Consider the following 70487-nt stretch of genomic DNA (forward strand, 5'->3'; position numbering starts at 1 on the left):
CATAGATGTTAAGTCACGTTGGTAGTTGGTAACGTTGAGTGAGCCAACGGCAGTCAGAAAGTGGCATGCTAACGTTGTTGTTAGCAATATCACGCTAGCTGGCTAGCTAGCCGGTCAGCTTACATTACGCGAGGATGCATAGCCACTAGTTGCTGCTGTTACGAACGTAATCGCTAGCTTGGTAAACTAAACAGAAATGTGTCGTTAGTTTGCAACGAGGTGAAACATTTTAAAAGTGAAACTTACCGGGAACGTTAGTAAAACTCCGCACTCCGCAGCGGCGTATTTTCCCCCGTTGCCTCGATCGTTAACCCCGCCCCCAGCCCCTAACGTAAGCCGGGCCCTGTTCCAGCCCAGCAAAGAGTTGGGGCCGCTCGGGAACCAGTTTTCCAGGCCGAGAGCCGGCTCTTTGTCTGTGGAAACAGGAAGAACTGGTTCGCGATTGGGCACCGGCTCCGAACCGACCCTCAAAATGCCTCGGTGGAAAAGGGGTATGAGAGGACCGGGTGGGCGATAGATCACTATGATGTTGAGCTTGAAAGGAAGGGTGACAGAGACGGCATGGAATTCAAGTGCAGATCGGGTTAGGTGGTCCAGGGGAAGGACCTGGTAGAACCACCTGGGTGAGATAAGAAGTCCAGTTCCTCCATCCTCGACCTGTTGGACTTGGGGAGTGTAAAAACGAGTAGGCAGTTGAGAGGGCAGCTGGAGTGGCAGTGTTTTCTGGGGTGATCCAGGTCTCCGTAAGGGCCAGGAAGTGGAGAGTTTGCAGGGCGGCATACGCTGAAATGGTGTCCGCTTTCTTGACTGCAGACTGGCAGTTCCACAGCCCCCCTAGTAAATTAAGTTCCGTACCGGTGGAGAATGGTGGGTAGCAGAGATTGGATGGGTTACAGCCTCGAGCGAGGGGTCTCTGGTAAAATTTTCTCCAGTGTGATGTCCTGACTGGGATAGGACACATGGCTGTGATGGGTGGTGGTTGAGATGTTATGCCCACCTCAATGGACTCCCACAGATCGACTCCCTTGTCTTTGTTCAACTGTCTTCGTTCGGCTGTCCTGATGCTGCAGCTGTAGTGACAAGCTCTTAAGGCAGGAACACACCGGCCCAACCGTTGGACATCTGAAGCGTTTGGAGAGGCTCGGACGAGGTCGGGAACACATATGTTTGGTGTGTACAGCTGCGTCGGAAGCTTTCGGAGCCGCGCGGACGTTGTCTCATCAGACTGAGCATACGAAGTCTGAGGAGGTGGGCTGTTGGACGTCTGAGCCATTGGATACTCTGATTGGCGGTGTGCTAGCGAATCAGAGTATCCAATGGCGGTGTGTGGGCGGGGCGGAAGTGAGGATGGTATTACTCGTTCCCTACTGAGACAACGTCTTCGTAAAATAATGAGCCCGAGAGCACACAACGCGAGTGTCACCCTAGCCAGAGTCATCTTTCCAGAAATGCCAAGTATTTAGTCCACAAAGGTCTTCTTGAATCGAACGAATACTGAACCAAGACTGTGTGTGCATTGTTTTTATCTGCACTCCGTTCCGTCATTTCCTGTTTTCCTGTTTTGGAGTATTGGCACAAGACTAGCGCCACCCGCTGTTAAGGAGGCTTATTGCATCTTGCGCAAGCGCAGAACGTACACGCTGCTGTGTTGTCGGAAGCACGTCGAAGCGGTGTGTACAACACAACTTTTCTGCCGAACGGGTCAGACGAGAGGCAACAGAGTGGGCGGAGAGTGGTCGGATAAGGCAGTTGGACGTCTGGGCGGTGTGTGGGGGCCTTTAAGTGCTGGGTTTACCACATGCAGGTTTAGGGTTACTATAAACCAGTATCTACGAGAACATTTAATTATATAAACTATTAATATTACAAATACATATTCAACCTTTTGGTAAAAAATCCTTATTCAGTCCACTAGATGGTGCAGAGGAGGTTGTTTTTTTGTTTGTTGGTGCAGTCACTATGCAGACTGCAATAAACAGTTCAGCTTGTCTGGAGCATGATGCAACATTTATGACATTTATCACAGTGAAAATGTATCACAATATAAGTTATTGCAATACTTGAATATCGCAAAAAAAAATGTAAATCATATTGTGACACAAGAATTGTGATAATATTGTATCATGGGGTCCTCTGGTAATCCCCATCCACACTTTAACCTATTTTGTCATTTTAAAAGGATAAATTATTGGATGTTATTTTAAAGAAAATGAAGCATGATTTACAAAATTAGATTTAAAGCAGATGCAAACTCACTGAACACAAAGACCCCCCCCCCCCCACCCCACGCACACACACACACACACAGGCAATACTGCTAACCTGACCTATACTGCATCAGGTAAACAGATACTGTAAATGCCAATACATTAACTGAACAGGGGTTTACATACCATGGAGGCAGACCCTCAGTCAGCAGACCCCCAGTCAGCAGAACCCCAGTCGATAGACCCCCAGTCAGCAGACCCCCAGTCAGCAGAACCCCAGTCAGCAGACCCCCAGTCAGCAGAACCCCAGTCAGCAGGCCCCCAGTCAGCAGGCCCCCAGTCAGCAGCGCAGCACTACATGCAAGGAAGCAGCTCCAGCATCGGAGGCGGCCAACCTCCCAGTGGGGACAGAAAGTTTCCTCTGAGAAATCTTTCCAGCTCGGCACCAACGTGAAACTTCAGCATGAGGGAAAAGTTCCTTTTAATGCCATTTTCCACACCATTTATTGTTTGACAGCGCACATAAAAAGTAAATATTGAATATAAACTACACTGCATTAGACAGACTGTACGTCTGTCTAATGCAGCGGTCCTCAAACATTCTGAGTCACAACGATAATAATAATGATGTTTATAAGATCACCAAAGAGAAACTGGAAACGACTTAACAAGATAATAAAATTAACTTCATGTTCAGTTATACAGTCATCTCTTTACCTACTTACTACCGTTCAGTGGCGCCTATCCCAGCATGCATTGGGTTAGGAGCATGATAAGCGGTAGGCATTTTTCCATATTACAGTAAATAGAGTACACTGATCCAAGTTGTTAACACGTTTTGCACTCACTGCATTAAATAAACTAATTTACTTACCTTTTTCACCAACATGAAATTGTGCCAGAGCCAATCACAGCTAAGGGGAAGGAAAGAAAGTAGTCCACCTCAGTGAGGACGGTGGTGGAACAGCTCAGGCCGTCCGATTCAGTTTCACTCAAACACCAGTGACCCAGAACCGCACATTTGCAGCAAAGAGTTTTGCAATCTCTCCAAAATGTATTCCGTCCCACAAAATAACATTTTAAAGAATGTTATAGGAAAAAACAACACCATCTGAAAACATTCAAATAATTCTAAATCACAACATTTCTGCTTTAATGTCGCAGCTTTTTTGGCAACTGAGGCTCAAAACTGTAAATATAAATAGCATGAAAAGGACATAAAAACACGATTGGCAGCAAGCACATAAAAACTTTATTGCATGTTTTGAAAAGGATTAAAAGTGTAAAACAAAGTACACTATTGATCCACGTTTAAAAGGAAAGTTCATTTTACATGAAAAATGCATTTGCTTCTCTCATGGACCTGGAGAAGAAGAGGAAACAGATTAAAAGTTATTTAAGACATATTTGCTTTACAATTTAAAGGCATAAATCTCAAACATGCGTAATACATTGCAGCATTGTTACCACGAGCCGTTCCCACTTTGACTTGAGCATAAACCGTTTCTTCTGTTACTGCAAGAGATGGTTTTCCTATGAAGAGAGAGGTGACGAGTTTGAATTATTGTTTTACATTCAATAGATGATCAACAGATGTTATCCGAAAGTCTTCATGAATATGACGGCCTTTCATTCACATAGAATGTGCATAAATACAAATGAGACAGGAGGGAACGAGTCACAGCTTTCAAGGACCAATAAATAAAAAATGAGGAAGCCACCTAGGATTTCCGCTGTGATCTGACCTGATTTAATACTTTCAACGCAAAATATTGGATGGAGATGTGCGAGTGACCGTACCTGCAGCCGATCCTATCCTCACATCAGAGTAAACGCAGCTCTCCTCCGGTTCATCACGCCGTCCTGATGAGACAAATAAACTACCTGTACTTTCTTGTATTTCCGGGATTGCTGGCAGTCTCTTAACTACAGCATTGCTTGCTTGCATCTCGAGCCCCCACCCTTCTTCCGGATGCTTTTAAGCCGTATGGAAGAGAGTGGGAGATTGCTGGATTGGTCTTCGTTTTCATTGTGTTGTATTGGAAACCGAGGCGCTACTCTTTCACATCAGATCCATCAAAAATACCCGAAGCACGAGGTCTCACCCTTTGACTTCCGGTAGCAACGCCACGCCAGCAGGAGAATAATCAGCAGGAATCCACAAAGCAACTGTAGAAGAAAATGTGTTACCTTACATTTCTTATTTGTTCTTCATATAATGTTCCTTTCTCTCGGGAATATCAAATGTCCTGCTGAGCTGTTTCTATTGAATTTAACCCTTGCCGTCTTGATGAAAAGACTCTTTGATCTTTCCTCTCTTCCTGAACTGTCTCCGTAACATTTGTTTTTCATACATTGATCAAGGCCCGATGAGTGACCCCTGTAGTGACATCGTCTAGCTCTCCTGAGAACGGTCACACCTTGTAGATATCAACAGATGTCTCTTCCTCTGCAGAGAGACATGTGTTGATTCAATGCAAATCCACTCATGACGCCTTCCCTTTTGTTCTCCCGAATGTTCTGTATAAATCCACCTCGGCCAGGCCATTCGGCAGACTGGATCTTCATGGATACACTGTGATTTTCTTTTCTCCACTGTCAGTGATTAAACCTCATTTGAACCAGCCACAGAATTGGACCTGAAGAGTTTTTTTCTACATATCGTAATATAATAATAATAATAATAGAATAAAAGAAATGTATTATTTATAATAAGTTATGCAACATTCCGACTACCAGGAAAAACATAGGGAACTTATTGCTAGTAAACCATTAGGTATTGGTGATATTGATGAAACAACCGTTAAATATTATGAAAGTTAACAAATATCTAAATTGTTCATGGGACTAATTATCCTTAGGAGGAGGAGACAAAAACACATTTTTTTTGGTAAATATGGGAGTGAGCACTCTCACCGTCACTCCCTCCTTTTTGCTGAGCTTTAAATTATTTCATTTACTCGCTACAAAGTACTAAAACACATCTGAAGAGCAGTTGTACTACTAAAAAAACTGCCATGAATGTGACGTTTTTCAAGTTGTCATCTGTGCAACTTGTTTTGTTGATGATACACTTCTCTTCATGGACCTGGAACAAAGTCACATTTTTTTTTTAAAGGAGCTGAAAATAATTCTGAACATGGGCTGGCCCTCTGACGTTTGAATTGTATCATCAAAACTGCATACTAACCTACCTCCAATGTAGATTTTTTTAAATAACATTTTTGACCCAGCAGGTGGACAGTTTGGGCTACCTGTGGTTACCATGGATACACATTATACATTATAGTAGTCCAAGCTTTCCACTGGATCTTCACGCTCACTCTTCTCTTCGATACCTTTCAGCTGAATCGAATGAAACGTGGCATCATCACCCACTTCTTTGGCATATCCACCTAAAAATAAGAATTCTTTCAAAATCATTCAATCCGTTACAAATAAAATAGGGTTCCAATACTTCCACATTGAAAATGTTTGTACCGTACCATTTCCCATATCTTTACAGCCGCCAATTGTATCGTACATGCATAGGTCTCCTACGGGTCAGTTGAAAATCGAGACAAAATCACATCACTTCATCTCTGACATTTCAGTGGCTTCGTGCAAAAAAATAGTTCATTTCAAGGTGAGGGAATTCTGATGGTGGCATTAACGGGATTAAGGAAGGCTAACCTTCAAGAGGTGAGGCATATATGTGCTCTTGAGTTGCATCCGGGTCGACCCGTTTATCCAGATCGGTGCTCTGAGGCTGCTCCGGTCTAAACATATATAAATATATATAAAGGAACTGCAGTGAATGTAACAGTTAGGTTCAGAGTGAGGGAAGAGAGTGTTGCACCAACCTGTCACTGGATGGATCTGTAAAAGAAGACATTTCTATCTTTATTTTTATTTTTTGCCAGCAAAATCTCCTCATTTCTGTGCCATTTACCGCCTCTGTAATTGTATTCTCACCCTTGGACTTTATGTAGCGATACACTAAGAGCAGGAGGATGACCAATACGGCTCCAGGGAGGACTCCGGTGAGCAGCAGCACAAGGGATGGACTGCTCTCAGGCCTGGAAACTGCAGAAAGAAACATCGTTAAAATATCCCTAGAACCACCAATTATCGTAATTTTTTTGTGATCTGAAGAGGGAATATCCCAAAACCTTGAATTCACTACCATGAATATGTTTGTAGCATTTTGTCCAGGTGAAACCTGTGTGATTAAAGCTTACGGTGTACGGTGATGTTGACGGCGTTGCTAACATCTCCCGATGCAGACTCACACCAGTACACTGCGTCCCTGTATTGCAGGTGGCTGATGTGGCATGTGGATCCGGTCATGGTGCCCCAGTCGTAACAGTGGGACAAGAGGCCGGTTTCAGTGAACCTCATCACCCTCCACTTGCTGGAGTTTCCCTCGCAGCTCAGCGACACGGACTCAGACGAGAAGTGCTGCACTCTGTCGGGATTCACTGTGAGATTCACTGTTGGGCTGAAATCTGAAAATAAAAGAATGATTAAACGACACATAATAATGCCTCAAACTAAGCAAAAGGATATTTTACAATTAAGGACAGTGGAAATGAAATGTTAGATTGTGATCCTTTTGTTTAAAACATATAATCAATAAATCAATCATTGATTTAATTCAGAAGTTTAATTTAATTCAAGTTCAATTTTAAAATGTGGACACCCTCAATTTTTTTTTTAATGAACAGTTATGTAGTGGTTGATCATTTTATTTTGTTATTATCGTTTATTATCTCATATTCAGACTTGCATAATGACTATTTCACAAAGATATGAGCTTAATGTAAATTAAACGTGATAATTTAAAGAAGGGGCAGGACTTGATAAGCTTAGCTTCCTCCTGTCCCTTTTTGAACTACTTGAACCTGAATGATTGATTTTTTTTTGTTGTCATTTTCATATTTGTATGATGTATTTAATGAACATAAATTCCAGCCAGGAATTTGAATAAGGAAATTTAAAAAAAACGGAATAAAGAAAGCAAGTGTACTGACCTCCAGACCAGATAAACCTCTGTGCACTATACTGAGTGTGATACAATGAGTCTCCTCTTGCAGCGCGACACAAATACCCGGTGGTGTGTTCCTGCCCACGAACGCTGATAGAACTCTGTCTCTTCTGCTTGCTGGCGTGTAGCGGTATACGCCTGTAGGAGCTGCCAGTGTCTTTGGGGACCGCCTTGAACCAGTAGATCTTCCATCCTGCAGAGGGATGTTCAAGCCCACCACAGCTCAGATTCACCAGGGCCCCGGGACTCAGCTATGATGGAGACACTGTGAGGACCGGCATCGGCGCATCTGTCAGAAAAAAAGGAGGATTTGTTTTACACGGTTTCTTTTCTTAAAAAAACTAGTTATTTAATTAACAATTAAATAAATGGAACTTACTGAGGTATATTGTCAATTTCAAGTCTGGACTCCACTGAGTTGAGGACTGCTGATGAGATTGGTTTCGGCCAGCACATCTGTAGGATCCACTGTGGAGATTAGAGGCGCTCTTAATCATGTATTGTCTCTTCTTGGGAGGAATTATTGAGCTGGACGTTTTCCATTCGTATTCCCATCCATCGTTTCCGCCGTTCTTTATCTCACATTTTAGAGTGATCCTCTCTTTCGCGTACATCTTCGGCCAGTTAGGATGTATAGTCACAACAGGCCTGTTTATTTCTGTTCATATTAATAACAATAACAAGAAGAAGTTTATCTGCCACATGGTTTATGGTAACAGACAAAATCGAGAACAATAAAGGAGGGGAATTGTGCAATCACCTTGAGTTTGTCCAACGTAGAGGAGTGGATTCACCACTAAAATAAAGAGCAATACTCAATTAGTCTTTTTATTTGGAACATTATTGCAGATAAAGCAGCTATCACAACTTCCTGTGTTGAGTCGGGCCACCAGCCAAGATCCAAACTACGGAAATAGTGTTAATAAAAAAAAGAAAAACGTGAGCTGCTCTCTCAGACAAACTTTTAAAAGTGACTTGGACTTAGAAAGTGAAGCATGTACTTACAGAATACCTCCAGCATACAGAACAAAGTGCACCTCATCCTCACATCCAGCACTGCAGGAACGAAGAGACAGAAATGTCATCTTGTCATGTGATATAATTCACTGCCATGTAAAAACCTCCACTAAGTTCTTCTGTACTTTTAAATTCCCCACTGTGTTCTCTGTCTGTCTGTCATCATGTTTTTTTTAAATAATTATTTTACTTTTTTTAAATGTGTTTTTAAAGGCAGGGTAGGTCATTTGGAAACATCACAGAAACTTTGACTTTGAACACATCACCAAACTGAAAAAAAACCCCGCCCTCTTCGTTCAGACCTCTGTTCAAACGTTTCATTATATAAACTATTAATATTGCAAATACATATTGAACCTTTTGGTAAGAAATCCTTATTCAGGCCACTAGATGGAGCCGAGGAGGTTGTTTTTGTTTGTTTGTTGGTTAAAGCCAGCAGGATTTCACTTTGTAGACTGCAATAAGCAGTTGGAGCATGATGCAACATTTATCACATTTATCACGGTGAAAATGTATCGCAACATAAGTTATTACATTTTTTAAAATCATATTGTGACAAGAATTGTGATATTATTGTATCATGGGGTCATCTGGTGATCCCCATCCACACTTTAACCTTTTTTGTCATTTTAAATGGATGAATTATTGGATGTTATTTTTTTTTTTTTAAATGAAGCATGATTTACAAAATTAGATTTAAAGCAGATGCAAACTCACTGAACAGGCAATCCTGCTAACCTGACCTATACTGCATCAGATAAACAGATACTGTAAATGCCAATACATTAACTGAGGTATACATACCATGGAGGCAGACCCTCAGTCAGCAGACCCCCAGTCAGCAGTACAGCACTGCATGCAAGGAAGCAGCTCAAGCATCGGAGGCGGCCAACCTCCCAGTGGGGACAGAAAGTCTGTTTCCTCTTCTGGCCTATCAACTCTGTGGTGATGAGCAGCCAAAACAAAAAAAATGATGGCCGGAAAGTGGTAGCGAACATGTAGTCTGGCCGGGCCTGATAAAACATTTTCTTTTTGAAAAAGTAAAAGAAAATTACAGCCAGCTGTTTTACATTAAATTCTTCCGATGTACCATCTCAATCACATTATTAATTTAATTTAACATGCTGAAGTGGTCTGTACCGAGTCATCAACACAACATCACATTGAAATGTCTTTGGAAAGGAGAAACGCTGCAGTAAGATTAACAGACAGACATGCTCAATGACATACTTCATAATCTGTAGGGAAAACATTTCTACAAAATAAGAGTTTTTACTGCTGCTTAAATGATTTCTTGCAAAAATACACAGTTATTATGATACTCATGAGTTTGATCACCATTTATGTTTCGAGCCAACAGTCTGCCATAGAACAAGGCAGCGCAACTGGTGAAGTTGCTCTCAGAGTGGCAATGCATACACAGAAGCAACCAGAACCCAGGTCCCTCCTACTGTGCAGCGCTGCAGTATCAGAACTGTAAATACTGATGTGCATTACATTGGCCTGGTCTGCATATTATACTTACCTGCTTCTGTATTAATAACACTGTTTCTGGTTAGTGGGGCACAGTAGCTTGTTTGTGGGGGAAGTTGTGACAAAAAACAACTGAATTTCACCATTACATCTCTACCGTATACTGCAGTTCAACTTTTGTGATGTTTTGTGTATTTTCCCAGTTGAATGACAAAGTGAGCTTTAAGCAGCAGCATGAATAATTAGTGACACTTTGTGAGGCAACAGGAGCCTCATATCTACCGGTATGCAGGAAAGAAAGAAATATATATCATTTTCAAAGTCGTAATTCAAACTGGTCTATTTGTGTGAGAATGGTGTGAAAAGGAAGGAAACAGACCGTGTAAACTCAGAAGCAGAAGATAATGAAACTTCCGATCCTACACTAACACGCGATACATCTTCATTTTCTCTGCAGTTCCTGATTTCATCCAATGTTCTTGGTGTGTCTTAAGCTTTCTCTCCACAGAATAGAAGCATTTCCCAGAAGCAGCGTGAGGATGGGACACGCTGTGCTCCGTGTGCTGGGGTTTCTCTGTGAGGACTTTGTTTAAATCATAGTTCCCATCGATGCAACGTTTTAAATGCCTGATGTTGTTTGTTTTACAGCCAGTTTGATAATGTATGACGATGTTTCAAACTCTGTTTCAGCTCTCATCCTCTACTGTGAACCAGCTCAAGGTAATTACACAGTTATTCTTTTGATATTCACTCGGGATGAAGCAGTATCACCTTTTAACTGTAGGATAAGTGCAGTGACAGGAAATAAAACATCTCACTTTCATGCATCTTGTGTTGGTTTCTAGATGCTCTGCTGACCATTGAGCCAAACTGGTCCACTTTATTTACCGGAGAGTCTGTTACCTTCATGTGTGACATGAGGCAAGGAAATGACAACGACTGGTTTTACATGATCGGGAAGGATGGTTACGCTGTTCTCTCATGGAAAGAACATAAGAATTATACATCAACTTCTCTAGATCCAGGCCAGAGTGGTGAATATCACTGTGTTGGTGATCGTAAGAGGTCATATTTGAGAAAAGAAAGTAATAAAGTCTCTCTAACTGTATCAGGTAAGTTCTCAAAGTTTTACCTCATGACAAATCACTTATTTATGAGCCATGTGTATATGATCACCCTGTTTGATAAAGTGCTAATATGATATAATGTAATATGAGCTTAAAGTTCTGATATATATATATAATGTATGTCCTTTGTTTAAAGGAGCAATCATCACATATTTAATCATTGTATCTATTGTGAGAGAGTAATACAGGACGGTACATCCTAGAAATGGATGCATCTTGATGTACAAAGTGTCTCTTATTAGTGATAAGAGTAATGTTTTAAACCAGGCAGTTTGAAAGTGGCGCCTCCTTCAGGGGAAATGTAGTCTTTTATTATAGTATGAGTGACTTTGGCATCTTCTCGTGTCTCAAACTCTACTTGTTCTTAACATTTGTTCATATTTGTGATATATTGAACTGATTTACTAAAAAGAAAAAGGAACCATCTGTGTTACACAGACAAAGATGTGATCCTGCAAACTCCTGCGTCCACCTTGTTCAGAGGAGAGTCGGTGACGCTTCGCTGTCGGCATCGTGATCAGAGAAAGGAGGAGGCAACCTTCTACAAAGACGGATCACTGATAGAAACGGACATAAACCAACAAAACACAGTTGAAGTGACGACTTCTCCGACGTCAACCGAGAGCTCTTACTCGTGTAAATTTGAGGATGAAGAATCTGAATCAGTAAAACTGAAAATGCAATGTGAGTACTTTTCACATTAAGGAGCTGCAGACGTATAACCTTCCCAGAGTGAAGCAGAGGGAGTTTTTATTCTCTAGAATCCACGTTAGTTTAAGTTAATCTACACTTTCAGTGGTTAATGTATGTGATGATCACCGTTGATTGATTTCCATCAGGTCGCTACACCTTAATTATATACACAGATTTAAAAGTAATTACTACATTATTTTCTTCCATTAAATGTAGCAGCACCAAGAAAATAATGACCACATTCATGTCTTTGTTCTACATTAAAACAGCACGACCAAAGGCCCGTCTCAACAAAGGCTCTGAACGGGACTATGTGACCCTGACCTGCTCTGTGGGACCATCATCACCATCACCATCATCACCATCATCAGCATCATCCTCTGGTTGGAAATATTTCTGGTACAGAGGTGATATATCCTCTGAACCACTGACCACACAAGATTACATTCTCCTCTCAAACGGACAAATCCGTGTCTCACAAAGAGGACTCTACTGGTGTAGAGGAGGACGAGGAAACCCAGTTTTCTACACGGAGTACAGTGAAGTAATAAGTGGTGAGTTGATATGGAGAACAATGTAAAAATAATCCTTATTCATAATAAAACATATTTGACCTTTAATACACTGATACTGTTGAATCATGGACAGTTAAAATCAGGCCTGTTGTGACTCTGCAACCCAACTGGCCTGAGTTATACTCTGGAGAGACGATCACTGTGTGTCTAGTCGAGGATGGAGGAGACACTGAGTGGGAGTACGAATGGTTGACACCCAACTCATACAGACCTCAAAACCCACGTGACCACATGATTAGGTCATCACTCGGTGGAAAGTACCGGTACAAGGGCAGAAGTAAAAAATACAAGATCTTCACAGACTCGAGTGATGCTTTCACACTGAAACTTGATTCCAGTAAGTCACCTGTTTTATTTTGCTGAATGTAAAACAAGTTTATATTATTTCAAATGTTAGTTTGGTTGATATATTTTAAGACGATGCACCTTCACACTTGTGTGACACATTTGGAGATGGAGAACTAAGTAGGATACAAGTAGTGCTCCACTGACTCATCATAACATGTCTTCGTTCTGTGAAATCATGTCCAACAGATAAACCTAAGCCTGATCTCACTGTGTCTCCATCATGGCTGAGTCCTGGAGCCTCGGTGACTCTGAACTGCAGTGTTCAGCATCTGTCTGCAGGATGGAGGTTCTACTGGTATAAGGCTGTTCCCAAACCCTCAGAGAGCTCCTACAACTCCTACAGTTATGAGCTGCTACCTGGTAGCACCATCGGGACCGAACCCTACATTGTTCATGGACAGACGCACACGGCAGGATATATGTGCAGGGCTGAAAGAGGAGATCCAGTCTACTCCACTCATTATAGTGACACTAAGTTTGTCTGGTCTGGAGGTAGGTTTGTCTTGACTTTTCCGTTCTTGCACAAAAGAAGACATTTAGTTATTATGGAGATATTCTAGTCACGTTCACGTTTTCACGTTACCAGAAGGCCACCTTAGTTTGCCGACAGGTTTGACGTTAATGCAATAATGTCTCTATTGGTGTGATCCTTTGTTTCTTCTCACCAACAATTAAAAAGATTAAGAACACAATAAACCTGCAGGATTATTTCCATTGTCCCCTCATTACGTCTTGTTTCTCAGACTTCAATCCAGCGGCATCTCTCTCAGTGAGTCCTGACAGAGTGCAACACTTCAGGGAAGAGTCGCCGTCACTGAGCTGTGAGGGAAGCTCCACTGAGTGGAGAGTGAGCAGGTTTTCTTTATGTGGCTCCCCATCATACTCTACTACCTGGGGGACAATGACTGGATCCACATGCATCATGAACCGCACCCGGATCAGTGGAGTGTACTGGTGTGAGTCTGGAACAGGACAGTTCAGCAATGCAGTCAACATCACTATACATAGTGAGTTTTAAATGAATTTAATTTGGAGTATTTCTATTTCAACCTGCACCAGCTGGTCTTTCTGACCAAAACTTCATCTTCATCGAATGTGTAGTAATACTTGTGTATGTTTCTCATGATTTGTGTGTAGTTCACAGTGATGTCTCAGTGCCCGGGTCTGAACAAAGCTCTCCACTTCCTGTCGGGTTGATCACCGGGTTGGTTTGTGGAGTTTTAATGATTATGATCCTGCTGCTGGGTCTGTATCACTGCAGAAAGTCAAAATGTGAGAAGTTTTCCTTCTTATATCACATTGATTACAGTCCGATGATAAAAACTCAAAGGTGTAATTCCAAGTCATGGAAACAATACGATGACTTGCAATATAACATCACCTTTTTTGTTTTGTTTAACAGATTCAAGCTTCATGAGGTTGGTACAAGTCTCCCTCCTCTCATTCTGAACATAACAGCGGTGCATTACATGTTCCTTATTAAATCCACCTAATTTACTTCGTGTTTTGGACCCAGCAGGTCTCAGAGCACCAATCAGAGCCCAGCTGCAGACCTGGTTGATCCTCAACAACAAGTCTACAGTTCTCTTCTCCACGGTCAGCCTGAGTTATGATTCCCTTTAGGCATCATCCTTAACTGTAAAGCTAACATTTCCCCCTTTTTTAAGAGGATATACAAATGGTTTTAACGGGATCACAATGATTGATATGACCTTGATTTTCACTGCTCTGTAGGTGATGCTTGTGTCTATGAAGAAATCAGAGGCTCCGAACAACCAGAACATGGTACAGTATATTCTTTGAGTTAAACAGAGAGAGAAGTAAACAAAATACTATTTTTAAATACTACAATGAAATGATTCAGTTATTGACTGATCGTCGTACTGAAAGGGGTTGGGTTTTGGTTCTCCCCCCTTTCACCTCTTTGGCGGAGAGTGCTTGGGTTAACGGCTGACATTTTTTCAGAAGATCAAAACAGGAAATAAACTCGTGGAGAATCTACAGCTCTTTGCATTTTGTTAGTTACATATTCTGTAGTTGGGCTTAAAGGCGATGATTGCTAAGAAGGAAATGAGTACTTTTATTGAGCTCTACACTTCCTGTCGGGTTGATCACCGGGTCAGTTTGTGGAGTTTTAATGATTATGATCCTGCTGCTGGGTCTGTATCACTGCAGAAAGTCAAAATGTGAGATGTTTTCCTTCTTATATTACATTGATTACAGTCCGATGATGAAAAGTCAAAGGTGTAATTCCAAGTCATGGAAACAATATGATGACTTACAAAATAAAATCACCTTTTTTTTTTTTTTTTTTTAACAGATTCAAGCTTCATGAGGTTGGTACAAGTCTCCCTCCTCTCATTCTGAACATAACAGCGGTGCATTACATGTTCCTTATTAAATCCACCTAATTTACTACGTGTTTTGGACCCAGCAGGTCTCAGAGCACCAATCAGAGCCCAGCTGCAGACCTGGTTGATCCTCAACAACAAGTCTACAGTTCTCTTCTCCACGGTCAGCCTGAGTTATGATTCCCTTTAGGCATCATCCTTAACTGTAAAGCTAACATGTCCCCCTTTTTTAAGAGGATATACAAATGGTTTTAACGGGATCACAATGATTGATATGACCTTGATTTTCACTGCTCTGTAGGTGATGCTTGTGTCTATGAAGAAATCAGAGGCTCCAAACAACCAGAACATGGTACAGTATATTCTTTGAGTTTAACAGAGAGAGAAGTAAACAAAATACTATTTTTAAATACTACAATGAAATGATTCAGTTGACTGACGACCCCGTTAGTTACATATTCTGTGATTGGGTTTAAAGGCAATGATTGCTAAGAAGGAAGTGAGTACTTTTATTCTATGTGGTGAGAATTAAATGCCTGAACAAACAAAGGGAAATCCTCTTTTCATGCATTCGTCTGATGCTTTTTACACAGAATATGAATGAACCAGAAGAAGAGAACGTTTATGTGAGGACATGATCAGCTGCAGGTAAAGTCAAGTTCAACAGACTTTGTACTACAGTAAACCAATTATTAATACATTGTCCCTTCACACCTCATATAGATCTTCCAGGATTAATGAAGGCCTCTGTAAGGAGCGAGCCAATGGAATGGATGCCAACATGAAAGACCACATCCTTTAGCAAGCAGCAATTATTGTGTGCACCTCTGCTTTCCTAATACCAGACAGCATTTTCTACAGTTGATCTATTAGCAGATCATTTACATTTAATATTCAGTTGTTCATATATTAGTAAAAAAATACATTCAATTATAATAATCCATATAATGTGTGTTTACTGTCCACTTCCTTCTTTGGTGGAGTATTATGTCACTTTCTTGTTTTTATACCTCCAGTAGACGACTATAAGAGCAGGTCGCTGGTTCCACAAGCAGCAATAATAAGTTGTTTGAAACATCAGCGTCGGTACACTGGTGATAGTGCAGCTATGGAGTCAGAAAATCATCAAGTTTCCCCTCTGTATGTTCTTTACTTTGACCCGGATGTGTTTAATGTTTTATGCATCGACTGTCAGCGCCATCAGACATCTTTTAAGAATAAAAATGTTTTTTAAAAAAGCTTGGCTTTCATTATTGGCAAATGTGTTTGTTTGTTCTATAAAAATCTGATTCGTATTTGATCATCCAGCTACAATTTAGTGTCACATTAAATAGAAACCTGTGACATTTGTAACAAACCTGCCTGCAGAATAAACCCTGAACCTCGCAACCAATCACTCATAGGCTAAATACATGAACTCAATATAAATGTAAAGGCTTTCTCTTCAACACACGCCTTATTCTGTATCATAAAGAGAGACAAATCTCAGTGTACTCACAGAATAACCCGGCATCGTCCCCGACACTCCCACTCTTCCTCTGAGAAAACTTTCCAGCTCAGCACCAACGTGAAACTTCAGCATGAGGGTAAAGTTCCTTTTAATGCCATTTTCCACACCATTTATTGTTTGACAGCGCACATAAGAAGTAAATATTGAACATAAACTACACGTGTACAGTTTGTCTAATGCAGCGGTCCTCAAACATTCTGAGTCACAACGATAATAATAATAATGTTTATTAGATCACCGAAGACAAACCGGAAACGACATAAACAAGATAATAAAATTTACTCCATGTTCAGTTATACAGTCATCTCTTTACCTACTTACTATGGTTCAGTGGCACCTATCCCAGCATGCATTGGGTTAGGAGCATGATAAGCGGTAGGCAATTTCCATATTACAGTAAATAAAGTACACTGATCCAAGTTGTTAACACGTTTTGCACTCACTGCATAAAATAAATTAATTTACTTACCATTTTCACCAACATGAAATTGTGCCGGAGCCAATCACAGCTGAGGGGAAGGAAAGAAAGTAGTCCACCTCAGTGAGGACGGTGGTGGAACAGCTCAGGCCGTCCGATTCAGTTTCACTCAAACACCAGTGACCCAGAACCGCACATTTGCAGCAAAGAGTTTTGCAATCTCTGCAAAATGTATTCGGAAACGTCCCACAAAACAACATTTTAAAAAATGTTACAGGGAAAAACAACACCATCTGAAAATATTCAAATAATACTAAATCACAACATTTCTGCTTTAATGTTCAATTTCTTTCAGGCCGTGTAGCATTTTTGGCAACTGAGGCACAAAACTGTAAATATAATTAAAACTGCAAGCAGTGCTGTGACGGGCCCACGGTCATATGCGCTCGTGGACTGCCTGCGGTCACAGGGCAGTGTCGTGGACGCTACCCTTGGCGCGGCCGCCTCTCGTGGCTCAAGTTGAGACACAAGCGATTGACACCGAAAGGCATCCATCTCTCACGTGCGGTCGTGGAGTGCCTGCATTCACATGGCAGCGTGGCAGCCGCCTACCTGTGCAGCGGCAACCTCCTTGTAGCGCAAGTTTAGACACAAGCGATTGACATTCAAAGCCATCTGTCTGTCACGTGCAGTCGTGTAGTGGCTGCATTCACAAGTGAAACTACATTTCAGTCACAGAGCTCACACACATGTCCATGCCTTCCTGACATCTCTCCTCCTCCCCCTAGTGTGACATCTCTCCTCCTCCCCCTGTGTCCTCCTTGCAAGCTGAAATGAGAGGAATTAGTTAAAAAAAATCAGGTGTGGCTTTTACTTGGAAAAAGTCACAAAATCAATGACATTTCCTGTCGCCAGTAGGTGGCGCTCTGACTGTGAGGCAATATAACAGTGCAGACTTGTTCAGGAAGGAACTCTAATCAAGTGTGGAAAGTTTGGAGCAGATCAGAGAAGAAACACTGAAGTTATAATAGTTTGGATGTTTATGGCAGAGTTCAACTGACAGCTGTGTGAGGTGCATGTGAAGTGTGCCATCTCTCCTCCTCCCTTTGTGTCCAGGCTGAAATGAGAGGAATTTTAAAAAAGGAATTAAAAGTGGCATGACTGTTGATCTGGTGTAAAGCAGACTGGAACTGCATGTGAGATTCACAGATTCTCCATGTGTCACTGATAGATCTCTGTCTCCCCCTGGTGGTCGCTGTGCCCCTGTGTCTCTCCCCCCTGTGTCCTGAGTGAAGATTGAGTGAAAACCTGGCTGAATTACACACTTGGCTAAAAACATTTTTTTACCCACTTTATCATGACTTTAGGCGGTGGGTCCTAGAGGCTTTTTTGTACATCTCTACTTGGGCTATCTAGGAAAAAATATTTCATAGGTGTACGCTTAACCTAGAGGGGGGGCTGTTGCTCAGAAAAAGGGCCTAAAATCAGACACATTTCATGTTGCCATTAGGTGGCGCTCTACCTGTGAGTTAAAATTGCAGTGCAGTTGTGTTCAGGACCTGACTCTTATCAAGCATGAATATTTTGGAGCAGATCGGAGAAGAAACGGTGAAGTTTAAATGCCTGTGGCGAAGGTTGAAATAGTAGCGCAGTCATGGCGTCGCCGTGGCCACGCCCCTAGACTTTTGGAGCATCTTTGAGTAACTTTTTGTCCTTAAGGCCTTTCCAACCACATATCCAATTTTGGTATCAATCGGATCAACGGTATAGCACAAGTTGGATTTAGTACGACCCCTGTGAATGGTCAAAAACGGCCAAAAATGGCACTTTTTGGAAATTTGTGGCAGCGCCAAACATTACTCAATTTGATTAAACTTGACATGTATTTTTCTTTGAAGTTATGGCAACATAGGTTTCAAGTTTCGTAATTTTTGGCCCAAAGGTTATAGAGTTATGCTAATTGCGATTTGGTGGCCCAACCCTCTTATGTTCATTGGCCGATATCTTCTTCATTTTTGGCAACTGAGGCTCAAGACTGTAAATATTAATAGCATGAAAAGGACATAAAAACATGATTGGCAACAAGCAAATGAAAACTTTATTGCATGTTTTGAAAAGGATTAAAAGTGTAAAACAATGGTGGGTGGGTGGAGAGGGGGAGAGTGTGAGGTCAAATGTGGAGAAGTCAAGGAATTCAGATGAATGCAGCTTTCCTGGGTGGATGTTGAAGTCACCGAGGACAACGAGTGGTGTGTCATCATCAGGGGAGCAGCTTAGGAGGGCATCCATCTCATCTAAAAAGTCACTGATACCCCTTTTCCACCAACGCGAACCTAGTTCAAGAGCCGGGCCGGTGCCGTGCTGGTTCGCAGTTGGTTCAACTTGCGAACCGTCCGAGAACCTGTTTGCGTTTCCACCGGCTAGAGAACCACGTCATTACGTCACTGTATACGTCTGAGGTTTCCCCGCAGTGCTAATTTCAAGCATAGCAGACATGTCTCTTCAGAAAAAGTGTTTATTTTGGTAAATAATACAATAACAATAAAATACACAAAATACTAAAATCACAACATTTTTTAAAGTGTAGAACAGTGTGTGATCAATAGATCGGAGTGTTTGATGTGTAGTCATCTGCAGGTTGGACCTCCGTTCAATATCGCCGATGTCCGTCAGCTCTACAAACACAAACCAGAGAACAGCGGTTTAATCACAAACGTGTCCACGGCGCTGCGAACATAGATGTTAAGTCACGTTGGTAGTTGGTAACGTTGAGTGAGCCAACGGCAGTCAGAAAGTGGCATGCTAACGTTGTTGTTAGCAATATCACGCTAGCTGGCTAGCTAGCCGGTCAGCTTACATTACGCGAGGATGCATAGCCACTAGTTGCTGCTGTTACGAACGTAATCGCTAGCTTGGTAAACTAAACAGAAATGTGTCGTTAGTTTGCAACGAGGTGAAACATTTTAAAAGTGAAACTTACCGGGAACGTTAGTAAAACTCTGCACTCCGCAGCGGCGTATTTTCCCCCGTTGCCTCGATCGTTAACCCCGCCCCCAGCCCCTAACGTAAGCCGGGCCCTGTTCCAGCCCAGCAAAGAGTTGGGGCCGCTCGGGAACCAGTTTTCCAGGCCGAGAGCCGGCTCTTTGTCTGTGGAAACAGGAAGAACTGGTTCGCGATTGGGCACCGGCTCCGAACCGACCCTCAAAATGCCTCGGTGGAAAAGGGGTATGAGAGGACTTAAGGCAGGAACACACCGGCCCAACCGTTGGACGTCTGAAGCGTTTGGAGAGGCTCGGACGAGGTCGGGAACACATATGTTTGGTGTGTACAGCTGCGTCGGAAGCTTTCGGAGCTGCGCGGACGTTGTCTGATCAGACTGAGCATACGAAGTCTGAGGAGGTGGGCTGGTGGACGTCTGAGCCATTGGATACTCTGATTGGCGGTGTGCTAGCGAATCAGAGTATCCAATGGCGGTGTGTGGGCGGGGCGGAAGTGACGATGGTATTACTCGTTCCCTACTGAGACGACATCTTCGTAAAATAATGAGCCCGAGAGCACACAACGCGAGTGTCACCCTAGCCAGAGTCATCTTCCAGAAATGCCAAGTATTTAGTCCACAAAGGTCTTCTCGAATCGAACGAATACTGAACCAAGACTGTGTGTGCATTGTTTTTATCTGCACTCTGTTCCGTCATTTCCTGTTTTCCTGTTTTGGAGTATTGGCACAAGACTAGCGCCACCCGCTGTTAAGGAGGCTTATTGCATCTCGCGCAAGCGCAGAACGTACACGCTGCTGTGTTGTCGGAAGCACGTCGAAGCGGTGTGTACAACGCAACTTTTCTGCCGAACGGGTCAGACGAGAGGCAACAGAGTGGGCAGAGAGTGGTCGGATAAGGCAGTTGGACGTCTGGGCGGTGTGTGGGGGCCTTTAAGTGCTTGGTTTACCACATGCAGGTTTAGCCCCCCCCCCCCCCCTCCAATCAAGTCTATTCACTGCAGCTGAGATGGCTGAAACTAGGTAATTGCCCACTCAGTATGAACAGCTTCACAAGAATTTAAACAAGCTAGACAAGACTAAATATTACAACTGGTTCTACTCATAAAAACCTATAAACCAGTATCTAGGAGAACATTTAATTATATAAACTATTAATATTGCAAATACATATTCAACCTTTTGGTAAAAAATCGTTAATCAGTCCACTAGATGGTGCAGAGGAGGTTGTTTTTTTTGTTTGTTGGTGCAGTCACTATGCAGACTGCAATAAACAGTTCAGCTTGTCTGGAGCATGATGCAACATTTATGACATTTATCACAGTGAAAATGTATCACAATATAAGTTAATGCAATACTTGAATATCGCAAACATTTTTTTAAATCATATTGTGACACAAGAATTGTGATGATATTGTATCATGGGGTCCTCTGGTAATCCCCATCCACACTTTAACCTATTTTGTCATTTTAAAAGGATAAATTATTGGATGTTATTTTAAAGAAAATGAAGCATGATTTACAAAATTAGATTTAAAGCAGATGCAAACTCACTGAACACAAAGACCCCCCCCCCCCCCCCCACCCCCCCCCCACACACACACAGGCAATACTGCTAACCTGACCTATACTGCATCAGGTAAACAGATACTGTAAATGCCAATACATTAACTGAACAGGGGTTTACATACCATGGAGGCAGAACCTCAGTCAGCAGACCCCCAGTCAGCAGAACCCCAGTCGATAGACCCCCAGTCAGCAGACCCCCAGTCAGCAGAACCCCAGTCAGCAGACCCCCAGTCAGCAGAACCCCAGTCAGCAGGCCCCCAGTCAGCAGGCCCCCAGTCAGCAGCGCAGCACTACATGCAAGGAAGCAGCTCCAGCATCGGAGGCGGCCAACCTCCCAGTGGGGACAGAAAGTTTCCTCTGAGAAATCTTTCCAGCTCGGCACCAACGTGAAACTTCAGCATGAGGGAAAAGTTCCTTTTAATGCCATTTTCCACACCATTTATTGTTTGACAGCGCACATAAAAAGTAAATATTGAATATAAACTACACGTGTACAGTTTGTCTAATGCAGCGGTCCTCAAACATTCTGAGACACAACGATAATAATAATGATGTTTATTAGATCACCAAAGAGAAACCGGAAACGACTTAACAAGATAATAAAATTAACTTCATGTTCAGTGATACAGTCATCTCTTTACCTACTTACTACCGTTCAGTGGCGCCTATCCCAGCATGCATTGGGTTAGGAGCATGATAAGCGGTAGGCATTTTTCCATATTACAGTAAATAGAGTACACTGATCCAAGTTGTTAACGCGTTTTGCACTCACTGCATTAAATACATTAATTTACTTACCTTTTACACCAACAGGAAATTGTGCCGGAGCCAATCACAGCTGAGGGGAAGGAAAGAAAGTAGTCCACCTCAGTGAGGACGGTGGTGGAACAGCTCAGGCCGTCCGATTCAGTTTCACTCAAACACCAGTGACCCAGAACCGCACATTTGCAACAAAGAGTTTTGCAATCTCTGCAAAATGTATTCGGAAACGTCCCACATAATAACATTTAAAAAAATGTTACAGCGAAAAACAACACCATCTGAAAACATTCAAATAATCCTAAATCACAACATTTCTGCTTTAATGTTCAATTTCTTTCAGGCCGTGCAGCATTTTTGGCAACTGAGGCACAAAACTGTAAATATAATTAAAACTGCAAGCAGTGCTGTGACGGGCCCTCGCTCATATGCGCTCGTGGACTGCCTGCGGTCACAGGGCAGTGTCGTGGACGCTACCCTTGGTGCGGCCGCCTCTCGTGGCTCAAGTTGAGACACAAGCGATTGACACCGAAAGGCATCCATCTCTCACGTACGGTCGTGGAGTGCCTGCATTCACATGGCAGCGTGGCAGCCGCCTACCTGTGCAGCGGCAACCTCCTTGTAGCACAAGTTTAGACACAAGCGATTGACATTCAAAGCCATCTGTCTGTCACGTGCAGTCGTGTAGTGGCTGCATTCACAAGTGAAATTTCAGTCACAAAGCTCACACACATGTCCATGCCTTCCTGACATCTGTCCTGCTCCCCCTAGTGTGACATCTCTCCTCCTCCCCCTGTGTCCTCCTTGCAAGCTGAAATGAGAGGAATTAGTTAAAAAAAATCAGGTTTGGCTTTTACTTGGAAAAAGTCACAAAATCAATGACATTTCCTGTCGCCAGTAGGTGGCGCTCTGACTGTGAGGCAATATAACAGTGCAGACTTGTTAAGGAAGGAACTCTAATCAAGTGTGGAAAGTTTGGAGCAGATCAGAGAAGAAACACTGAAGTTATAATAGTTTGGATGTTTATGGCAGAGTTCAACTGACAGCTGTCTGAGGTGCATGTGGAGATGTGTGCCATCTCTCCTCCTCCCTTTGTGTCCAGGCTGAAATGAGAGGAATTAAAAAAAAGGAATTAAAAGTGGCATGACTGTTGATCTGGTGTAAAGCAGACTGGAACTGCATGTGAGATTCACAGATTCTCTAGTGTCACTGATAGATCTCTGACTCCCCCTGGTGGTCGCTGTGCCCCTGTGTCTCTCCCCCCTGTGTCCTGAGTGAAGATTGAGTGAAAACCTGGCTGAATTACACACTCGGCAAAAAACATTTTTTTTACCCACTTTATCATGACTTAAGGCGGTGGGTCTCAGAGGCTTTTTTGTACATCTCTACATGGGCTATCTAGGAAAAAATATTTCATGCGTGTACGCTTAACCTAGAGGGGGGGCTGTTGCTCAGAAAAAGGGCCTTAAATCAGACACATTTCATGTCACTATTAGGTGGCGCTCTACCTGTGAGTTAAAATTGCTGTGCAGTTGTGTTCAGGACCTGACTCTTATCAAGCATGAATATTTTGGAGCAGATCGGAGAAGAAACGGTGAAGTTTAAATGCATTAAGGTTGAAAATAGTAGCGCAGTCATGGCGTCGCCGTGGCCACGCCCATAGACTTTTGGAGCATCTTTGAGTAACTTTTTGTCCTAAAGGCCTTTCCAACCACATATCCAATTTTGGTATCAATCGGATCAACGGTATAGTACAAGTTCGATTTAGTACGACCCCTGTGAATGACCAAAAACAGCCAAAAACTGCCAAAAATTGCACTTTTTGGAAATTTGTGGCAGCGCCAAACATTACTCAATTTGATGAAACTTGACATGTATGTTCTTTGAAGCTATGGCAACATAGGTTTCAAGTTTCGTAATTTTTGGCCCAAAGGTTATAGTTATGCTTATTGCGATTTGGTGGCCCAACCCTCTTATGTTCATTGGTCGATATCTTCTGATTAAATGCATATTTTCAAAAGCTTTATGCGTACCAAATTCCGTCCAAATCGGGTCAACGGTGTCCGAGGAATGAACAACTTCTTGTTTTTCATAAAATCCAAGATGGCGAAAAATTTTCCCAGGCGGACTTTTGTACTCCAAGAGGATTTCGAAGGTCGAAGGCGTGAAAGAATAATAAAAAAAAACATTGCAATAACAATAGGGCTTCGCAGCCCGACGTTGTCGGCGCTCGGGCCCTAAATAGCATGAAAAGGACATAAAAACATGATTGGCAACAAGCAAATGAAAACTTTATTGCATGTTTTGAAAAGGATTAAAAGTGTAAAACAATGGTGGGTGGGTGGAGAGGGGGAGAGTGTGAGGTCAAATGTGGAGAAGTCAACGAATTCAGATGAATGCAGCTTTCCTGGGTGGATGTTGAAGTCACCGAGGACAACGAGTGGTGTGCCATCATCAGGGGAGCAGCTTAGGAGGGCATCCATCTCATCTAAAAAGTCACTGAGAGGACCAGGTGGGCGATAGATCACTATGATGTTGAGCTTGAAAGGAAGGGTGACAGAGACGGCATGAAATTCAAGTGCAGATCGGGTTAGGTGGTCCAGGGGAAGGACCTGGTAGAACCACCTGGGTGAGATAAGAAGTCCAGTTCCTCCATCCTCGACCTGTTGGTCTTGGGGAGTGTGAAAACGAGTAGACAGTTGAGAGGGCAGCTGGAGTGGCAGTGTTTTCTGGGGTGATCCAGGTCTCCGTAGTAAGGGCCAGGAAGTGGAGAGTTTGCAGGGAGGCATACGCTGAAATGGTGTCCGCTTTCTTGACTGCAGACTGGCAGTTCCACAGCCCCACTAGTAAATTAAGTTCCGTACCGGTGGAGAATGGTGGGTAGCAGAGATTGGATGGGTTACAGCCTCGAGAGAAGGGTCTCTGGTAAAATTTTCTCCAATGTGATGTCCTGACTGGGATAGGACACATGGCTGTGATGGATGGTGGTTGAGATGTTATGCCCACCTCAATGGACTCCCACAGATCGACTCCCTTGTCTTTGTTCAACTGTCTTCGTTTGGCTGTCCTGATGCTGCAGCTGTAGTGACAAGCTCTTAAGTGCTTGGTTTACCACATGCAGGTTTAGCCCCCCCCCCTCCAATCAAGTCTATTCACTGCAGCTGAGATGGCTGAAACTAGTTAATTGCCCACTCAGTATGAACAGCTTCACAAGAATTTAAACAAGCTAGACAAGACTAAATATTACAACTGGTTCTACTCATAAAAACCTATAAACCAGTATCTACGAGAACATTTCATTATATGAACTATTAATATTGCAAATACATATTCAACCTTTTGGTAAAACATCCTTAATCAGTCCACTAGATGGTGCCTAGGAGGTAGTTTTTTTTGTTTATTGGTGCAGTCACTATGCAGACTGCAATAAACAGTTCAGCTTGTCTGGAGCATGATGCAACATTTATGACATTTATCACAGTGAAAATGCATCACAACATAAGTTATTGCAAAACTTGAATATCGCAAAAAAAAATTTAAATCATATTGTGACACAAGAATTGTGATAATATTGTATCATGGGGTCATCTGGTGGTCCCCATCCACACTTTTACCTATTTTGTCATTTTAAAAGGATAAATTATTGGATGTTATTTTAAAGAAAATGAAGCATGATTTACAAAATTAGATTTAAAGCAGATGCAAACTCACTGAACACAAAGACCCCCCCCCCCCCCCCACCCCATACACACACACACACACAGGCAATACTGCTAACCTGACCTATACTGCATCAGGTAAACAGATACTGTAAATGCCAATACATTAACTGAACAGGGGTTTACGTACCATGTAGGCAGACCCCCAGTCGACAGACCCCAGTCGGCAGACCCCCAGTCAGCAGACCCCCAGTCAGCAGAACCCCAGTCAGCAGACCCCCAGTCAGCAGCGCAGCACTACATGCAAGGAAGCAGCTCCAGCATTGGAGGCGGCCAACCTCCCAGTGGGGACAGAAAGTTTCCTCTGAGAAATCTTTCCAGCTCGGCACCAACGTGAAACTTCAGCATGAGGGAAAAGTTCCTTTTAATGCCATTTTCCACACCATTCATTGTTTGACAGCGCACATAAAAAGTAAATATTGAACATAAACTACACGTGTACAGTCTGTCTAATGCAGCGGTCCTCAAACATTCTGAGTCACAACGATAATAATAATGATGTTTATTAGATCACCGAAGACAAACCGGAAACGACATAAACAAGATAATAAAATTAACTTCATGTTCAGTTATACAGTCATCTCTTTACCTACTTACTGCCGTTCAGTGGCGCCTATCCCAGCATGCATTGGGTTAGGAGCATGATAAGCGGTAGGCATTTTTCCATATTACAGTAAATAGAGTACACAAGTTGTTAACGCGTTTTGCACTCACTGCATAAAATAAATTAATTTACTTACCTTTTTCACCAACATGAAATTGTGCCGGAGCCAATCACAGCTAAGGGGAAGGAAAGAAAGTAGTCCACCTCAGTGAGGACGGTGGTGGAACAGCTCAGGCCGTCCGATTTAGTTTCACTCAAACACCAGTGACCCAGAACCGCACATTTGCAGCAAAGAGTTTTGCAATCTCTGCAAAATGTATTCGGAAACGTCCCACAAAATAACATTTTAAAAAATGTTATAGGAAAAAACAACACCATCTGAAAACATTAAAATAATCCTAAATCACAACATTTCTGCTTTAATGTTGCAGCTTTTTTGGCAACTGGGGCTCAAAACTGTAAATATAAATAGCATGAAAAGGACATAAAAACATGATTGGCAGCAAGCACATAAAAACTTTATTGCATGTTTTGAAAAGGATTAAAAGTGTAAAACAAAGTACACTATTGATCCACATTTAAAGGAAAGTTCATTTTACATGAAAAATGCATTTGCTTCTCTCATGGACCTGGAGAAGAAGAGAAAACAGATTAAAAGTTATTTCAGACATATTTGCTTTACAATTTAAAGGCATAAATCTCAAACATGCGTACTACATTGCAGCATTATTACCACGAGCCGTTCTCACTTTGACTTGAGCATAAACAGTTTCTTCTGTTACTGCAAGAGATGATTTTCCTATGAAGAGAGAGGTGACGAGTTTGAATTATTGTTTTACATTCAATAGATGATCAACAGATGTTATCCGAAAGTCCTCAAAAATATGACGGCCTCTCATTCACATAGAATGTGCATGAATACAAATGAGACAGGAGGGAACGAGTCACAGCTTTCAAGGACCAATAAATAAAAAAATGAGGAAGCCACCTAGGATTTCCGCTGTGATCTGACCTGATTTAATACTTTCAACGCAAAATATTGGATGGAGATGTGCGAGTGACCGTACCTGCAGCCGATCCTATCCTCACATCAGAGTAAACGCAGCTCTCCTCCGGTTCATCACGGCGTCCTGATGAGACAAATAAACTACCTGTACTTTCTTGTATTTCCGGGATTGCTGGCAGTCTCTTAACTACAGCATTGCTTGCTTGCATCTCGAGCCCCCACCCTTCTTCCGGATGCTTTTAAGCCGTATGGAACAGAGTGTGAGATTGCTGGATTGGTCTTCTTTTTCATTGTGTTGTATTGGAAACCGAGGCGCTACTCTTTCACGTCAGATCCATCAAAAACACACGAAGCACGAGGTCTCACCCTTTGACTTCCGGTAGCAACGCCACGCCAGCAGGAGAATAATCAGCAGGATACCACAAAGCGACCCAATGATCAAGGGCAGAAGAAATGAAGGCTTTTCCCTCCTGGACACTACCGGAATAAAGAGGAGTGCTTAGAAAAATATGACGAGCTCATTGTGAGGCCGTATGAGTGGAAAGGCTTCAGTTACACTCACATGTTACTGACATCCAACTCCGTGATGACACTTCTCCCGAGCATCGACAGCTGTAGAAGCCTTCGTCTGACTTTGACACTGCAGAGATTTCCAGCTCCCCTCTGGTATCATTTTGGAGTAGATCACCGTTTCGATAGAAACAGATGTTCGATTTGAACGCCCATCCCTTCAATTTGCAGCCAATGGTAAGGAAATGTCCCTCCGTCACAGAACGCACAGGGCTCACCAGGATAATATCTTTATCTGGGAAAAGAATATTCTATATTTAGCACCAGTGGACTCTGGACTTTAAATGTTTAATTTCTTCCATTTCAATTCCCTTCAAATCCAGTAATGCAATAAAAAAATGGAATTACTTCGTAGAGAGATGTTGACTGCATTGCTGAATCCACCTGATCGAGACTCGCACCAGTACACTGCCGTTTTGTTTGTCCGTTTGTGGATGCTGCACGTGGATCCGTTCACTGAGCCCCAGTCTGAGCAGTTCGACAGGTGGCCTGCTGCAGTAAATCTCATCACCCTCCACTTGGTGGAGTCACAGCTCAGTGAGACAGACTCAGAGGTAAAGTGTTGCACTCTGTCGGGACTCACTTTGACCGATTCTGGATGTGATTCTGAAAAATAAACGTGGGACGACGAGGTCAAAACCACGGCGAGGCGTGGAGATTGAAGAGCAGCATGCTGGGAATGATCTTTTGTCTGTCTTTCATATTAATTCAGCCTTGTTACAGTTGTCTCTTTTTTTTGGCAGGCACTTTGGCATTCCTGTTGCTTGTCTGTCTGCCTGTCCGACACGTCAGGTTCAAATACTGCTTTATATCATATAAGCAAGAACAAATGGGATTTAAAGAAATATGCTTAGATTAATGGTGATGCCAGAAAGAAGAAAGAACAAAAAGGGGGAAATGAGATACTGACCTCCAGACCAGACCAACCTAGGTCTGCTATACCAGGTGTAATGAACTGGATCTCCTCTTCCAGCCCTACACGCATATCCTGCCGTGTGCGTCTGTCCATGAACAATGTAGGAATCGTCTTCGGTCCCGTTGGTGCTACCAGGTAGCAGCTCATAATTGTAGGACCTGTCTGAGGGTTTGGGAACAGCCTTATACCAGTAGAACCTCCATCCTGCAGACGGATGCTGAACACTGCAGTTCAGAGTCACCGAGGCTCCAGGACTCAGCCATGATGGAGACACAGTGAGATCAGGCTTAGGTTTATCTGTTGGAAAGGATTTCACAGAATGAAATGTGTCCTTTTGTTAAGTCCAGACTTATTACTTAATGTATTTATTACAGGTAAGTCACCTGGATAGGAGAAAATAGTTCTTAACAAATGATGTAATGCTTTTACTCAATGTAACCAGAATTATAATGATGAATTATAAAAGTATTTAGATGCATTAAGAAGTCATCCTTTTATAAACAGTTGCTCATAGTTACTCAATCCTCAGAGAGAAAAAAGGAAGTTTCTCAGGCACTTGTTAGTCACGGCCTTAACCATGAAAGACGATGTGAAAAAGAGTGATGTAACGAATGTGATCACCTTCGGTGTGTCCACAGTGGAGGAGTACTGAAAATAAAGATAGACGTGATCAGACTGACAGAAACGGACTAAAGCAGCTGTGCGCACCACTAACGGCAGCTGTGGTTGGATAAAGCATTGATATAAAGTCATTATTACACATCAATATTACAACACAGCTTTCCACTGTGAAATAACTTAACTCACTTTAAAATAAACGTTTCATGTAATATTAAAACTTTACAGAGAAAGACAGAATACTCACAGAATAATCCCAGCACACAGAGCAAAGTGTGTCCCATATTAACAGCTGGATGTTTCCACTTTGGAGCTTGAAAGTGTTAAAATGAGACAGAAAAGCGGATAGAAACTTACGTAATGTCTAAGTTTGAGCTTGTACGTCTTCTACTAATTCTTTTTTAAAATAGCTTATCTCTATTTCCTTCCCTCTTGAATTTCGACATGTTCACTTCCTGCTCTCACAATTCAGCTCCAGTCTTGGACAATGACACCGCAGAAAAGCTGAAGCTGAACTGCTGCAGTAGTGACAGTGCTGTCTTTATATTTTCTTTTTTCTGCAATGATTAATCCAAAACATTCATCACATATTCATCTAAAAACAAGAGTGTCGGGATTCATTGGGGCAAAAACAGCACATGTTCAGGGCTTTTTATAATCTGTGGAGAAACATTAATGAATTTTTTTCCTTTTTCATTTTGTAAACAGTTTTTTTTTTTTTTTTTAATTAATTCAGTATCTTTCATTTTTCTATGTTAACTTGTTTTTCTTTTTTTTCAGTTTTTTATGTTGTAAATTTCTGTGTTGTCTTCCTACTCTGAAGACCACCACTGTTGTTGTTGTTGTTTCATAGGGGAGGTTTTTTTATAAGCCTTCTTTGGCTTCTACCTCTCCTGCACAATGTTTAATTTTACTATTTTCATTGTTTATACAGGTTTTATAATGTGCAAATAAAAACTAACTAACTAACTAACATGTTGGTAACCCTACGTTAAAATGGAGAGTGAGACCAAACGCATGAGCTGGATCACCACAATCATAGGGAAGATTATGAGACAAAAGAAAAACACACAATTGAAAACTGGAGACGGCACACTGCTGCAACAAAACTTTATTGATGCGTAAAATGACCAACAAAGATGAAAGATTCGTCCATACAAAGGTCGAAAGCCAAAAGGAAAAATACATTCACAGTTAATTTGCTTAATGCTTCATGAGATTTTACTCCCATTTAAGCATCAAATCAATCACTATAACATCGCTGCGTTATCGTGGAGCCGTTTTTGTTTTGAGTTCAGAATAAACAGTTTGATCCGCTGCTGCCGGACTGGATTTTCCTGTAAATGGAGATGATTTATTTATTCATGTTTGCCGGCGTCGCCCCCCAGTTAACAATGATAATAAACTGATGTTCATTTTCATCATCAATGCATAAAATATACATAGTGTAGAAAAGTAGGAATGGCAAGTAACTATTTAAGAATATGGGGGTTTACAGCAGCTACTCACCTTTGTCTTTCTCTGCTTCAGTGTGGGCGTGCACTTCGGCGTACATCAGGTTGTCGTCTAAAACAGAAGCCAAATTCAGGTTTATTAAATTCTGGCATATTAAAATGCGCCAACGGAGAGGTAAATTAAATATGATTTAGAAAGAACGTTAAAACCACCAAATAAAGATTTTAGGGGGTCTGCAGGACTTGACTGTACCTGCAGCCGATGCCATCGCCACACTGGAGTAAACGGTGCTCTCTTCTGGTTTGTTATTCTTCCCTGTTAGAGGGATACAACGAGTTAATCCTGGATTTTGTTCAACAGGCCTGCAGAAGAATCTTAACCATGAAATAAAGCACTCACCCTTCCTAGTGAGTTTTTTAAGCTCAACCACAGAGTACGTGACGTCAGTGGATTCATCTGGAACAAAATATAGTTTGACCTTAAATAATAATCTAGTATTTGTAACTGCTCAGTGTTAAACATTAAGTATATACTGCACCATGTTTCGGTTCTTCAGAGACACTGATTGACTCAAACAGAACAGCGTCACCTGCAGAGGAGTGAAAATCAAACCAAGGGCATATCAGTGATTATAATCCCGTTACATGGATTCCTAAATATTCTAAAACAGATTAATAGATGGGAATGTTAACTTCAAGGTTAACGATGAATCATGAAAAGGAAGCAGGAATGAGGCCGACCATGGAGAGGAGGAGGATAGTCTTTGTGTCGGGTTTCAACCTGGTTGGTCATGTCGTCTGCAGCTGGGCCCTGATTGGTGCTCTGAGACCTGCTGGGTCCAAAACACGTAGTAAATTAGGTGGATTTAATAAGGAGCATGTAATGCACCGCTGTTATGTTCAGAATGAGAGGAGGGAGACTTGTACCAACCTCATGAAGCTTGAATCTGTTAAACAAAAAAAAAAAGGTGATGTTATATTGCAAGTCATCGTATTGTTTCCATGACTTGGAATTACACCTTTGACTTTTCATCATCGGACTGTAATCAATGTGATATAAGAAGGAAAACTTCTCACATTTTGACTTTCTGCAGTGATACAGACCCAGCAGCAGGATCATAATCATTAAAACTCCACAAACCAACCCGGTGATCAACACGACAGGAAGTGGAGAGCTTTGTTCAGACCCGGGCACTGAGACATCACTGTGAACTACACACAAATCATGAGAAAGATACACAAGTATTACTACACACTCGCTTAAATCCTTGATCACATACCTTTCGATGCTACTCATGTTACATTGTTATCTGTATGTAATTACTGAATATCTGAATATATAAAACACAGTTTAAATGAAACAAAGCAGACTTCTAATTCAGTTCTAACTTTTTAAATCATTCTCACATTTTACCGACATCCAACTCTCTGGTGACTTCTGACGCCATCTATTCAAAGCCTCACATCTATACAAGCCTTCATCTGACTTTGAGACTGCAGAGATAGCCAGCTCCCCTCTGCTCTGATTTGAGAGGAGTTTTCCATTTTTATAAAAATCAACATCAGAAAGAGCCTCGTCTGTCTTCGACTTGCAGCTGAGAGTGACAGGACGTCCCTCGGCCACAGGAAGGGCAGGGCTCACCAGCATCACATCGTTGTCTGGAACAAGATCCAAGAAGATGAAGTTTTGGTCAGAAAGACCAGCTGGTGCAGGTTGAAATACTGTTGAAATACTTCAAATTAAAATCATTTAAAACTCACAATTCACAGTGATGTTGACTGCATTGCTGAACTGTCCTGTTCCAGACTCACACCAGTACACTCCACTGATCCGGGTTTGGCTCATGATGCATGTGGATCCAGTCATTGTCCCCCAGGTACTACAGTATAATGGGGAGCCATATAAAGAAAACCTGCTCACTCTCCACTCAGTGGAGTTTCCCTCACAGCTCAGTGACGGCGACTCTTCCTCGAAGTGTTGCACTCTGTCAGGACTCACTGAGAGAGATGCCGCTGGATTGAAGTCTGAAAAACAAGACGTAATGAGGGGACGATGGACATAATCCTGCAGGTTTATTGTGTTCTTAATCTTTTTAATTGTTGGTGAGAAGAAACAAAGGATCACACCAATAGAGACATTATTGCATTAACGTCAAACCTGTCGGCAAACTAAGGTGGCCTTCCGGTAACGTAAAAACGTGAACGTAACTAAAATATCTCCATAATAACTAAATGTCTTCTTTTGTGCAAGAATGGAAAAGTCAAGAGAAACCTACCTCCAGACCAGACAAACTTAGTGTCACTATAATGAGTGGAGTAGACTGGATCTCCTCTTTCAGCCCTGCACATATATCCTGCCGTGTGCGTCTGTCCATGAACAATGTAGGGTTCGGTCCCGTTGGTGCTACCAGGTAGCAGCTCATAACTGTAGAAGTTGTAGTAAATCTCTAAGGGTTTGGGAACAGCCTTATACCAGTAGAACCTCCATCCTGCAGACGGATGCTGAACACTGCAGTTCAGAGTCACCGAGGCTCCAGGACTCAGCCATGATGGAGACACAGTGAGATCAGGCTTAGGTTTATCTGTTGGACATGATTTCACAGAATGAAGACATGTTATGATGAGTCAGTGGAGCACTACTTGTATCCTACTTAGTTCTCGATCTCCAAATGTGTCACACAAGTGTGAAGGTGCATCGTCTTAAAATAAGAAAATAAGAAAAGACTATGATGTAGATTTTATCCTGTGGGTAATGGGGGCGGGACTAGATAAGCCTTGGCTTCTCCCACTTTCCCTTTCGGCCACGTGTATTTTACTATGTGAACAAAGATGTGTGATAATGATTTAACGGACATGCCCGAAATAAATAAATGAAAATATATCAACCAAACTAACAATTGAAATAATATAAACCTGTTTTACATTCAGCAAATAAAACAGGTGACTTACCGTAATCAAGTTTCAGTGTGAAAGCATCACTCCAGTCTGTGTAGATTGTGTAATTTTTACTTCTGCCCCTGCACCAGTACTTTCCACCGAGTGATGACCTAATCATGTGGTCACGTGGGTTTTGAGGTCTGTATGAGTTGGGTGTCGACCATTCGTACTCCCACTCAGTGTCTCCTCCATCCTCGACTAGACACACAAGAGTGATTGTCTCTCCAGAGTATAACTCAGGCCAGTTGGGTTGCAGAGTCACAACAGCTCTGATTTTAACTGTCCATGATTCAACAGTATCAGTGTATTAAAGGTCAAATATCTTTTATTATGAATAAGGATTATTTCTACATTGTGTTCTCCGTATCAACTCACCACTTATTCCTTCACTGTACTCCGTGTAGAAAACTGGGTTTCCTCGTCCTCCTCTACACCAGTAGAGTCCTCTTTGTGAGACACGGATTTGTCCGTTTGAGAGGAGAATGTAATCTTGTGTGGTCAGTGGTTCAGAGGATATATCGCCTCTGTACCAGAAATATTTCCAACCAGAGGATGATGCTGATGATGGTGATGATGATGGTGATGATGGGCCCACAGAGCAGGTCAGGGTCACATTGTCCCGTTCAGAGCCTTTGCCGAGACGGGCCTTTGGCCGTGCTGTTTTAATGTAGAACAGACATGAATTTTGTCATAATCGTCCCTGTTAATTATTAATTTGATAAATATTTAAAATGATTAATATAATCTCATTGAGTTTTCTTGGTGCTGCTACAACTAATTGTAGTAAATAATGTAGAAATATTAATTACTTTTAAATATGTGTATATAATTAAGGTGTAGCGACCTGATGGAAATCAATCAACGGTGCCCATCACATACATCAACCACTGAAAGTGTAGATTAACTTAAACTAACGTGGATTCTAGAGAATAAAAACTCCCTCTGCTTCACTCTGGGAAGGTTATACGTCTGCAGCTCCTTAATGTGAAAAGTACTCACGTTGCATTTTCAGTTTTACTGATTCAGATTCTTCATCCTCAAATTTACACGAGTAAGAGCTCTCGGTCGACGTCAGAGAAGTCGTCACTTCAAATGTGTTTTGTTGGTTTATGTCCGTTTCTATCAGTGATCCGTCTTTGTAGAAGGTTGCCTCCTCCTCTCTCTGATCACGATGCCGACAGCGAAGCGTCACCGACTCTCCTCTGAACAAGGTGGACGCAGGAGTTTGCAGGATCACATCTTTGTCTGTGTAACACAGATGGTTCCTTTTTCTTTTTAGTAAATCAGTTCAATATATCACAAATATGAACACATGTTAAGAAAAAGTAGAGTTTGAGACAGAAGAAGATGCCAAAGTCACTCATACTATAATAAAAGACAACATTTCCCCTGAAGGAGGCGCCACTTTCAAACTGCCCGGTTTAATACATTACTCTTATCACTAATAAGGGACACTTTGTACATCAAGATGCATTCATTTCTAGGATGTACCGTCCTGTATTACTCTCTCACAACAGATACAATGATTAAATATGTGATGATTGCTCCTTTAAACAAAGGACATTATATACATTCATACATTATATATAAGAACTTTAAGCTCATATTACATTATATCATATTAGCACTTTATCAAACAGGGTGATCATATTCACATGGCTCATAAATAAGTGATTTGTCATGAGGTAAAACTTTGAGAACTTACCTGATACAGTTAGAGAGACTCTATTACTTTCTTTTTTGAAATTACGGTATGGTGACTTAGGATCACCAACACAGTGATATTCACCACTGTGGCCTGTAGTTAGAGGTGATGTATAATTCTTATGTTCTGTCCATGACAGAAAAGTTTGATCATCCCTCTTGATCATGTAATACCAGTCGTTGTCATTTCCGTCCCTCATGTCACACATGAAGGTAACAGACTCTCCGGTAAATAAAGTGGACCAGTTTGGCTCAATGGTCAGCAGAGCATCTAGAAACCAACACAAGATGCATTAAAATGAGATGCTTTATTTCCTGTCACTGCACTTATCCTACAGTTAAAAGGTGATACTGCTTCATCCCGAGTGAATATCAAAAGCATAACTGTGTAATTACCTTGAGCTGGTTCACAGTAGAGGATGAGAGCTGAAACAGAGTTTGAAACATCGTCATACATTATCAAACTGGCTGTAAAACAAACAACATCAGGCATTTAAAACGTTGCATCGATGGGAACTATGATTTAAACAAAGTCCTCACAGAGAAACCCCAGCACACGGAGCACAGCGTGTCCCATCCTCACGCTGCTTCTGGGAAATGCTTCTATTCTGTGGAGAGAAAGCTTAAGACACACCAAGTGCATTGGTTGAAATCAGGAACTGCAGAGAAAATGAAGATGTATCGCGTGTAAATGTTGGATCGGAATTTCATCAACTTCTGCGGTATGTGCTTCCTTCCTTTTCACACCATTGTCACACAAATAGACCAGTTTGAATCACGCCTACTTTTTCTGCACGTCAGATGTAAGTCCAACAAATTAAAATCCTCTGATCACCGAGTTACATATTTAAATGTCCTTCCTGCATAGATATGAGGCTCCTGGTGCCTCACAAAGGGTCAATAATTATTCATGACACTGTTACAGCTGCTGTTTAAAGTCAAAAGTTATCCTTAGACTTAATAAACTGCCCACCAGTCAACAGTGTACACTTAAAGGGGACAGATAAAACTCCAGGTTTCATGCTCACGTTGTAATCCAACTGGGAAATATTCACAAAAGATCACAAAAGTGAACTGCAGTATACGGTAGAGAGAAGTACGATGACATGAACATTTCATTATAATGGTGAAATTCAGGGTTTTTTTCTGGTTCTGTGAGACGAAGGAAGAGGAGGTAAACATTTTTGGAAAATGGCATTAAAAGGAACTTTCCCCTCATGCTGGAGTTTCACGTTGGTGCCGAGCTGAAAACATTTCTCAGAGGAAGTCGGAGTGTCGGTGAGGATGCCGGGTTATTCTGTGAGTACACTGAGATTTGTCTCTCTTTATGATACATAATAAGGCGTGTGTTGAAGAGAAAGCCTTTACATTTAAATTGAGTTCATGTATTTAGCCTATGAGTGATTGGTTGCAAGGATGAGGGTTTATTCTGCAGGCAGGATCGTGGCAAATGTTACAGGTTTCTATTTAATGTGACACTAAATTGTAGCTGGATGATCAACTACGATTCTGATACAACAGACAACCCTAGTTGCCAATAATGAAAGCTTAAAAAAAAAATAAAAAAAACATGTAATTGTAATTGTAATACACCCATAATGAGTCTGAGACAGCAGAAGATGCCAAAGTAACTCGTACTATAATAAAAGACTACATTTCCCCTGAAGGAGGCGCCACTTTCAAACTGCCCGGTTTTAAACATTACTCTTATCACTAATAAGGGACACTTTGCACATCAAGATGCATTCATTTCTAGAATGTATCATCCTGTATTGCTCTCTCACAACAGATACAATGATTCATTGTTAATTGCTCCTTTAAACAAAAGACATTATATACACTACTCAAAAAAATAAAGGGAACACTAGAACAACATGATATAACTGCAAGTCAATCATATTTCTGAGATATCAGCCTGTCCAATCAGGAAGCAGCACTGATTGGGTATCAATTTCAGCTGTTGTGCAAATGGAAGAGACCACAGGTGGAAACGAGTGGCAATTAGCAAGACATCCCTATAAAGGAATGGTTCTGCAGGTGGTGACCACAGACCGTTTCTCTGTTCTCAACCTTTCTGGCAGATTTCTTTCTTTTTTGAATTTTGGCAGTGTTTGCACCACTAGAGGTAGCATGAGGCGGTTTCCCCAACCCACAGAAGTTGCCCAGTTAGTGCATTGTGGCAAGGTTTGCTGTGTCCCCCAGCACAGTGTCAAGAGTATGGAGGAGATTCCAGGAGACAGGCCAGTACACAAGGAGACGTGGAGGGGGCCGAAGAAGGACAACAACCCAACAGCAGGTAGTGATGGGCAAAGGGAAGCTTCGAAACAGTTCGAAGCGATGTTTCAGTATGTGTTGAAGCCTTGAAACGAATATGAAACCCGACTCTACAGTGGCATCTAGTGGTCACTTCTGTGAGCTACATGCTCTGGCCAAAGAAAACTCCTATAGTGTGCCACTATGAAATGAGCCGGTCTTAGGTTTCCTTAATTTAAGTAGAATACAGGTTGAATTAAAGAAACATTATTAAAAATAAATAAATGACACATTGTTATATGCAATACAATAATCAAAGATTTTTATTCAAAAATAATATTTGATCAGCTCTTTTTGAGCTGAGTCTGTTTCTTTTTTTTTTGGATCCCCTGCTTTTGAAAAAATCCTTTCACAGGGTACACTTGTTGCAGGGACACTTAAAAATGTCTTAGTCAGTTGGTACAAATTAGAGAAGTCAGCACGTTGCTCTTGCCAGTATTTCAAAGGATCTGCCCGTCTTGGAATTTAGTCTTAATCCTACAATTTAGTCTTAAAAAGTGCGAGAGAAACATTCTTCTTCAAATATCATTATTGCCACTAATAAGGCAAAAACCCTATTTGCAACTGTTGACAAACTGACCAACCCCCCAACACAAATACCAGCTAAACTCCATTCCACGCAGAAATGCAATGAGTTTGCATTCTTTTATACTAATAAAATTGAAGGCATCAGACGCGCCATCAATATCTCAAACAAAAAAATTGGATCACCACCCTGTTCAGGCCAAAGTAACACAGCAATGATGGCAAGCTTTAATGCCATAGACTCTAAAACTCTAGTGGAAACGGTGACAAATCTAAAATCATCCACCTGCTGCCTTGATGCTTTACCTACCAACTTTTTTAAGAATGTTTTTGACTGCCTATCAATAGACGTATTGCAAATAGTAGGGGTGTAACGGTACATGTATTTGTATTGAACCGTTTCGGTACGGGGTGCTCGGTTCGGAACAGAGGCGTACCGAACGCGTTTCCATACGGACATATTAAGTAGAGGACCGCATGTGTGGAGCATGCTGCAGCCCCACATGCGCAGTTGCGCACACCGCGACACAATAAACAGCAGTAGTAGCGGACGTCATGGCTAATGCCGCTAGTGTTGGCAACAAGCCAGAGTTGGAGGACCCTCCCGCGACATTAAGGTCTCCTGTCTGGGAACACTTCGGCTTCCCGGTGAGATACAAACAGGGACAAAGAGAGGTTGATAAAACCAAAGCGGTTTGCCGACATTGTTCATGTGAGGTCGGGTATGTTTCTGGCAACACGTCAAACCTGTTGACGCATTTGAAACGGCACCACCCCCACGTGAACATCGCTACAACGAGGAGAAAGACGAGCATAACGTTAGTGCAAACACAGCTCCCCACCGCATTTAAACAGCCTCTCCCTGCCCTGTTCAATTTTGCAAATCAGATGGGAGAAAATATATTTTTTAAAGAAACAGTCTGTTATTTTTATTTATTTTTATTTTTTAAACAAATATTTTAAATACTTGTATTTATATTTTTGAGCAGCATTCTAGCTCCAGTGCATGTTCCTACTGTTAAAAGCACAAAAGTAATAAACAACTAGCACATTTATATTTTGCATTTTGTTTTCTTACTGTACCGAAAATGAACCAAACCGTGACCTCAAAACCGAGGTACGTACCGAACCGAGATTTTTGTGTACCGTTACACCCCTAGCAAATAGTTAATAACTCCATTCAATCAGGCAATTTCCCAAAGGCCTTCAAAACTGCAGTCATTAAACCTCTTCTAAAAAAGCGGAGCCTAGATGCCTCTATTAACAACTACAGACCAATTTCAAATCTACCCTTCATAAGTAAAATAATTGAGAAAGTTGTCCTCCAACAACTAAATCACTTCCTGGCTTCAACTATTTTGTTTCCATTGGCGACTTTGTATCAGAACCTACCAATGTAACGTGTGGAGTCCCCCAAGGTTCAATCTTGGGGCCGACTTTATTCAACATCTACATGCTCCCACTAGGACAAATCATGCAAAATAATAACATTGACCACCATTGCTATGCCGATGACACCCAAATCTATGTAGCACTATCACCAAACGACTATCGCCCCATAGATCTTCTGTGCCAGTGCATTGAGCAAGTCAAAGACTGGATGTGCCAAAACTTCCTACAACTAAATGAGGACAAAACTGAGATAATTGTTTTTGGTGCTAAAAAAGAAAGGTTTAAAGTAATTCAACACCTTCACTCTCTGTCCCTGAAAGCCTCAAACAAAGCCAGAAATCTTGGGGTTATTATGGATTCTGATTTACATTTCGACAGTCACATTAAATCAGTAACAAAATCAGCCTACTATCACCTCAAAAATGTAGCAAGACTTAGAGGGCTCATGTCAGCTCAAGACTTGTACATGCCTTTATTACTAGTAGGCTAGACTACTGTAATGGTCTCCTTGCAGGTCTTCCGAAAAAAACTGTCGGGCAGCTACAGCTTGTTCAGAACGCTGCTGCTAGAGTTCTTACAAAGACCAAAACATGTGAGCACATTACACCAATTATTAAATCCTTACATTGGCTCCCTGTATGTCAGAGGATTGATTTCAAAATCAATAATAATGGAATAAATGGAATAAACTTCCTGAAGATGTAAGACTTGCCCCAACTCTGACCACTTTTAAAACTAGACTGAAAACTTTTATGTTCACCATAGCTTTCTGCTAAATCTTTTAATGTCTGCACTGTTTTTAATTATTGCAAATATGTTTTTATTCTCCTTTCTTTCTGTAATGCTTTTAATTTTGCGTTTATTTTCTTTTAATTCTATTTTTTTTCACTTTGTTGTATGACATGTCACGATGCGAAGCACTTTGAGTCTGCCTTGTGTATGAAATGTGCTATACAAATAAAGTTGCCTTGCCTTGGAATAGCCGTTTCGAAACAGAGGCGTTCCTTCAATCTCTGGACTACAGTCACGTGACATGGGCGTTTTTCGGACCCTTTTTCGGCACAACGGTTCGAAACGTTTCGATCCGGGACTTCAGAAAAGCGCCAACACGCCTGTTTCGGAAGTCACATCACTAACAGCAGGACTGATATCTGCTCCTTTGTGTACGGCTGTCTTTATTTTTTCTGTTTGGCCTGACCTTTATTGCAGTGATTAATCCAAAACATTCATCACATATTCATCTAAAATTAGGTCAGGATTCGTTGGGGCAAAAACAGTACATGTTCAGGGCTTTTTATGATCTGTGGAGAGACATATTGGTAACCCTACATTAAAATGGAGAGTGAGACCAAACGCATGAGCTAGATCACCACAATCATAGGGAAGATTATGAGACAAAAGAAAAACACACAATTGAAAACTGGAGACGGCACACTGCTGCAACGAAACTTTATTGATGCGTAAAATGACCAACGAAGAAGAAAGATTCGTCCATACAAAGGTCAAAAGCCAAAAGGAAAAATACATTCACGGTTAATGCTTCATGAGATTTTACTCCCATTTAAGCATCTGACAAATCAATCGCTATAACATCGCTGCGTTATCGTGGTGCCGTTTTTGGTTTGAGTTCAGAATAAACAGTTTGATCCGCTGCTGCCGGACTGGATTTTCCTGTAAATGGAGATGATTTATTTATTATTTATTTATTGTTTGCCGGGGACGCCCCCCAATTAACAATGATAATGAACTGATGTTCATTTTCATCAGAAATGCAGAAAATATACATAGTGTAGAAAAGTAGGAATGGCAAGTAACTAGTTAAGAATATGGGGGTTTACAGCAGCTACTCACCTTTGTCTTTCTTGGCTTCAGTGTGGGCGTGCACTTCGGCGTACATCAGGTTGTCGTCTAAAACAGAAGCCAAATTCAGGTTTATTAAATTCAGGCATATTAAAATGCGCCAACGGAGAGGTAAATTAAATATGATTTAGAAAGAATGTGAAAACCACCAAATAAAGATTTTAGGGGGTCTGCAGGACTTGACTGTACCTGCAGCCGATGCCATCGCCACACTGGAGTAAACGGTGCTCTCTTCTGGTTTGTTATTCTTCCCTGTTAGAGGGATACAATGAGTTAATCCTGGACTTTGTTCAACAGGCCTTCAGAAGAATCTTAACCATGAAATAAAGCACTCACCCTTCCTAGCGAGTTTTTTAAGCTCAACCACAGAGTAGGTGACGTCAATGGATTCATCTGAAACAAAATATAGTTTGACCTTAAATCATAATCTAGTATTTGTAACTGCTCAGTGTTAAACATTAAGTATATACTGCACCATGTTTCGGTTCTCCAGAGACGCTGATTGACTCAAAGAGGACAGCGTCACCTGCAGAGGAGTGAAAATCAAGCCAAGGGCATATCAGTCATTATTATCCCGTTACATGGATTCCTAAATATTCTAAAACAGATTAATAGATGGGAATGTTAACTTCAGAGTTAACAATGAATCATAAAAAGGAAGCAGGAATGAGGCCGACCATGGAGAGGAGAAGGATAGTCTTTGTGTCGGGTTTCAACCTGGTTGGTGATGTCATCTACAGCTGGGCTCTGATTGGTGCTCTGAGACCTGCTGGGTCCAAAACACGTAGTAAATTAGGTAGATTTAATAAGGAACATGTAATTCACCGCTGTTATGTTCATAATGAGAGGAGGGAGACTTGTACCAACCTCATGAAGCTTGAATCTGTTAAACAAAAAAGAAACAAAAAGGTGATGTTATAATGCAAGTAATCGTATTGTTTCCATGACTTGGAATTACACCTTCAATGTGTAATCAATGTGATATAAGAAGGAAAACTTCTCACATTTTGACTTTCTGCAGTGATACAGACCCAGCAGCAGGATCATAATCATTAAAACTCCACAAACCAACCCGGTGATCAACCCGACAGGAAGTGGAGAGCTTTGTTCAGACCCGGGCACTGAGACATCACTGTGAACTACACACAAATCATGAGAAAGATACACAAGTATTACTACACACTCGCTTAAATCCTTGATCACATACCTTTCGATGCTACTCATGTTACATTGTTATCTGTATGTAATTACTGAATATCTGAATGTATAAAACACAGTTTAAATGAAACAAAGCAGACTTCTAATTCAGTTCTTACTTTTTAAATCATTCTCACATTTTACCGACATCCAACTCTCTGGTGACTTCTGACGCCATCTAGTCAAAGCCTCACATCTATACAAGCCTTCATCTGACTTTGAGACTGCAGAGATAGCCAGCTCCCCTCTGCTCTGATTTGAGAGGAGTTCTCCATTTTTATAAAAATCAACATTAGAAAGAGCCTCGTCTGTCTTCGACTTGCAGCCGAGAGTGACAGGACGTCCCTCGACCACAGGAAGGGCAGGGCTCACCAGCATCACATCGTTGTCTGGAACAAGATCCAAGAAGATGAAGTTTTGGTCAGACAGACCAGCTGGTGCAGGTTGAAATACTGTTGAAATACTTCAAATTAAAATAATTTAAAACTCACTATGTATAGTGATGTTGACTGCATTGCTGAACTGTCCTGTTCCAGACTCACACCAGTACACTCCACTGATCCGGGTGCGGTTCATGATGCATGTGGATCCATTCATTGTCCCCCAGGTAGTACAGTATAATGGGGAGCCATGAAAAAACCTGCTCACTCTCCACTCAGTGGAGTTTCCCTCACAGCTCAGTGACGGCGACTCTTCCCTGAAGTGTTGCACTCTGTCAGGACTCACTGAGAGAGATGCCGCTGGATTGAAATCTGAAAAACCAGACGTAATGAGGGGACGATGGACATAATCCTGCAGGTTTATTGTGTTCTTAATCTTTTTAATTGTTGGTGAGAAGAAACAAAGGATCACACCAATAGAGACATTATTGCATTAACGTCAAACCTGTCGGCAAACTAAGGTGGCCTTCTGGTAACGTAAAAACGTGAACGTAACTAAAATATCTCCATAATAACTAAATGTCTTCTTTTGTGCAAGAATGGAAAAGTCAAGACAAACCTACCTCCAGACCAGACAAACGTAGTGTCACTATAATGAGTGGAGTAGACTGGATCTCCTCTTTCAGCCCTGCACATATATCCTGCCGTGTGCGTCTGTCCATGAACAATGTAGGGTTCGGTCCCGTTGGTTCTACCAGGTAGCAGCTCATAACTGTAGGAGTTGTAGTAAATCTCTAAGGGTTTGGGAACAGCCTTATACCAGTAGAACCTCCATCCTGCAGACGGATGCTGAACACTGCAGTTCAGAGTCACCGAGGCTCCAGGACTCAGCCATGATGGAGACACAGTGAGATCAGGCTTAGGTTTATCTGTTGGACATGATTTCACAGAACGAAGACATGTTATGATGAGTCAGTGGAGCACTACTTGTATCCTACTTAGTTCTCGATCTCCAAATGTGTCACACAAGTGTGAAGGTGCATCGTCTTAAAATATATCAAACAAACTAACATTTTAAATAATATAAACGTTTTTTACATTCAGCAAAATAAAACAGGTGACTTACTGGAATCAAGTTTCAGTGTGAAAGCATCACTCGACTCTGTGTAGATCTTGTATTTTTTACTTCTGCCCCAGCACCGGTACACTCCACCGAGTGATGACCTAATCATGTGGTCACGTGGGTTTTGTGGTCTGTAGTTGGGTGTCGACCATCCGTACTCCCACTCAGTGTCTCCTCCATCCTCGACTAGACACACAAGAGTGATCGTCTCTCCAGAGTATAACTCAGGCCAGTTGGGTTGCAGAGTCACAACAGCTCTGATTTTAACTGTCCATGATTCAACAGTATCAGTGTTTTAAAGGTCAAATATGTTTTATTATGAATAAGGATTATTTCTACACTGTGTTCTCCGTATCAACTCACCACTTATTCCTTCACTGTACTCCGTGTAGAAAACTGGGTTTCCTCGTCCTCCTCTACACCAGTAGAGTCCTCTTTGTGAGACACGGATTTGTCCGTTTGAGAGGAGAATGTAATCTTGTGTGGTCAGTTGTTCAGAGGATATATCGCCTCTGTACCAGAAATATTTCCAACCAGAGGATGATGATGATGATGGTGGTGATGATGGTGATGATGGGCCCACAGAGCAGGTCAGGGTCACATTGTCCCGTTCATAGCCTTTGCTGAGACAGGCCTTTGGTCGTGCTGTTAAATGTAGAACAAAGACATGAATATGGTCATTATCTTCCCTGTTAATTATTAATTTGACAGATGTTTCAAATAAATAATATAATCTCGTAGTTTTCTTGGTGGTGCTACAACTAATACTACTACTTATTGTAGTAAATAATGTAGAAATATGAATTACTTTTAAATCTGTGTATATAATTAAGGTGTAGCGACCTGATGGAAATCAATCAACGGTGCCCATCACATACATTAACCACTGAAAGTGTAGATTAACTTAAACTAACGTGGATTCTAGAGAATAAAAACTCCCTCTGCTTCACTCTGGGAAGGTTATACGTCTGCAGCTCCTTAATGTGAAAAGTACTCACGTTGCATTTTCAGTTTTACTGCTTCAGATTCTTCATCCTCAAATTTACACGAGTAAGAGCTCTCGGTTGACGTCGGAGAAGTCGTCACTTCAACTGTGTTTTGACGGTTTATTTCCGTTTCAATCAGTGATCCGTCTTTGTAGAAGGTTGCATTCTCCTTTCTCTGATCACGATGCCGACAGCGAAGCGTCACCGACTCTCCTCTGAACAAGGTGGACGCAGGAGTTTGCAGGATCACATCTTTGTCTGTGTAACACAGATGGTTCCTTTTTCTTTTTAGTAAATCAGTTCAATATATCACAAATATGAACAAATGTTAAGAAAAAGAGTTTGAGAAAGGAGACGATGCCAAAGTCACTCGTACTATAAAAAAAGACTACATTTCCCCTGAAGGAGGCGCCACTTTCAAACTGGTTCCATGGCGGTCCTATTTTTGAAGAAAAGGCTGAAAACGACATACCCAAAGTAAAATGGTTACTGTTCTTGAACCCCTATGACTACAGACACAAAGCTGAGCATTCCTGAAAGCTAACCCTTTGAAGTTTCTTCTCCAAGTGTCAGATTTACTCTGAGTGTTACTGACACTGAGTTACTACAGCTCAAAAATTGTGGAAATTTTAATTTTTTGCCTCGCCTAATTTTTTTTAAATTTTTGAGTGAAAAACGATAGCTGTGGCTCTGGTATTTAGGCCTAAAAACTGAATGAGCCACAGCCACAAGCCTTACCAACAACTGGTAGAAAGTGGATAAAAATACACCTAAAAATGAGCGTTTGGCAGTCGTTTTTGTCGAGCAATGTCAGACGGAGTTGCATCTGGCACAAAGTGTTCCAAATTGTGCCAAATGAGATTATGGGTATTTTTAGGTTCATACTTCTACTTTTTTTGTTTATTCCATCAGTTCTACAACATTACTAATAAAATCATTATTTAAAAAAAAAAAATGTTTTAATGTTTTTTTAATGTTTTTTTTTTTTCTTTTCTTTATGGGTTTTTTTTTTTTTTTTTAATTTTAATTTTTTCTCAGTCTAAGGCGTCTTCAAGGGAATACCGAGTCTTTCCTTTGGCTTTAGGCATTGTAAAATGCTCAAAACAATCAAAAGGAATAGTAAACGGCAGCCTTCTGTAATGCGCGCACGAGACTCTGTGCGTAACTATCAAAGTCTCAGATGACAAGTGTAGTTTATGCATTCGCTGTGCCTCTCACACTCGAGCCCTCTACCCCCATGTAATATACCGTTGGAATCGTAAGCTCATTGGCTATAAGACCTGTCATTCAAAAATTTACTCCTCTGCTATTGGCTCTCTGTATCTGGAGATTACGCGTGGTTGGTCAGCGTCATTTGACGCGAGCCAGTGAAGCACTGGCTCGCTTGATGGACAGTTTGTTCAGCCAATTCGGATCACAGAATCATGGAAGGGGGCTTGTTTTGTCCAGAAGACGAAGACGAACACGGAAATAGCAAACATCCATTGTTAGCCCTTCATCGAACAGCGGTAAAAAGCGATAAACAAATAAAAACGACATCTTGTTCAGAGACTCACAACGTCAACACATGGCGTGTTATGGATGATTACCGGAGATCGCGTGCTTGTGGGACTAAATGAAGTGGATACTTTTGTTCGTTGGACTCTTACCTTTCTGTGGATATGAGGATTATCAAGCTACATGTTTTTTTTAGACTTCGAGACAGCTCCAAAGGTAGGAAACGCCGGTCTTGTTGTTGTTTTTTTTCTGTGCACTCCTTACACACACGCTGTGTTTGCTTTTGATGTGTCTCCGTGAGCCTAAAACGGCTGGCTTTGTTCGATTCACGAGACTCACAGCTTTCAAATGATGTATAATATGACGCAGATGCATTCAAAATAATATGCGATTAAACGGAATGAATGCCAAACGAGTGAAAAACGTCCCGACGTCGGGCCGGTGAAAGTAGACAGGTTAATACATTACTCTTATCACTAATAAGAGACACTTTGTACATCAAGATGCATTCATTTCTAGGATGTACCGTCCTGTATTACTCTCTCACAACAGATATAATGATAATGTGGTAATTGGACCTTTCAACAAAGGACATTATATTTATACATTATATATAAGAACTTTAAGCTCATATTACATTATATCATATTAGCACTATTAGTAAAACTTTGAGAACTTACCTGATATAGTTAGAGAGACTTTATTACTTTCTTTTCTTAGAGATCTGGACCACTTATAATCACCAACACAGTGATATTCACCACTGTAGACTGTAGTTAGAGGTGATGTATAATTCTTATGTTCGTTCAAATAGACAGAAGTTTGACCATCCTTCCAGATCGTGTAAATCCAGTCGTTGTCATTTCCTTCCCTCATGTCACACATGAAGGTAACAGACTCTCCGCTAAATAAAGTGGACCAGTTTGGCTCAATGGTCAGCAGAGCATCTAGAAACCAACACAAGATGCATGAAAGTGAGATGTTTTATTTCCTGTCACTGCACTTATCCTACAGTTAAAAGGTGATACTGCTTCATCCCGAGTGAATATCAAAATAATAACTGTGTAATTACCTTGAGCTGGTTCACAGTAGAGGATGAGAGCTGAAACAGAGTTTGAAACATCGTCATACGTTATCAAACTGGCTGTAAAACAAACAACATCAGGCATTTAAGACGTTGCATCGATGGGAACTATGATTTAAACAAAGTCCTCACAGAGAAACCCCAGCACACGGAGCACAGCGTGTCCCATCCTCACGCTGCTTCTGGGAAATGCTTCTATTCTGTGGAGAGAAAGCTTAAGACACAACAAGTGCATTGGTTGAAATCAGGAACTGCAGAGAAAATGAAGATGCATCACATGTAAGTGTTGGATCGGAAGTTTCGTCAACTTCTGCTTCTGAGTTTACACAGTCTGTTTCCTTCCTTTTCACACCATTCTCACACAAATAGACCAGTTTGAATTATGCCTACTTTTTCTGCACGTCAGATCTAAGTCCAACAAATTAAAATCCTCTGATCACCGAGTTACATATTTAAATGTCCTTCCTGCATAGATATGAGGCTCCTGTTGCCTCACAAAGGGTCAATAATTATTCATGACACTGTTACACCTGCTGCTTAAAGTCAAAACTTATCCTTAGACTTAATAAACTTCCCACCAGTCAACAGTGTACAGTGTTAAAGGGGACAGATAAAACTCAAGGTTTCATGCTTACATTGTAATCCAACTGGGAAATATTCACAAAAGATCACAAAAAGTGAACTGCAGTATGCGGTAGAGAGAATTCCGATGACATGAACATTTCATTATAATGGTGAAATTCAGGGGGTTTTTCTGGTTCTGTGAGACGAAGGAAGAGGTCAACATTTTTGGAAAATGGCATTAAAAGGAACTTTACCCTCATGCTGAAGTTTCACGTTGGTGCCGAGCTGGAAAGATTTCTCAGAGGAAGAGTGGGAGTGTCGGTGAGGATGCCGGGTTATTCTGTGAGTACACTGAGATTTGTCTCTTTATGATACATAATAAGGCGTGTGTTGAAGAGAAAGCCTTTACATTTTTATTGAGTTCATGTATTTAGCCTATGAGTGATTGGTTGCGAGGTTCAGGGTTTATTCTGCAGGCAGGATCGTTGCAAATGTTACAGGTTTCTATTTAATGTGACACTAAATTGTAGCTGCATGATCAACTACGATTCTGATACAACAGACAAACACATTTGCCAAGAATGAAAGCTTTAAAAAAAAAAAAAAACATGTAATTGTTTAGAAGATGTCTGATAGTTTAAGTATAGTCCCAGTATCAAGCTTAATGACACCTCTGTATTATATTAAGTATTTTAAAGGGCCATTAGACTCATTTTTAATTTGAGTCTGATATTGAAATGTAGGGAGAGCATGCAGCAACATGTTCCGACTGCGTCCTACAGGCCGACTCTGCTCTCCACATCATGATTGTTATTTTTAATCAAAGATCTTTTCTCAAGGGAACGAACTGGCAAATAGAAACACAGCCGGCAGCTTAGCGCTGAGGATTTATCGATGCATAAAACATATTAAACACATCTGGTTCAAAGTCAAATACATAAAGATAGAGGGGAAACTTTCACACGTTACGTTACTGATAATGATTCTCCATCCAAAATAAGAGACGCTGACTTCATAGCTGTACTATCATAATGAGTCTGAGACAGAAGAAGATGCCAAAGTGGCTCGTACTATAATAAAAGACTACATTTCCCCTGAAGGAGGTGACACTTTCAAACTGCCCGGTTTAATACATTACTCTTATCACTAATAATGCACATCAAGATGTATTCATTTCTAGAATGTATCATCCTGTATTGCTTTCTCACAACAGATACAATGATTCATTGTTAATTGCTCCTTTAAACAAGGACATTATATACACTACTCAAAAAAATAAAGGGAACACTAGAACAACATGATATAACTGCAAGTCAATCATATTTCTGAGATATCAGCCTGTCCAATCAGGAAGCAGCACTGATTGGGTATCAATTTCAGCTGTTGTGCAAATAAAACAGACCACATGTGGAAACGAGTGGCAATTAGCAAGACATCTCTATAAAGCAGGGGTGTCAAACTGATCCAGTAAAGGGCCGTGTGGCTGCAGGTTTTCATTCCAACCAAGCAAGAACACACCTGATCCAACCAATCAAGGTGTGAAGGCCAATCAGGTAGGTGAATAAGTCAAGTCTGTGTGTTCTTGCTTGGTTGGAATGAAAACCTGCAGCCACACGGCCCTTTACTGGATCAGTTTGACACCCCTGCTATAAAGGAATGGTTCTGCAGGTGGTGACCACAGACCATTTCTCTGTTCTCTGCCTTTCTGGCAGATTTTTTTTCTTTTTTGAATTTTGGCAGTGTTCGCACCACTAGAGGTAGCATGAGGCGGTTTCTCCAACCCACAGAAGTTGCCCAGTTAGTGCAACTCATCCAGGATGGCACATTAATGTGCATTGTGGCAAGGTTTGCTGTGTCCCCCAGCACAGTGTCAAGAGTATGGAGAAGATTCCAGGAGACAGGCCAGTACACAAGGAGACGTGGAGGGGGCCGAAGAAGGACAACAACCCAACAGCAGGTAGTGATGGGCAAAGGGAAGCTTCGAAACAGTTCGAAGCAATGTTTCAGTATGTGTTGAAGCCTTGAAACGAATATGAAACCTGACTCTACAGTGGCATCTAGTGGCCACTTCTGTGAGCTACATGCTCTGGCCAAAGAAAACTCCTATAGTGTGCCACTATGAAATGAGCCGGTCTTAGGTTTCCTTAATTTAAGTAGAATACAGGTTGAATTAAAGAAACATTATTAATAATAAATTACACATTGTTATATGCAATACAATAATCAAAGATTTTTATTCAAAAATAATATTTGTTCAGCTCTTTTTGAGCTGAGTCTGTTTCTTTGTTTGGATAACACTTCCCTGCTTTTGAAAAAATCCTTTCACAGGGTACACTTGTTGCAGGGGAAAATGTCTTAGTCAGTTGGTACAAATTAGGGAAGACAGCACATCTCTCTTGCCAGTATTTCAAAGGATCTGCCCGTCTTGGAATTTAGTCTTAGTCCTACAATTTAGTCTTAAAAAGTGCGAGAGAAACATTCTTCTCCAATATCATCAACAACACTAATAAGGCAAAAACCCTATTTGCAACTGTTGACAGACTGACCAACCCCCCAACACAAATACCAGCTAAACTCCATTCCATGCAGAAATGCAATGAGTTTGCATTCTTTTATACTAATAAAATTGAAGGCATCAGACACGCCATCAATATCTCAAACAAAAAAGTTGGATTACCACCCTGCAAGTCAAAGACTGGATGTGCCAAAACTTCCTACAACTAAATGAGGACAAAACTGAGATAATTGTTTTTGGTGCTAAAAAAAGAAAGGTTTAAAGTAATTCAACACCTTCACTCTCTGTCCCTGAAAACCTCAAACAAAGCCAGAAATCTTGGGGTTATTATGGATTCTGATTTACATTTCGACAGTCACGTTAAATCAGTAACAAAATCAGCCTACTATCACCTCAAAAATGTAGCAAGACTTAGAGGGCTCATGTCAGCTCAAGACTTAGAAAAACTTGTACATGCCTTTATTACTAGTAGGCTAGACTACTGTAATGGTCTCCTTGCAGGTCTTCCAAAAAATAACTGTCGGGCAGCTACAGCTTGTTCAGAACGCTGCTGCTAGAGTTCTTACAAAGACCAAAAAATGTGAGCACATAACACCAATTCTTAAATCCTTACATTGGCTCCCTGTATGTCAGAGGATTGATTTCAAAATCCTCCTGCTCACATATAAATCACTACATGGTCTAGGACCGAAGTATATCACTGATATACATAAGCCTTCTAGACCACTAAGATCTTCTGAGACCAATCTGTTAGTGATTCCCAGAGTAAACAACAATCACGGGAGAGCATCATTTAGTCACTATGCAACAAATGGCTGGAATAAACTTCCTGAAGATGGAAGACTTGCCCCAACTCTGACCACTTTTAAAACTAGACTGAAAACTTTTATGTTCACCATAGCTTTCTGCTAAATCTTTTAATGTCTGCACCGTTTTTAATTATTACAAATATGTTTTTATTCTGCTTTCTGTAACGCATTTTAATTTTGCCTTTTTCTTTTAATTCTTCTATTTTTTTTCCACTTTGATGTATGACATGTCATGATGTGAAGCCCTTTGAGTCTGCCTTGGGAATGAAATGTGCTATACAAATAAAGTTGCCTTGCCTTGGAATGGCCGTTTCGAAACAGAGGAGTTCCTTCAATCTCTGGACTACAGTCACGTGACATGGGCGTTTCAGAACCGCTTTTCGGCACAACGTTTCAAAACGTTTCGATCCGGGACTTCAGAGAAGCGCCAACACGCCCGTTTCGGAATTCACATCACTAACAGCAGGACTGATATCTGCTCCTTTGTGCACGGCTGTCTTTATTTTTTCCTGTTTGGCCTGACCTTTATTGCAATGATTAATCCAAAACATTAATCACATATTCATCTAAAAACAGGTCAGGATTCACAAAAACAGCACATGTTCAGGGCTTTTTATGATCTGTGGAGAGACATATTGGTACCCCTACGTTAAAATGCAGAGTGAGACCAAACGCATGAGCTGGAACAACACAATCATAGGGAAGAATATGAGACAAAAGAAAAACACACAATTGAAAACTGGAGACGGCACACTGCTGCAACGAAACTTTATTGATGCGTAAAATGACCAACGAAGATGAAAGATTCGTCCATACAAAGGTCGAAAGACAAAAGGAAAAATACATTCACGGTTAATTTGCTTAATGATTCATGAGATTTTACTCCCATTTAAGCATCTGACAAATCAATCGCTATAACATCGCTGCGTTATCGTGGAGCCGTTTTTGGTTTGAGTTCAGAATAAACAGTTTGATCCGCTGCTGCCGGACTGGATTTTCCTGTAAATGGAGATGATTTATTTATTCATGTTTGCCGGCGTCGCCCCCCAATTAACAATGATAATAAACTGATGTTCATTTTCATCATCAATGCAGAAAATATACAAAGTGTACAAAAGTAGGAATGGCAAGTAACTATTTAAGAATACGGGGGTTTACAGCAGCTACTCACCTTTGTCTTTCTCTGCTTCAGTGTGGGCGTGCACTTCGGCGTACATCAGGTTGTCGTCTAAAACAGAAGCCAAATTCAGGTTTATTAAATTCAGGCATATTAAAATGCGCCAACGGAGAGGTAAATTAAATATGATTTAGAAAGAATGTGAAAACCACCAAATAATGATTTTAGGGGGTCTGCAGGACTTGACTGTACCTGCAGCCGATGCCATCGCCACACTGGAGTAAACGGTGCTCTCTTCTGGTTTGTTATTCTTCCCTGTTAGAGGGATACAATGAGTTAATCCTGGACTTTGTTCAACAGGCCTGCAGAAGAATATTAACCATGAAATATAGCACTCACCCTTCCTAGCGAGTTTTTTAAGCTCAACCACAGAGTACGTGACGTCAGTGGATTCATCTGGAACAAAATATAGTTTGACTTTAAATAATAATCTAGTATTTGTAACTGCTCAGTGTTAAACATTAAGTATATACTGCACCATGTTTCGGTTCTTCAGAGACACTGATTGACTCAAAGAGGACAGCGTCACCTGCAGAGGAGTGAAAATCAAACCAAGGGCATATCAGTGATTATTACCCCGTTACATGGATTCCTAAATATTCTAAAACAGATTAATAGATGGGAATGTTAACTTCAAGGTTAACGATGAATCATGAAAAGGAAGCAGGAATGAGGCCGACCATGGAGAGGAGGAGGATAGTCTTTGTGTCGAGTTTTAACCTCGTTGGTCATGTCGTCTGCAGCTGGGCTCTGATTGGTGCTCTGAGACCTGCTGGGTCCAAAACACGCAGTAAATTAGGTGGATTTAATAAGGAACATGTAATGCAAGGCTGTTATGTTCAGAATGAGAGGAGGGAGACTTGTACCAACCTCATGAAGCTTGAATCTGTTAAACAAAAAAAAAGGTGATTTTATATTGTAAGTCATCGTATTGTTTCCATGACTTGGAATTATACCTTTGACTTTTCATCATCGGACTGTAATCAATGTGATATAAGAAGGAAAACATCTCACATTTTGACTTTCTGCAGAGATACAGACCCAGCAGCAGGATCATAATCATTAAAACTCCACAAACCAACCCGGTGATCAACACGACAGGAAGTGGAGAGCTTTGTTCAGACCCGGGCACTGAGACATCACTGTGAACTACACACAAATCATGAGAAAGATACACAAGTATTACTACACACTCGCTTAAATCCTTGATCACATACCTTTCGATGCTACTCATGTTACATTGTTGTCTGTATGTAATTACTGAATACCTGAATGTATAAAACACAGTTTAAATGAAACAAAGCAGACTTCTAATTCAGACCAAACTTTTTTAATCATTCTCACATTTTACCGACATCCAACTCTCTGGTGACTTCTGACGCCGGCTAGTCAAAGCCTCACATCTATACAAGCCTTCATCTGACTTTGAGACTGCAGAGATAGCCAGCTCCCCTCTGCTCTGATTTGGGAGGAGTTTTCCATTTTTATAAAAATCAACATTAGAAAGAGCCTCGTCTGTCTTCGACTTGCAGCTGAGAGTGACAGGACGTCCCTCGGACACAGGAAGGGCAGGGCTCACCAGGATCACATCATCGTCTGGAACAAGATCCAAAAAGATGAAGTTTTGGTCAGAAAGACCAGCTGGTGCAGGTTGAAATACTGTTGAAATACTTCAAATTAAAATCATTTAAAACTCACAATTCACAGTGATGTTGACTGCATTGCTGAACTGTCCTGTTCCAGACTCACACCAGTACACTCCACTGATCCGGGTGAGGTTCATGATGCATGTGGATCCAGTCATTGTCCCCCAGGTAGTACAGTATGATGGGGCGCCATATAAAGAAAACCTGCTCACTCTCCACTCAGTGGAGTTTCCCTCACAGCTCAGTGATGGTGACTCTTCCCTGAAGTGTTGCACTCTGTCAGGACTCACTGAGAGAGATGCTGCTGGATTGAAGTCTGAGAAACAAGACGTAATGAGGGGACGATGGACATAATCCTGCAGGTTTATTGTGTTCTTAATCTTTTTAATTGTTGGTGAGAAGAAACAAAGGATCACACCAATAGAGACATATAATTGCATTAAAGTCAAACCTGTCGGCAAACTAAGGTGGCCTTCTGGTAACGTGAAAACGTGAACGTAACTAAAATATCTCCATAATAACTAAATGTCTTCTTTTGTGCAAGAATGGAAAAGTCAAGACAAACCTACCTCCAGACCAGACAAACTTGGTGGCACTATAATGAGTGGAGTAGACTGGATCTCCTCTTTCAGCCCTGCACATATATCCTGCCGTGTGCGTCTGTCCATGAACAATGTAGGGTTCAGTCCCGTTGGTGCTACCAGGTAGCAGCTCATAACTGTAGGAGTTGTAGGAGCTCTCTGAAGGTTTGGGAACAGCCTTATACCAGTAGAACCTCCATCCTGCAGACGGATGCTGAACACTGCAGTTCAGAGTCACCGAGTCTCCAGGACTCAGCCATGATGGAGACACAGTGAGATCAGGCGTAGGTTTATCTGTTGGACATGATTTCACAGAACGAAGACATGTTATGATGAGTCAGTGGAGCACTAAATGGTAATTGGCCTCATTTATATAGCGCTTTTCTCCAAAGCGCTTTACAACAATGACTGACATTCACCCATTCATTTACACACTGACGGCAAAGTCAAACACGCAGGGTGACAACCAGCTCGTCAGGAGCAATTAGGGTGAGGTGTCTTGCTCAGGGACACCAGGCACTCAGCTAGGAGGAGCCGGGGATCGAACCGGCAATCTTGCGGTTGCAAGCCAACCCGGTCTACCTCCTTAGCTAAACCCCCCCCCGAGCAATACTTGTATCCTACTTAGTTCTCCATCTCCAAATGTATCACACAAGTGTGAAGGTGCATCATCTTAAAATATATCAACCAAACTAACATCTGAAATAATATAAACTTGTTTTACATTCAGCAAAACAAAACAGGTGACTTACTGGAATCAAGTTTCAGTGTGAAAGCATCACTCCAGTCTGTGAAGATCTTGTATTTTTTACTTCTGCCCCAGCACCGGTACTCTCCACTGAGTGCTGACCTAATCATGTGGCCACTTGGGTTTTGTGGTCTGTATGAGTTGGGTGTCTCCCATCCGTACTCCCACTCAGTGTCTCCTCCATCCTCGACTAGACACACAAGAGTGATCGTCTCTCCAGAGTATAACTCAGGCCAGTTGGGTTGCAGAGTCACAACAGGCCTGATTTTAACTGTCCATGATTCAACAGTATCAGTGTATTAAAGGTCAAATATGTTTTATTATGAATAAGGATTATTTCTACATTGTGTTCTCCATATCAACTCACCACTTATTACTTCACTGTACTCCGTGTAGAAAACTGGGTTTCCTCGTCCTCCTCTACACCAGTAGAGTCCTCTTTGTGAGACACGGATTTGTCCGTTTGAGAGGAGAATGTAATCTTGTGTGGTCAGTGGTTCAGAGGATATATCGCCTCTGTACCAGAAATATTTCCAACCAGAGGATGATGCTGATGATGATGATGGTGATGATGGTCCCACAGAGCAGGTCAGGGTCACATTGTCCCGTTCATAGTCTTTGCTGAGACGGGCCTTTGGTTGTGCTGTTTAATGTAGAACAAACACATGAATATTGTCATTATTGTCTCTGTAAATTATTAATTTGATAGATATTTCAAACGAATAATATAATCTCATTTTTTGAGTTTTCTTGGTGCTGCTACAACTAATTGTAGTAAATTATGTAGAAATATTAATTACTTTTAAATCTGTGTGTATAATTAAGGTGTAGCGACCTGATGGAAATCAATCAACAGTGACCATCACATACATTAACGACTGAAAGTGTAGATTAACTTAAACTAACGTGGATTCTAGAGAATAAAAACTCCCTCTGCTTCACTCTGGGAAGGTTATACGTCTGCAGCTCCTTAATGTGAAAAGTACTCACGTTGCATTTTCAGTTTTACTGATTCAGATTCTTCATCCTCAAATTTACACGAGTAAGAGCTCTCGGTTGACGTCAGAGAAGTCGTCACTTCAACTGTGTTTTGTTGGTTTATGTCTGTTTCAATCAGTGATCCGTCTTCGTAGAAGGTTGCCTCCTCCTTTCTCTGATCACGATGCCGACAGCGAAGCATCACCGACTCTCCTCTGAACAAGGTGGACGCAGGAGTTTGCAGGATCACATCTTTGTCTGTGTAACACAGATGGTTCCTTTTTCTTTTTAGTAAATCAGTTCAATATATCACAAATATGAACAAATGTTAAGAAAAAGTAGAGTTTGAGACAGAAGAAGATGCCAAAGTTACTCATACTATAATAAAAGACTACATTTCCCCTGAAGGAGGCGCCACTTTCAAAATGCCCGGTTTAATACATTACTCTCATCACTAATAAGGGACACTTTGCACATCAAGATGCATTCATTTCTAGGATGTACCGTCCTGTATTACTCTCTCACAACAGATACAATGATTAAATATGTGATGATTGCTCCTTTAAACAAAGGACATTATATACATTCATACATTATATATATAAGAACTTTAGGGTGATCATATTCACATGGCTCATAAATAAGTGATTTGTCATGAGGTAAAACTTTGAGAACTTACCTGATACAGTTAGAGAGACTTTATTACTTTCTCTTCTCAAATATGACCTCTTATAATTACCAAGACAGTGATATTCACCACTGTGGCCTGTAGTTAGAGAAGTTGATGTATAATTCTTATGTTCGTTCAATGAGAGAACAGCGTAACCATTCCTCCAGATCTCGTAAATCCAGTCGTTGTCATTTCCTTCCCTCATGTCACACATGAAGGTAACAGACTCTCCGGTAAATAAAGTGGACCAGTTTGGCTCAATGGTCAGCAGAGCATCTAGAAACCAACACAAGATGCATGAAAGTGAGATGTTTGATTTCCTGTCACTGCACTTATCCTACAGTTAAAAGGTGATACTGCTTCATCCCGAGTGAATATCAAAAGAATAACTGTGTAATTACCTTGAGCTGGTTCACAGTAGAGGATGAGAGCTGAAACAGAGTTTGAAACATCGTCATACGTTATCAAACTGGCTGTAAAACAAACAACATCAGGCATTTAAGACGTTGCATCGATGGGAACTATGATTTAAACAATGTCCTCACAGAGAAACCCCAGCACACGGAGCACAGCGTGTCCCATCCTCACGCTGCTTCTGGGAAATGCTTCTATTCTGTGGAGAGAAAGCTTAAGACACACCAAGAACATTGGATGAAATCAGGAACTGCAGAGAAAATGAAGATGCATCACATGTAAATGTTGGATCGGAAGTTTCATCAACTTCTGCTTCTGAGTTTACACGGTCTGTTTCCTTCCTTTTCACACCATTCTCACACAAATAAACCAGTGTGAATTACGCCTACTTTTTCCTGCACGTCAGATCTAAGTCCAACAAATTAAAATCCTCTGATCACCAAGATATATATTTAAATGTCCTTCCTGCATAGATATGAGGCTCCTGTTGCCTCACAAAGGGTCAATAATTATTCATGACACTGTTACACCTGCTGCTTAAAGTCAAAACTTATCCTTAGACTTAATAACCTGCCCACCAGTCAACAGTGTACAGTATTAAAGGGGACAGATAAAACTCAAGGTTTCATGCTCACGTTGTAATCCAACTGGGAAATATTCACAAAAGATCACAAAAGTGAACTGCAGTATGCGGTAGAGAGAAGTACGATGACATGAACATTTCATTATAATGGTGTAATTCAGGGTTTTTTTCTGGTTCTGTGAGAGAGGAAGGAAGAGGTCGTCAATATTTTTGGAAAATGGCATTAAAAGGAACTTTTCCCCTCATGCTGAAGTTTCACGTTGGTGCCGAGCTAAAAAGATTTCTCAGAGGAAGAGTGGGAGTGTCGGTGAGGATGCTGGATTATTCCGCTAGTACACTGAGATTTATCTCTCTTTATGATACAGAATGAAGAGTGTGTTGAAGAGAAATCCTTTTACATTCATGTTGAGTTTATGTATTTAGCCTATGAGTGATTGGTTTCAAGGTTCAGTTCCCAGTGCGTCCTACTTGCCGGCTCTGCTCTCTCCACAGCATGAGTTATTTTTAGCAATGATCTTTTCTCAAGGGAAAGAACTGGCAAATAGAAACGCAGCCGACGGCTTAGTGCTGAGAGTTTATCGATGCATAAAACATATTAAACACATCTGGGTCAAAGTCAAATACATACAGACAAAGATAAACTTGAAACGCGTTGTCTGATAATGATTTTTCCATCCAAAATAAAAGAGATGCCGACTTCATAGCTGCACTTTTACAATGAAAGTTTGAGACAGAAGATGCCAAAGTCACTCATACTATAATAAAAGACTACATTTCCCCTGAAGGAGGCCCCACTATCAAACTACCTGGTTTCATACATCACTCTTATGACTAATAAGGGACACTTTGCACATCAAGATGCATTCATTTCTAGAATGTATCATCCTGTATTGCTCTCTCACAACAGATACTATAATTAATTGTTAACTGCTCCTTTATATTTGACAACTTTACGCTCATATCACATATCATATCAGCACTTCATCCAACAGGGTGATCATATTCACATGGCTCATAAATAAGTGATTTGTCATGAGGTAAAAATTTGACAACTTACCTGATACAGTTAGAGAGACTTGTGGCGCCCGCGGGACAGAGGCACAGCGCAGTGAATGGACGGCGTGCCATATATGGAGTTCCGATTGCCCATCGGAATCACCAGCGTGGAGGAACACGGCTGGGAGGAAATCAGCGCAAGACGACAGGAGGGGATAAAAGGAGACGACGGAGAACACGTTCGTGTGGAGAGTAAGGAGATGTTGAGAGAGAGAGAGAGAGAGAGAGAGAGAAAACTAAAAGCCCTGTGTATGACCCGCTGCTGTAGGAGAGCCCCGCGCCCTGATCGACCCCCGGACCATCTGACTACCCGCCTCTGCTTCGACCCCCGCCTGCCTGACCGCCGCCTCTCCCGCCGAGCCCCGGACCGTATGACTGCCCGTCCCCGTGTACCGAACCCCGCTCTTGCCCAACGGCGTCGCCTCAGCCCCCTCAAGCCAGCCCCGCACTCCGCGGCATCGACAGCATCCCTGCAACAGTCTTTAATAAAGAACATTAATTGTGAATTTGGTGTGGACAGCCCTCTTTTCCCTGAAATTGGTCACGTAGCGCCTTCTCGTAATCCCGAGGGCGCTACAGACTTTATTACTTTCTTTTTTCAGAGTTCTGTGGCCTGTAGTTAGAGATTGCGATGTAAAACTTATCCGAGTCAAAATGAAACCAGTCGTCATTTCCTTCCCTCATGTCACACATGAAGGTAACAGACTCTCCGGTAAATAAAGTGGACCAGTTTGGCTCAATGGTCAGCAGAGCATCTAGAAACCAACACAAGATGCATGAAAGTGAGATGTTTGATTTCCTGTCACTGCACTTATCCTACAGTTAAAAGGTGATACTGCTTCATCCCGAGTGAATATCAAAAGAATAACTGTGTAATTACCTTGAGCTGGTTCACAGTAGAGGATGAGAGCTGAAACAGAGTTTGAAACATCGTCATACATTATCAAACTGGCTGTAAAACAAACAACATCAGGCATTTAAAACGTTGCATCGATGGGAACTATGATTTAAACAAAGTCCTCACAGAGAAACCCCAGCACACGGAGCACAGCGTGTCCCATCCTCACGCTGCTTCTGGGAAATGCTTCTATTCTGTGGAGAGAAAGCTTAAGACACACCAAGCATATTCGATGAAATCAGTAACTGCAGAGAAAATGAAGATGTATCACATCCACGTCCATCGAATTGAAATCCTCCGATAACCGAAATGTATATTTATCTTTCCTTCCTGTAGGTTGTTATTGCCTTGCGAATGATCAGTAATGTCGTGGAATAAAATATATCATCTTCTTATAAGCGGAGAGAAGCCGAAAATAAAGATTACTGACAAAATAAATGTCTTTTTGAGTTATTTTTTTCTGCTGTACGGAGAAGGTTCATCGTCATACAGAGTGCAAGCAGTCTGATGGAGGAAGAACAAGGGTTGCAGAAAGGGCGCCATCTTTGTAGTGCTTTGAATGTGGGTGTGTATCACACATGGGTGAACCGTTATCTGTTGCTTCTTAATTAGCTTGTGGTTACCATGCCTGTCATGGGTCAACTAATCTGTTGCTTTCTGATGACCTTGTGGTAAACAGAAAACAGAACAAAAACCAAGAAGTATTAGTTATAGCAGTTACAGAAATAGTTTTCCATTACGGTAGATGCTGCTTAAAAGGCAGCGGTTTTCTTTGTACAATTAGATCATAGAATTTGATTAAAATCATTACATGGTGAAATGTGTCACTACTTCATCCCACAGGGTGCGACCGTGTCCGAGCAAAACAGAAACAGTGTCATCAACAGAAGTCAAAATGGAGCGTCCCGTCATCAGTATTCGCTGAGACTCTGTTGGGTTTTTCCAGAGAGAATAAATAGCATTTTTTTAGACTTCTTATTTTCATTGTCCACCAAGATGGAAATGTTGTCACATTATTTCTATAATACTGGGGGATTTGCTTATCCAGTTTGGCTGTCCAGTCAAAAACAAACAACAAACAAGCAACAGGTTTCTGCTGAAACAAATAAGTTTAATGATGCATAAAATTCTTTAAAACATTTTTTTTAAAACACAAAAATATAAGATATGTTCAGATTACAACATATACATACAATAGTTATTTTCTTTTCTCAAAAAAAGAAAAAGAAAAACATGCATTAAATAACTAACTGGATCTTTCACATCCAACACTGAAAAAATATACACAGTCGGTTACTTAAGTTTAAATTGAAAATAAATGACTAAATGAAAAATGTTTAAAAAAAAAAGAAGCATTTTTGAACAATTTCATATAATCTCACAAATTAACTGTACAACATACTGAGCACAGTCTAATATTTGGATTTTATATAAATGCTGTCAACCACTTGTTGACACAGCTCTCTTTACGGAGCTGGAATCAAAACAAGATAAAGACATTTTTAGGATGCACTCAAGCAACATGTTCGATTCTTGGAGAATAAATCAGTAAAAGTGTGCACATCATATTGTGACATTATCACCAAGAGCTGTTCCCGGTTTCCCTTCAGAATTATCAGCTTCATCAGCTGCTGCAGGAGTTGATTTTCCTACAAATGGAGAGAAATTTGTGAACTACAATTTTAAAAACTAATCGTTTTGATAGAAAAACACTTTGGAACAAGAAGAGTTGATTCTCAGTTTGCAGCTCAGATTAACAGGATCTCCCTCAGTCGTAGGACAGGCAGGGCTCACCTGGATTATATCTTGAACTGAAAAAACAGTCAAAGAATATGATCAGTTTTGCTCATAAAACAGTTTGATTCAATACTCGTTTATTAACTGAAAACAATTGTATATGGAGGTGGCCTATATAAATATGAGGGAGTTAAATTCCAGTTGAGATCTGAATCCTACCTTGTGTTTCAGCCAGAAGAGCATATTCTTCAGTGTCTGACGTACGTCTGAAACATTCATATTCCAAACCATCAGAATCCTTCACAGAGCAGGTCAGTGTCACACTCCCTCCATCACTTATGATTCCCTTTTCTGGTGTCAAGGATGGCATCACCATCTAAGTAAGAAAGGTAGAGCCTCTGGTCACCTGACAACATATGAGTGATTAAGTGTGATTAGAGTTCTCAACGGGCCTGAAAATTACAGCCCGACCCGACCCGGCCCGCGGGTTTTTAAACCCGAACCCGACGCAGCCCGACACACCAGCATGAATTGTCAGCCCGAACCCGACCCCCCGCGCGCCTGCATTGTTTTCCTCATACACTTGTTATCACGATCAGATAGACAGCAGACGTGAATTCAAATGAAACTTAAGGTGCGTGTCCACAGGGGCGATTTTAAACGCGAGTGGACGCGCCGCTTCCCAGTATTGCACGCTTGGCGGGCTGCCACTAGAGGATGATTGACAGGCGCTCTCCTTTAAACAACACATTTTTGCGAGCGTTCGCGAGCGTTCCCGAGGCGGCGAGTCGAGCCCGGCGCCTCTGATTAGCATAAAGTAGATTCAACTTATACTTTAGGCAAATGAGGAGCGGCCAACTCGCGCGCCGTCTCTCGACATTCGCCGCGACGCTACCAGAATGCATTGCACAGCTTTTCACATAGACAATGAATGGGACGCGGGGAAACACCGCTGCCTGTGGACACGCACCTTGACACTGCCCCATGAAGCAGGCAGCAAGATTGACCAAACGTGAACAGCGATGATTCACAGCAAACAATATATAATTTACAACCTACAATTTTTTTTTTTTTTTAATGAAATGTGTTTTACAAAAAAAGGAAGCCCGAGGCCCGACCCGACCCGGCTCATTTGCGTATTTTTTCGGCCCGGACCCGGCCCGAAACTTCGGGTCCCGTCGGGTTTGTCGGGCTGGGCCGACCCGTTGAGAACTCTAAGTGTGATACAGTGATACAATATCAGTAATATAATTTTTTTATTATTATTATTTTTTTTAGCATCAAACTGTGTCACGAACATTAAACATTAAGTTGGATTCAGAAGAAGCGGTAAAAGCTGCTATATTGGAAAGCTAGCTGAAAACACAAAAAGGGGATTTGATTAATACAGCATGTGATAAATATTGAGGAAGTAAATCTTATTCACCTTCATCACGGCCGTAGAGGAATGAATTTTGCACTAAAATACAGAAAAAGATAATCAGACAATAAACAAAAGCATTCAAAATTCAGGTGGGATATTAAGCTTAGTTATTGCTTATCAATCAACAGTGTCACGCATTTCTGCGATGATATCCTATACTTTGAGAAAGAGACAGGGCACGATCAACAAAATCTTTAAAACTAATGTTAAAACAAATTATATTAAATGAGCAATAATTAAATTCAAAAGCTTTATACATGAAAACATTTCACATAATCATCTAGTTTGAATCAAACCAAATCAGCCAGTCATTAAAATTGTTCAAAACTGGAAAATGCACTGATGTACTCACAGAATAAACCCAGCACACAGAGCCAAGTGAGCCCCATCACCTTGAGCCGCTCCTCTTCTTCTAAGAAATGCTTCTCCTCGACTTCAACAATAATGCAAAGACAACAACCGGAAAGAACAGAATCGTTTGTTTACACGAAGCTCACAGCTACTGGGGCTTTGCCCACATTATACTTTGACAGGTTTACACTTCCTGCCCACTGAAAAAAGATATTAGCTTGTGCAAAGATTAGTGCCTGGTAGGGTTGTCAACAACGGATAATAATCAATACTAAATATTATCGGATTATAATAATTTGCAAAAGTATCAATAGCAACAGTCTTTGCCTCCTCTAGGTGACGTGCAACTTCACCCGGCAGCGCTGCAGAAAGACAGCATGTTCACATGAATTTGTGTCACTTTTTTTGTAGGTTTATAGTACATCCCGTATGTGAGCCGAATACATAAAAGAGTCAATAGAAAATATGGTCAGAACTTTTTTTTCATTTGGTGGTAGAATAGTGTATTCTATGTGAAACCTGACTTCCTCACTACAATAACCTCACTTATTTACAGAAATAAAAGGGGAAATGGAAAAAAAAAAAACTCTCCAGTTCCTCTTCACAAATTAAAGATGTGTTACTGTGATAACCAAAGTGTAAGGTTTAAATTCAGTCCTGGTTGACTTATGCATGTCCGAAATATTTTTTGCAGAAACTTGCATTGTTCAGTTGACAATCTACAGCTCATTGACAACACTGGATGTTACAGTACTTTTAAATCAAAATTTAAAGTACTTAAAAATCATCAAAACACTTGACATTGGATAATTCATAAAAGATATATACAGTTAAGTACAAGTCATCATTCTAGCTTCCATAGAGGTTTCTTTCACTTTTCATGTTCATCTCTTTGGCTCCTGAAAACCTTGGTTGACCTATTGGTGGTGCTGTGACTTCAGAGTTTGGGCTTTTGCAACACACTGTACAGTGTGTCGATGTGCGCAGGGTTCTCCGCCTCATCCAGGGTGACACAATGTGAGCTTGACGCCTCGTTCATCTTCTTGTGTTCTTGCGTATCTTTACTGAAGTCACTCTTGCCTCGAGAGGAAATCACATGTGGTAACTGTAAAACGCTGTACAGGGTTTCTACTTTCTGCTTGGACCCCGGCTCTGCGGCATCCATATTTTCAAAACAGGCCTCAGCTTGACTGGGGGAAGACGCAGAGCCTCTCGACACAGATTGTGGCTCGGCTGGCTGGTTTTCGTCTATCGGAGCAGTAGATGGCTCTGCCTAGAAATAATGCAGTAAAATGTGTTTTAGTCTTGTGGGGAAAAACAAAAACAAAACTATATTCCACACCTCAAAGAATGCTGTAATGCAAAATCATTTATGCAAAAAGGGAAAACACTATAAAGGTCATCACATTCTTCAAATATTACATCCTCAAAGATGTGTGTAAATATTGCTTAATAAATCCAACTTACCTGACGGCGAATCAAAAAGTCAATAGTGGCATAGAGGGAGACTACAACAACTACTACTATCATTATTGCAACAACTATTAATGTTTTTCGAACAACAGACGGTTCTGATGCCCCTTCATGTTCAGGATTAGATTTTCCAAAGCCTGGAAAGACATGGAAACACATTTTAGCAGATTGCACCCACAACAACTTAATTGTTACATTAAGATTTAACTTTTGACTCAGATCGAGGGAGCAAGAAGAAACTCGTCACATAACACTCACACGTCGACTCTGTGCTTAGGGAAATGTTGTTCGTGCTAACGCCGTTGTTGCCTTTGCAGAAAATTGATCTGCCGTCAGTGAAGATGGTGATGTTGACCTTCCAGAGTGATCTCTGCAATGACTGGCAACCATCTTTGCCACAGATGGACCACACCCAGTCGTCCTGGATGGAGCAGTTGACTGTGATGTTGCAGAGCTCAGCAGACAGGTTGGAGTGCAGCTCTGACATCCTGATCACGGGTCTGGGAACAGTTTCTGCAACGCGCATGCAAGCAGATAAATTAAACGGCACAAGGTAACTTTTTGGCACACTCTGGTGGCAACTAGTAAGGTTCACAACATAATTCATACGCCACATGAAGTGCCACAGTTAAATGTAAAAAAAGCTATCAACTTTTTCCCCACTTTGTCAAAAATAAAACTGCCACATGTATTGATAAAACTACACATTTTAACAATAAAATAAAATTATCAAAATAAATTATGTGGGTGAGAGGGGATAACTTAAAATAAAGTTTTTGCATTCTAAATGCATAAAAAAAAGTAGTATAAAAAGTATACCTTTGAGGAAATGATATTTGGCCAGTAGAATCTAATTGCTAATCACATTATTTCAGATATCATAATTTGTGGTCGTATTTCCAGTATCAACTATGTGAAAACTTTGAAAAACTTACCTTGAACAATTAGTTTGTGGCTCTCTGTTGACAATTTGAATTTATAATCGAAGAATGAATATGTGTAGATGCCGCTGTCCGTCTCAGTTAGTCTGTTGATACACAAGGTGCGGTCCCTTGGATAATAATCCACTTTGTCTGTGTACTTGGGTGTGATGTTTGGAGGTAAAACGATAGCTTCTTCATTAAAAACCCACCCATCGTTGTGATATGGTGGCGATTTTCTGATTCGTAGGCATATGGAACTGTTTACCATTCGGTAGTGCTCCCTTGGCGGGTCCTTCTCTGTAATCACTGACAGGAAACATCAAATATATCATTTTTTAAATGTCTTGAAACAGACTGCAGCACATTACATTAAAAATGCTTCATATGCAGAAATAATGTGACTAAAAATACATGTCATAAACTCATAGATGTAAAATAACATTTTGCAGGAGAGACTGTTTTGCCTTTCTTCAACTACTGGAAAATGCTTACTATGTTGTTCCCTTCCAGGCTACTAAACCACCAAGATTATAAGCAAGCAACTGTACCTCATGCAGTTAAAGGCTATGTTATAGCCAGGCACATTGTAAAGCACCAGCAATATTCTGGTGACCAATTTTAGGAGATAAATATCGGTATGAAAAAATGAAATGAGCTCAGAAAACACACACACCATGTTTCTGTAATACTGCATGAAGCAGGAGCACTAAGGCTAAGTAAATAAATGCAATGTTTACACAAAAGCACATGGAAAGTAAGACTTGGCCTCAGTTACTGCATTAAACACCCCATTTCTTTTATAGAAATCCATCTTACCTGCAAAGATCCAACAACTCAGAAGAAGAAGCAGCATCTTCTTCAATCTAGTGATTGATTATTCTTTGCCAACGATCATGTGAACCGTGTTTCCTGTTTGACAGGTGCAGCAAACCCCAGTTGAGCAAAACAACAAGACCCAGGAAGTTAAATGGGTAGCATGCACCGTTACACATTTCACTTTATTTGAACCGAGAATATATATTGAACGGCTCATTTTTGCATGATTTTATTATCTGTCTGGGGGGGGGGGGGGGGGGGGGGGGCATTAAGTGGGGCGTCTGGGGAATTTTGAAGCTTCAATTTATGGTGCATGTCTTTGTGTGTTAAAGACAACGTCAAATACTGGCAGGAGGTGACTATACAATATACAAAATAGAATGGAATATAACGTAACCTCTTTAAAAGTGCATATCATGCCTATTCACCTCAATTAATTTTGATGAATTCAGTAACACATTAAAAAAATATGACCCACAATGTCCATGTTCTCTAAAAGTCACGAATCAAGTTGTGATAATATTATGAGGAAATGAGTGGTAGTGTCACCAACTTTATTTTCCTAATTTTTCATTGAACATAAACAGGCAGACACAGTAAAAAAGAAAAAAATATATATCCAAATGAAAACCAAACGCAAACGAATAAAAATGTCACTGTAAATCACAAAAACAAAATGGAGACCAACACTCAGCATAAACGTACAACTGCACTGTATTAAATAATGGGGCACACTCATTAAACACTCAATGAGTGTCCAAATTAAAGCATACCAAAAAGTGTAACGAAAAATATAGCTTAACTTACGGTTGAGTTTCGACCCGGAGGCTAAAAAAATAGTTTGAGGCCCTCAAAGGCTTTTCCGGTTACCAATGGCGCTAACAATTGGGTAAATTAATTCACACACGCAAACAAAATTAAAACACGCAAGTGTAAAGAAATGTAACGTTTAACTTACCGTTGAGTTTCGGCCCCGAATAGAAGAGTTTGTTACTGGGGAAAGACGGTAGCAGGCGGACAAAGCGGAGGCAAACACAATCTTTATCGGAGGCCCTCAAAGGCTTTTCCGGTCACCAATGGCGCTAACAATTGGGTAAATTAATTCACACACGCAAACAAAATTAAAACACGCAAGTGTAAAGAAATGTAACGTTTAACTTACCGTTGAGTTTCGGCCCCGAATAGAAGAGTTACTTGGGGAAAGACGGTAGCAGGCGGACAAAGCGGAGGCAAACACAATCTTTATCGGAGGCCTTCAAAGGCTTTTCCGGTCACTAATGGCGCTAACGTTAGCTGACCTTCATCTTACCCGCCCATGTCTTCTTCAGCACAGCACCAGCAAAACGTTTTTTTCCCGGTCACCGTACAGTCCGTCGGGTACAAGCTCCCTCTCGGACTCGTTTACTTCTACCGGTTACGCAAGCTATTGTCGCTAAGTACCGCTAACCGACATTATTAGCTACACAGTTAGCATCGTTTCTCCCGCTAGTTTAGCGCATAACGGCTACACGACGTCAACGTCTCTCAACGTCTCTCCCTCCCTCCGCGTCCTGCGTCCTCGGCCGCAGCCAATCACAGCAGCTGCCACTCACGCTAATGACCAATGAAAACCAAGAGTTGAAACTAAAGTTGTAATCTGTGTTTTTTGAACTGAATTATTATTTATCTGTGTCCTATTTTCAACTTTAGCTCGAGAAATTACTTTTTAGTTAATATATTGATGTTGTTAAACATTTGTTAACAGTTAAAAAGTGGGAAGCACTACAGAGACTCTCAATATTGGTAAATAAAAAAGTAAAATGACTGCAATTTAAAGTTATATTATATATAAGTGTGATAAGATGATGCTGGATAATACATATTTGTAATGTTTTGGGTCTTTCATTATCCATGTATACTTGCCTCAAAGAGGAATCATTTTGTTTCATGCACAGACATACAGACATCATTGTAAACAATAGGCTACATTTATTAAAACTACACTTAAAAAGTGCTTACTTCAAAAGTTAGACCAATGTGAGTGATCTGTACAGTACACTTTAAGCACAACCTCTCACCAGACGCTGCTACTGAAATTTTTTTTCTTTTTTTTTCTGAGCATTTTGCATGTCTGGAGCAGCAGAGGATTTAATTTGAACTCCCACACTTCACGTCTCACAAGAGCACAAGTTTAAAACAGATCGTCATATGAATAATATATTACAGATTTTTATTAAAATGCTTTGTTGGCCATCCAAACAAAATCTAGGAATATAAAAAGTTTCTAGCACTCTATCTTTTTGCAAAAACATTTCCAATGTCGTTTATTTCTTTACTTAAAATGTATCTTTTCTTGTCACAATTTCTTTGAAATATATGTACTTATCTATTACAAAAAGTTGATTAGAGACAAAGTCAGAAGTCAGAATCCAAAGACAGTTTCATAACCAATGCATGAAGGTAAAAAAAGAATGACATCAGTAACTGCACTGTACTTTACAGATCATCATTGTGCGTGAACAATATGGTATATTGAAAATGTGGCATTAAAATGTCAGGACATTTTTTAGGACAACAATATGAAGAATGTAGGAAAAACATATTTTTATACACTGTACAGAAGTACATCGACACACATACTGTACACGAGAGTGGTTCATACAAACACACAAAAATGACCCCATTTTCACAGATAACAATGCACACTCGCACTCACAAACCCTCCAAACATAACCACAAGGTTTAATCATTTATTACAGTGCATTAAGTATCAGAGTTAGTTCAGTTATTCCCCTTGTGTGAAATGCCACGTTTCTTTCAAGTTAAAGTGCTTTTAGTAATATTACGAAATATATTTATCCCAATAAACAAGAGAAGACATTCATATCAAAAGCACAATATTTCCAGGTGCGATAAGAAACGATGTTAGAAACTATACTGGGTACATTAAATATGATACATTCCTTTAAAATCCTCCCTTAAAAAAATAATATGGTTCCAGTATTTTCGCCACCTTTTTGCAGGTATTTTTGTCAATTAAAAAAAAAAGAAAGAAAAAAAACAGTACTGTGATTCAGTGATTAAAAACCATATCAGACGTTCAGGTACACTGAAAAAAAATAATCTTATCAAGTCAATTACAGTTGAGTTCATATTTTCTTATAACAGAAATAGGAATCAACGTTTTCTTTTT

The 70487-nt window shown here is 41.0% G+C and overlaps 6 protein-coding genes and 1 long non-coding RNA gene across 9 annotated transcripts in view; all 7 read right to left on the reverse strand.

Annotated features, from left to right (window-relative positions):
- Positions 1-3436: 3436 nt before the first annotated feature.
- Positions 3437-4800, reverse strand: LOC311008949. The gene is made up of 3 exons (XR_014596592.1): positions 4008-4800; positions 3675-3740; positions 3437-3570 (listed from the first exon to the last, which is right to left on the reverse strand). It is a non-coding gene; the product is annotated as an uncharacterized lncRNA (long non-coding RNA).
- A 162-nt stretch (positions 4801-4962) lies between these two features.
- LOC311008789 (uncharacterized protein) lies at positions 4963-7685 on the reverse strand. The gene is made up of 8 exons (XM_084002681.1): positions 7613-7685; positions 7220-7522; positions 6428-6694; positions 6162-6272; positions 6050-6065; positions 5880-5965; positions 5693-5743; positions 4963-5602 (listed from the first exon to the last, which is right to left on the reverse strand). The coding sequence occupies exons 3-8, from the start codon at positions 6585-6587 to the stop codon at positions 5484-5486; spliced, it is 543 nt and encodes a 180-aa protein (XP_083858807.1). The 5' UTR covers positions 6588-6694; positions 7220-7522; positions 7613-7685; the 3' UTR covers positions 4963-5483.
- A 19290-nt stretch (positions 7686-26975) lies between these two features.
- On the reverse strand, positions 26976-29921 carry LOC311008948 (uncharacterized protein). The gene is made up of 9 exons (XM_084002909.1): positions 29749-29921; positions 29505-29531; positions 28878-29180; positions 28316-28573; positions 27960-28202; positions 27764-27874; positions 27459-27521; positions 27125-27190; positions 26976-27020 (listed from the first exon to the last, which is right to left on the reverse strand). The coding sequence occupies exons 1-9, from the start codon at positions 29783-29785 to the stop codon at positions 27013-27015; spliced, it is 1116 nt and encodes a 371-aa protein (XP_083859035.1). The 5' UTR covers positions 29786-29921; the 3' UTR covers positions 26976-27012.
- A 674-nt stretch (positions 29922-30595) lies between these two features.
- On the reverse strand, positions 30596-36059 carry LOC311008897 (Fc receptor-like protein 5). The gene is made up of 16 exons (XM_084002837.1): positions 35993-36059; positions 35598-35867; positions 34892-35137; positions 34268-34549; positions 33905-34171; positions 33232-33537; positions 32717-32980; positions 32363-32614; positions 32033-32167; positions 31887-31902; positions 31697-31788; positions 31495-31545; positions 31356-31412; positions 31209-31271; positions 31011-31067; positions 30596-30838 (listed from the first exon to the last, which is right to left on the reverse strand). The coding sequence occupies exons 1-16, from the start codon at positions 36051-36053 to the stop codon at positions 30768-30770; spliced, it is 2490 nt and encodes an 829-aa protein (XP_083858963.1). The 5' UTR covers positions 36054-36059; the 3' UTR covers positions 30596-30767.
- Positions 36060-41258: 5199 nt separating this feature from the next.
- LOC311008899 (sialoadhesin-like) lies at positions 41259-47715 on the reverse strand. Of its 3 annotated transcripts, none has more exons than XM_084002842.1 (15): positions 47550-47715; positions 45385-45630; positions 44753-45031; positions 44390-44653; positions 43887-44192; positions 43375-43635; positions 43003-43272; positions 42691-42825; positions 42554-42569; positions 42364-42455; positions 42162-42212; positions 42023-42079; positions 41876-41938; positions 41678-41734; positions 41259-41497 (listed from the first exon to the last, which is right to left on the reverse strand). In XM_084002842.1, the coding sequence occupies exons 2-15, from the start codon at positions 45389-45391 to the stop codon at positions 41427-41429; spliced, it is 1929 nt and encodes a 642-aa protein (XP_083858968.1). In that variant the 5' UTR covers positions 45392-45630; positions 47550-47715; the 3' UTR covers positions 41259-41426. The 3 variants fall into 3 exon arrangements, with proteins under 3 accessions (XP_083858968.1, XP_083858967.1, XP_083858966.1); XM_084002841.1 differs by having other exon boundaries at positions 42364-42452; positions 44750-45031; XM_084002840.1 differs by having other exon boundaries at positions 44750-45031.
- Positions 47716-52592: 4877 nt separating this feature from the next.
- Positions 52593-67485, reverse strand: LOC311009105 (Fc receptor-like protein 5). The gene is made up of 27 exons (XM_084003079.1): positions 67316-67485; positions 66512-66805; positions 65835-66089; positions 65571-65713; positions 64105-65376; positions 63756-63788; positions 62549-62705; positions 62387-62403; positions 62098-62241; positions 59715-59815; positions 58187-58254; positions 58043-58072; positions 57651-57917; positions 56984-57229; positions 56361-56636; positions 55998-56264; positions 55234-55539; positions 54717-54980; positions 54363-54614; positions 54033-54167; positions 53889-53904; positions 53699-53790; positions 53497-53547; positions 53358-53414; positions 53211-53273; positions 53013-53069; positions 52593-52840 (listed from the first exon to the last, which is right to left on the reverse strand). The coding sequence occupies exons 6-27, from the start codon at positions 63759-63761 to the stop codon at positions 52770-52772; spliced, it is 2943 nt and encodes a 980-aa protein (XP_083859205.1). The 5' UTR covers positions 63762-63788; positions 64105-65376; positions 65571-65713; positions 65835-66089; positions 66512-66805; positions 67316-67485; the 3' UTR covers positions 52593-52769.
- Positions 67486-70030: 2545 nt separating this feature from the next.
- kcnj10a (potassium inwardly rectifying channel subfamily J member 10a) overlaps positions 70031-70487 on the reverse strand; it is a 10118-nt gene continuing 9661 nt past the window's right edge. Inside the window, exon 6 of the mRNA XM_084003246.1 lies at positions 70031-70487. This exon is cut by the window's right edge and continues 849 nt beyond it. The gene's annotated coding sequence lies outside the window, so the exon portion shown is untranslated.

This window comes from Eutrigla gurnardus, assembly GCF_963514095.1.
Source record: "Eutrigla gurnardus genome assembly, chromosome: 23".
NCBI classification, from domain to species: domain Eukaryota; kingdom Metazoa; phylum Chordata; class Actinopteri; order Perciformes; family Triglidae; genus Eutrigla; species Eutrigla gurnardus.

Bases quoted from the DNA above. Each gene is read 5' to 3' on its own strand.
- LOC311008789 (XM_084002681.1), bottom strand. From the start codon at position 6,587: ATGAGGTTCACTGAAACCGGCCTCTTGTCCCACTGTTACGACTGGGGC. The intron at 6,273-6,427 runs GTAAGCTTTAAT...TTCTTTCTGCAG, and splicing joins CGTCAACATCACCGTACACC to TTTCCAGGCCTGAGAGCAGT. The intron at 5,603-5,692 runs GTACGGTACAAA...TCTTATTTTTAG, and splicing joins CTGTAAAGATATGGGAAATG to GTGGATATGCCAAAGAAGTG.
- LOC311008948 (XM_084002909.1), bottom strand. From the start codon at position 29,785: ATGGGACACACTTTGCTCTGTGTGCTGGGATTATTCT. The intron at 29,181-29,504 runs GTGATCACATTC...CCTTTCCAACAG, and splicing joins CCACTGTGGACACACCGAAG to ATAAACCTAAGCCTGATCTC. The intron at 28,203-28,315 runs GTAATTCCATTT...TTCTTTTCCCAG, and splicing joins AGTCAACATCTCTCTACGAA to ATAAAGATATTATCCTGGTG.
- LOC311008897 (XM_084002837.1), bottom strand. From the start codon at position 36,053: ATGTATGACGATGTTTCAAACTCTGTTTCAGCTCTCATCCTCTACTGT. The intron at 32,981-33,231 runs GTAGGTTTCTCT...CTTGTTTTTCAG, and splicing joins TAAGTTTGTCTGGTCTGGAG to ACTTCAATCCAGCGGCATCT. The intron at 31,546-31,696 runs GTCGGCCTCATT...ACTCCTCTGCAG, and splicing joins CTATCCTCCTCCTCTCCATG to GTGACGCTGTTCTGTTTGAG.
- LOC311008899 (XM_084002840.1), bottom strand. The intron at 44,193-44,389 runs GTAAGTCACCTG...CATGTCCAACAG, and splicing joins CACACTGAAACTTGATTCCA to ATAAACCTAAGCCTGATCTC. The intron at 42,213-42,363 runs GTCGGCCTCATT...ACTCCTCTGCAG, and splicing joins CTATCCTTCTCCTCTCCATG to GTGACGCTGTCCTCTTTGAG.
- LOC311009105 (XM_084003079.1), bottom strand. The intron at 58,255-59,714 runs GTCTCTCTAACT...TTCTCTCCACAG, and splicing joins CTGTCCCGCGGGCGCCACAA to AATAGAAGCATTTCCCAGAA. The intron at 57,918-58,042 runs GTAATTACACAG...GTTGGTTTCTAG, and splicing joins CTACTGTGAACCAGCTCAAG to ATGCTCTGCTGACCATTGAG.